General features: G+C 40.6%; 3 protein-coding genes across 5 annotated transcripts in view; all 3 read left to right on the forward strand.

Annotated features, from left to right (window-relative positions):
* The first annotated feature begins 4,114 nt into the window (after positions 1-4,114).
* On the forward strand, positions 4,115-35,202 carry PPA1 (inorganic pyrophosphatase 1). Its single transcript, XM_057737287.1, has 11 exons — positions 4,115-4,322; positions 6,724-6,782; positions 17,567-17,620; positions 18,432-18,551; positions 21,141-21,227; positions 22,059-22,185; positions 27,327-27,454; positions 27,726-27,811; positions 32,910-32,979; positions 34,097-34,139; positions 34,859-35,202. Exons 1-11 carry the CDS (start codon positions 4,259-4,261, stop codon positions 34,888-34,890), a joined length of 870 nt encoding a protein of 289 aa, XP_057593270.1. The 5' UTR covers positions 4,115-4,258; the 3' UTR covers positions 34,891-35,202.
* A 14,535-nt stretch (positions 35,203-49,737) lies between these two features.
* On the forward strand, positions 49,738-62,250 carry SAR1A (secretion associated Ras related GTPase 1A). Of its 3 annotated transcripts, XM_057735566.1 has the most exons (8): positions 49,742-49,868; positions 53,104-53,246; positions 53,490-53,559; positions 53,701-53,820; positions 54,361-54,426; positions 57,481-57,584; positions 60,405-60,536; positions 61,736-62,250. In XM_057735566.1, exons 3-8 carry the CDS (start codon positions 53,502-53,504, stop codon positions 61,850-61,852), a joined length of 597 nt encoding a protein of 198 aa, XP_057591549.1. In that variant the 5' UTR covers positions 49,742-49,868; positions 53,104-53,246; positions 53,490-53,501; the 3' UTR covers positions 61,853-62,250. The 3 variants fall into 3 exon arrangements, with proteins under 3 accessions (XP_057591548.1, XP_057591549.1, XP_057591550.1); XM_057735565.1 differs by lacking the exon at positions 53,104-53,246 and having other exon boundaries at positions 49,738-49,868; positions 53,486-53,559; XM_057735567.1 differs by lacking the exon at positions 53,104-53,246 and having other exon boundaries at positions 49,789-49,868.
* Positions 62,251-66,375: 4,125 nt separating this feature from the next.
* The window catches only part of TYSND1 (trypsin like peroxisomal matrix peptidase 1), an 8,663-nt gene continuing 3,569 nt past the window's right edge, over positions 66,376-71,469 (forward strand). Inside the window, 4 exon segments of the mRNA XM_057736622.1 lie at positions 66,376-66,917; positions 66,920-67,691; positions 69,401-69,531; positions 70,578-70,763. Of these exon segments, the coding sequence (XP_057592605.1) occupies positions 66,533-66,917; positions 66,920-67,691; positions 69,401-69,531; positions 70,578-70,763 (1,474 nt within the window). The 5' untranslated portion in view covers positions 66,376-66,532.

Consider the following 71,469-nt stretch of genomic DNA (forward strand, 5'->3'; position numbering starts at 1 on the left):
CCAGACTTGGTTAAGTCAATAGCTCAAAGATATCTTAAGAACTCAAGTTCTTTCCATCATTTGCTTTGCTAATCTCTGCATGTCAGCTTGGTTCTCAGGCAAACAGTCTTGATGGTTGATGCCTCATAAGGGGGCAGCAGAAGTTTTAGTTATTTCTATTTGGTTGGATTATGCTGCTATAACAACCTCTAAAATTTCTGTGGCTTCAAACAACAAGCACTCAGGAGTATACTATCCTTTTAAGATAAAGCCTTTTCTGGAAACACTCTGGGCAGCCTTCCCTTCATCCCATTGGATAGAATTATATCACATTTTCATGCCTGAAACAAATACCGACAACCATGATTGTCTTAGCTTATTTAAAACGCATTCCTTTGTGGGGGGAGGGGGGAGGGAGAAATTAGGAGTTTGGGATTAACATATACACACTACTATACATAAAATAGATAACCAACAAGGACCTACTGTATAGCATGGGGAACTATGCACAATATTCTGTAAGAATCTATAAGGGGAAAGGATCTGAAAAAGCACAGACAGATATATATGTATAACTGAATCACTTTGCGGTATACCCGAAACTAATACAACATTGTCAATCAACTATATTTCAATAAACAAATAATGAAATAAAATGCATTCCTTGAAGACAGTGGAGGCGCTGGCATAGAGGAGTAGATTCCTGAACAAATTTAGGATTCTTTTAGAAAGGAGGAGATGATATGGTTATTGGGGAGGCAATTAGCAGTGTTTGCTGTAATATTCAAAACTAAAGTCATCATTTTGCTTACCCTCCATCCTAGCCAAACTGTCTCAGTAAATGACACACCATTCAACCAGTTGTAGTAGCCAGAAAGCTAGAAATCATCCTCAAATCCATCTTTCTCATCTTCCACTCTGTCCAACCAATGATCAATTCCATTGATTATACCTTGAACATAGCCTTGTAATCATTTACCTCGTTTGCCACCTAAGTCCAAGGCACCACCATCATCTTTTACCTGGGCCACTGCAGCAGCCTTCTCATTGTTCTCCCTGCCTCTGTTCTTGCTAAAATTCAATCCAGGCTTCAAGCTGCTAATAGAGCTACTTTTAAAAGCAATTCTGATCATGTCACTTTCCTGCTAAAAACCCTTCTAGGTTTTTCATTTCTCTTTTGGAAAAAGTTCAACCCCCATATCATGCCTTCCAAGGCCCTCCATCATTTAACTCTGACCACATCTCTTAATAATCTCTTTCTGGCTTCTACCTTGTCCCTTTTACTTTATTAATCCCTTCTCATCTTTCAGGTCACAGATTAAGGGTCACTTCCTTGAAGGGGTTCTCTGCTCCCATAATGCAATGCCTTGTACTTCCTTTATCATCACTCTGCTTATCCAAACCTTTTTTTTTTTTTTCTGGCCACACCCCACAGCTTGTAGGATCTTAGTTCCTCGACAGGGACTGAGCCTGGGCCACGGCAATGAAAGCCTAGAATCCCAACCACTAGGCCACCAGGAAACTCCCTCTACTTATCCAAACTTCTTGTAAGTATTTGCTGAAGTTTGTCTTCCCTTCAGACTATAAGTTCTGTGAGGACCCAAACCATGTCTTTCGAAGCACTACATCCCTACCACCTAGCACAGACAATAGTCACAAGTGTTAAATAAAATGTAGTTATAGATTTGAAAGTTTTCCTGTTACAGGGCCTACAGGTGATAGTTGACACCAAATATATACATGAGATAACCTAGAGAGAGGGTATCTCTAGAGAGACAGAACATGAGAAGTTAGAAATACAGTGATGATCAAGATGAAGGGATGAATGGGACTTCCCTGACAGTCCAGTGGTTAGGACTCTGTGCTGCCGCTGCAGGGGCATGGGCTTGATCCCTGGTCGGGGAAGTAAGATCCCACATACCAGTGCGGTGCAGCCAAAAGAAAAAAAAAAGATGAAGGGATGAAGATTAGGCTAAAAGGGAGAATGAAAAATGAGTCGCCAGCAAAGTAGGAGGGCTGTCAGAAGAAAATGCAGTCACAAGCCAAGGAAGAGAGAGCACATCAGGAAATTGGAAGTGCCGAACACGGTCAACCACAGTAAAGAGGATATGACAAAGAGAACAAGGTCCAAAGGGCCTGTGGGGTTCACCAACCTTGCCTGCAAGGGAAAGTTACAAAGCACTGACTTATGCCCCAGCAAAGGCAGGGCTTGGCTTTTTATTAGGGTTGGTACTGATTGGCTCTCCAAATCATTCAGTAAAACAAGAGGTAGGGTGCAAGTCCAGAGGTCAGCAAGACTTTATTTTCTTGTTCTGAGCTGTCAGGAAGCAAAAGGGAAAGTGTGTGGTGCATCATTTCTGTCTCTTCACAAGTCAGTCACAGACGAGATTCTGGGGTTTTCTAAGAAAACCAGCTCCATTTGCTCAAAGGTAGAAAACTGACAGCACAGTTCAATTGGAAGAGCATCCTTTTAAGAAACTCACTGAACATGAGCCTACTTAGTGTTCACTCTGCAGAGCTTCCTTTAGCTTTCAGTAATGCGTTGCATTACTGACTAAACTACTGCTCTACTATTTTTTTTTCCTGCCCTTGTGTTCTAACTGCAGTAAAGCTGTGTGGTGTAGTGTTCAAAAGGTCAGTGAGTTGTGGCCTTCAGAAGATTAATGGGAGTCTGGATGGAGACAAGGGAGGGACACTCTAACTGGAAAATTATCTTACTAGGTTTTCATTTAGTACAGGGAGCATCTCATTTTATATAACAGACATTGTTTTGGGGAAAAAAGTTTAAATCAAAATGTCTTTAAGGCACATTATCTTCAATGCCCTAGAAAATCAAGATTATTTAAAGAAGCCAGCCCATCAAAAAATTTAAATAAAACTAGGCATTCTTCGAAATAATTTTGTAATCAAATTAGCGAATAATAATTGCCTAATTTGAGGGTTTGAAATATACATTAAAAAAAAAAACCAATGCAGAACTGGGGAAGTAAGTGATGCAAATATCTGCCCACAACCTCAACAGACTTTAGCTTTTGGGGTCCGGCCTGACACCATGAAACAGTGGTAGAAAAACAAGCTTCAAGAAGCTTGGATCTGAGAGAAATGTCCTCAAGGGACCTGAGCTAACACCTGGACTTTCTTAATGCTTCCATCTGAAGTCCTAGGGGACGTGGGGAGATTGGGCAAGCAGGGCGAGCAGGCTGAATCCTCCACCGAGGACAGTGGGAATAAGACGTTACACTTCCTGTGAGTCAAAAAGAGAAAAACAACTATCGTATATTAACACATATATGTGGACTATAGAAAAATGGTACAAATCCACCGGTTTGCAAGGCAGAAATAGAGACCCAGATGTAGAGAACAAACATATGGACACCAAGCGGGGAGGGTTGGGGAGGGAATGAATTGGGAGATTGGGATACCAAATTGTACACTCTAAATATATGCAGTTTATTGTAAAAAGTTAAAAATAAAAAAAAAAAAAAAGAAAGAAGTTACACTTCCTGAGTGCCTACAACAAGCCAGGCTCTTCCTCCAGCTCTCAAAGTGTGTCAACTCAGTACCTCATCCCAGCAAGCCTTGAAATCGTTCCTGTTACGAGCTCCATTTTCCAGTCAGAAACTGAGTCACAGAGGTTCACAGCAATCTGCTCGAGGTCATACACTAGAAAGTGGTGGAGCTGCTACCTAGTCGGTAAGCCATTACAGGTGTCAGCAATATGCCTTAACTTTCCTTAAACGGATCAGAAAACCGCTCACCTTTAAGACCGCTTGGCAGGGATTGCCAGGTAAAGCAGCTGACTCCTAAACATCTTTTGAGATAAAGAATTACTCTGAGGAGAAGGGTGTGTGAGTCAAAGGGGAGTTCCCAGTGTGCGTGAGGGGTGAGAGGTCGACGGTCAGCTCTTAGCTGGTCCAAGTTGAGAACTGTTACCTCCTCGGTCAGAGCGCCAAAGCCCGCAGCGCAGAGGGATGGCAGAGCCTACCGCCAGCCACGTGGCCCAGCCGCCGGGCTAAGAGGCTGTCCGCGGAGGCGCGGCCCGAGGGGGCGGGGCTGAGGCGCTGGCACGCTCGGGCCCCACGGAGTGCGCCTGCGCGCGGGGTGGGCTCATGAGCGCCCGCCGCGTTAAAGGCGGCTCCCCGCCCGACTCGCCAGCCCATTCGCCGCAGTGCGCAGGCGCGAGGTTTTCTCCTTGTCAGTCGGCGCCGCGTGCGGGCTTGTGGTTCTGTAGCAGCTGCGGCGGCGGTGGCGTCGGCGGCAGCGGCTGGTCGGCGGCATCATGAGCGCCTTCAGCAGCGAGGAGCGCGCTGCGCCCTTCACCCTCGAGTACCGCGTCTTCCTCAGTGAGTGTCTGAGGCCCGCAGCCTCTCCCTGCCCGCCCGCCCATTCATTCCGGGCCTCGTCTCCCCTCCCTCCCCGGCGGCCGCGGCCCACGCTCGGTCCCTTGTCTCGGGCGCTGGCCGGGCTCCTCGGGCGGGTCCCGGGGGCCTGGGCGGGCCTGGGAGGGCCTGGCGCTCTCATTTCACACGTCCCGCTCGCGGGCCGGACAGCGCGGGTCGGCGTGCCTCTGTCACACGCTTGATTGGACCTGAACCGGGGCCAGGCTAGTTTTGCAGGTGTCCGGCTCGGGCAGTGTCTGATGGGAAGAGGAAACCACTGAGTCACCCTAGAAAAGGTGCCCGGGGTAAACTAATCCCTGTAAGAGAATTATTCAATTTGGAAAGATGGGCGGGGGTAGGTGGGCGGGCAGGAGGTGATGGTGGTGACTCCCTAAGACCTTAATTCCTCCACTAGAGCTCAGGTTGTGAGGACCTAGGGGGGGTCAAGTCCAGGACCTCGTCAGACAGATGGGGAAACTGAGGCCTGGATCAGGAGCGATCAGTGGAGGACTGGACGATCTTTCTTGGGGTCCCAGTAGCTCTTCTGCCTCCCTGACGCGTGTTTTCCCGTAATACTGATGCTGGGAAGACGCCTTATGAAACAGAAAGCTGGTCCCCTGGATTCAAACAGGTGACGTCAATCTGGGAAGCATGAGTAAGAAAGTGCCAAATTTTGGCCCCTGTGCAGGGGATCGCGTCTAAGGGGTCCCTACCCTAAGTCTGCACTTAGAGCAGAGGAGGCTGTTAGGCTCCGCTTTCCTTGGCGCACCACCTTTAGCCTTTTAGGTGGGGGAAAGCTATCTCAGTTTATCTTTATCCTCTTAACCACCTCTCCCCTCTGCCCCCAAAAGATTATTAGAGATAACGGAGGCGTTTCTATTTTAACTTCCTTACAGTTTTGTTCCCAAGGACGTGGGCAGGTGCCTTGAATTCTTTGAGTTCCCCGTGTATGAAGGGTAGCAATGAGAGAGGGAGAGGAGATGAATGGTAATACTGAAAGAACAAAGCTCCTAGCAAAAAGTAGCCTGGTATGAGAGGAGAAGGAAAGTGAACTGTAAAGTTACACAAATAGTTGAAGTTCAGACTGCCATTTAAAATCCCAGGATGTGTGGGACCTCCCCCGCCCACGGTATTTAATTTCGGAATTCAGCAACAAGGTCAGTGCAGAAACCTTTGACAAATAATTCACTGAACTGTTCTGGTGTTAGTGTTGGCTCCAGAATTTCTCAGTGGGAGGGATTTAGAGAGGTGACTCTCTAGTTGGAAGGTTGGGGGATGATTAGGGTCATTGTTTTCAAGCTGTATTTGCAGAACAAATACAGTTTTTACTTAGATTATCTATTGGTAGTGAGTACTATATAACTTTAATTAAAAAAAACCATCGACTTCTTAGTACCCTTCATTAATAGAAGATTTTTACCTCTATAATGTGACATTTGCCAGTCTCTTTAAAACTGATAGTGGGTTGGATTGCAAGTCACTATTGACTCTGAAGGGATCAGTGTGCCATTGGGGGTGGTGGTCACTGCTCAGTTTTTCCTGTTCCACTTTGAGGTTTTGTTGTTGTTGTTTGTTTGTTGGCCATGCCGTGCGGGGTGTGGGATCTTAGTTCCTCAACCAGGGATCGAACCTGGGCCCTTCACAGTGAGAGCACAGAGTCCTAACCACTGGACTGGCAGGGAATTCCTTCCACTTTGATTTTTAATCGCGAAGGGATGCAATGTGGACTGACCCTTAAGGTTTCCTAAAGGATAGTAAGGAAATTTTAAAAGTATTTTTTGGATATGGTAGTTAGGTCTCTAGAATACAGAAATTACCTGTTAAAGTGTTGTTACAACTAGTTTATCCTTAAGAAAAATCATAATCTAAGATGGCTCTGTCTCCCTGGAGCACCACCTAAAGCAACATAGTTTATAATTTGGCAAATTGATTCCCCGCCTTCTCCCTGAGCCCAGGTATTTCATTAGCTCTGTTAGCTGTTAACGGATGTAAGATCAAATAATTCAGTTGCGTTTTGTATACCAATCACTGCTAGGCTCTGGGATACAAAGGTGTGTAAGGCAGTCCCCACCCTCACCATAGAGGTTAGTGCCTTTTAGACCCCTAAGGAACACATAGGATGAAAACCTGACCTGATCTTGGAGCAGTCAGGAAGGTGAAGTATACAACCAGTTTTCCTGGGGTGGGAATAAAATCTGGTGAGTAGTGTTGATAATGGGAGGAGAGAGGGTATGTGGGAAATCTCAGTACCTTCTTCTCAATTTTATTGTAAACCTAAAAATTGTCTTTAAAAAATGTGTACTTCATGCATCTGGGAATATAATTAACCAATGATAGTAATAACTTTTTCTAATTAATTTTGCAGAAAATGAAAAAGGACAATATATATCTCCATTTCATGATATTCCAATTTATGCAGATAAGGTAAGACATCCTTCTCTGACCATAGTCTCATTGCTCAGATCAGTTAGTTCCACATACGAATTTTCCTATATGTCTTAAGTGCTTAAAATGCTTCATCATGCTGAGATAAAGGTGCTTTGACTCAAAAAAAGGAGACAGTCTTAAATCTAGATTATTTGGTTAGAAGAAGCAACTATAAGGAGGAGTAGAGGAACAGAAACAAATGTTTTAAAGCTGCCTTGATTTAAAAAAAAAAAAAAAATCACCAGAATTTCTAGTGACTCTGTTTTAATTTTCATTTTTGTCTCTTTATATTTCCTAATTTTTTTACCATGATCATGTATTATTTATGCAAATTTAAATAGTTTTTTTTTTTTTTTTTTAAGCCATTGCTTGTTTTAGCCTCCCTCCCAATAGGAGAAGTTTGTACTGTAATTAGGAACTGACACAGGGACAAATGTCTGAGTCTTTTTTATACCTTTACACTTTTTTTTCATTCAACCAGGAAGCTTGATCCACAATGAGTGAAAATCTTTTTGAGTCGTAAAAGCTATGTAGGTTATTGATCTTCCTTAGCTAGATGTCAATACATAATACATGTGAATATCACATTCCAGTGCATGTCTAGAATAATAAAGATGAAATCTTATCCTTGTGTGTGCTGAGTCTTACTTTTATTCTGTGCTTGACTATCAGAAATAGATAAATTCATGTTCTTCTACCAGGAAGATTGCTGCAGTTCTGTACTGACACTTGGACACTGGCAGAAAATCTAACCTGAGTGTTGCTTCTGAGCAACCTGTCTGAGCTGGGCGCCAGCTGGAGGCAATGGAGCAAACAGCCCAAGGCCAATTATGTGCTGCAGTTACAAGAGGGATCTCTAATTAGCATGTGTTTTTCCTGTGGGATTCTCAAAGCTGTATTTTATTCAGAAACTTTTAATTTGTTACATCTGATTTCCTGGGAGTTGATATGAACTGTAGAATCCTCTGTCTTCTTGAGTTAGCATCATTGGGTTGGCTTGAATTAGCTGTTGTATAATTAGTATGTATATCAAAGTACTTTGCAGTAACATCTCAGACCATTTTGAATAATGATGAGGTATAAAATGACGACCCTAAGTTTATTGATGGTACCTTGGCATACAGATGTAGTAAGGAAGGGAAACTTTTTTTTGATGTATACCTGGGTTTCTTTGTGTTCATAAGTGTCTTAGCCTGTTTGGGCTGATATAACAAAATACTATAGACTTATAAACAGCAGAAATTTACTGCTTACAGTTCTGGAGGCTGGAAGTCTGAGATCAGGGTGCCAGTATGGTTGGGTAAGGGCCTTCTTCTGGTCACAGACTTCTAGCTGTTTCCTTATGTGGTAGAAGGGGCTAGGGATCTCCTCAGAGCCTCTTTTATAAGGCACTAATCCCATTCCTGAGTTTTCCACCCTCATGTCTTAAGCATTTCCCAAAGCTCCCACCTACTATACCATCACCTTTGAGGGTTAGGATTCCAACATATGAATTTTGGAAAGACATATTCAGCCCATAGCTGTAAGTTATTGGACAATATTCTAGCGAAGGATCAGAAGAATCATAGCAGTTATGGTGCCTAATCTTGTTGCTGCTACAGGTTACCCCAAAAGCTGAGACTACATTTTAGTGTCGTGTAAAATATCTTCACTCAGTTTACTCTGCAACTCCTTGAAGTCTTGTACAGGATTGGTTGTATCTATAATCTGGGATTATTTGAATGAAGAATCTACCTTTGTACCATGTGCTGGGATGGCTCAAAAGCACAAGCTCTTGCAATGACTGGATTTCACCAGTGGTCCAGACCTCAGTGAACTTCAGCACTTCAGATTCCTGCCTCTCAGGAGTTCTTTCTGAACAGAACAGAAAGAGTTCTTTCTGTTTTGTTTTTAAGGAAGTTTAGTCTGTACAAAACACAAGGGTGTGGTACACACAACTTATTTTGGATACTAGCCTACATGAAAGATCTGATTAACTCCACTGGTTACAGGAAAGTATGGTTTTTGGAAAAAAAAAATTTCACTGTTATTTATGTAAATACATTTTTGTGTGGGCGGCCATAGACTTTATCCCTAATATGGTCAGTCATTTGAGGGGCGATAATGAGGGAATGTGCCTTTAACACAACTCAGCTCTATAAGAAAAAAATGCCCAAAGGCTTATATTCTGCTTCACATCAGGACCTTTCAATGTGGACAGCATTTGATTTAGTATATGTGTCATTAGGTAATCAATCCAGCCAGTTCTGGAAATCCTTGGGACTCAGATACCCTGCTTGGGTTATTTCCAAATCCATTGGATGAAAGAAGGCAAAGGCAAGGACTCACTGGATGTGTGTATATGTATTGTAGGGTTGTCCTTTGCTCTGAGTCTATTTTGGAATCAAGTATAAAAATACTTGTAGCTCGGAGTGTCTTCTGACATAAAACTTCTGAGATAACAGAAAATTTAAGAATTCAGAACATAATCAACATAAACAGTGTGAAACACTGGGTAGATTAAAAGCTTTATCTAAATCTTAAAGTGCTCAAGTATCATGACTTGATGTTCTAATTTTAGAAGTTTGGTTTTTTCTATTCTGTATCTTAAACTTCAATGTTAAATACTAGTTCTAACAATATAGGCTTCTATAACATTTTTCAGGTGACTGTTGGGAGAATATATAAATATGGAACTTTTCTCCAAAAAAAAAGTCAAGCTTCTAATCAAATAGGTAGATGCTTCAGAAACTGAACAGGATATTTTCTGCAGTTGTGTATCATTCTTGACTTTTTAAACATCCTGTCTTACTGTACCTGAAACTTTTAGAGGAGATAGGCCACCTAAGTGGATGCCTTTTAGATTATAGTTGACCCTTAAACAATGCAGACCTAGTGGTCCCGACTGGCATATAACTTACAGTTGGCCCCCTGAATCCCCCCCTGAATTCCTCCCTATCTGGGGATTCAACTGACAGATCATGTAGTTCTGTAGTATTTACTGTTGAAAACAATCCACATATAAGTGGATCCACACAGTTTGAACCTGTGTTGTTCAAGGGTCAGCAGTACTCCCTTACAGGGTTTGCTTTGTTTTGAATTTTCTATTTCTTTTTATGGACAGTTCTATAAATGGAACTTTAAAAAATGTCACTGAGTTAATAAATATTGTTCATCTTCTCCAACTTTATATGTATGTAGAATGGTTGGGGCCTTGTTTTGTGTTTTTCAAACCGAAGTTAGAACTGGAAACAGATGAAAACTGATAGCAAACTTAATTGGCACATCATAACTAAGAATAAACTATTTTTCCCCCTCAGATGAGCTTTAAGGTGACTAAATTTAAAAACAGATATCCTAATCATAATCTCTGTGGTTTCTCAATTTTCTCAAAAAGACAAAGTTGTAAAACAAACTTAACAAAACAGACTCATACGTAAAGAGGATAAACTGGTGGTTGCCAGAGGTTGGGGGGAGCAGGGGTGTGAGGGAGATAACTGTGGGAGAGTAACAGGTACAACCTTCCAGTTATAAAATGAGTCATGTGGATGTAGTGTACAGTGTGGGGAATATAGTCAATGATATTGTAGTAACTTTGTGCGGTGACAGATGGCAGCTAGACTTATCATGGTGTTCATTTTGTAATGTACAGAAATACCAGATCACTGTGGCACACCTGAAACTTGTATAATATTTTAAATCAATTGATACTTCAATCAAAAAATAAAAAGACAATTTTGGGAGATAGATTTGACCCCAAAAAAGTCGTGATGATTAAATATGCATGTAATGTGCAGTCACAATGCCTGGGTTATGAAGTCTCAATATACAGTAAACCAAAAACTACAATAGGATGATGATGTGAACCACGATGAGTGGTTATGTCAGAAGCCTTTCAGAGCTCTATTGTATAGAGAGGAAAGATCACTGAACCAGGAGTAAGAAACCTTGGTGTTAGTCCTGGTTTTACCACTAGCTGGCTTTGCCATATTGAGCAAGTTGCTTTACCTCTGAGCACTGTTGGTCTTAGTGGTTGCTGTAGATCACACTTAGCACTATGCTAAAGCCCTTATGTGGATTATCTGCTTTAGCCATCATTCCAGTCTCTGAGCTGCGTTCTTTTAGTAACTTAATTGCCCAGGATTACCAATGAGAATTCATATGCAGTAGATGCAGGATTCAAACCCAGGCGTTCGGTCTCAGAACCTGTGGTGTTTAGCCACTGTGCCACACTGCCTCAAGTGATAAAGGCTGGTGGATTTTACTTTGTGCTTTTTGGTATTTTCCAAATTTTCTACAGTAAATAGCTCTTTGATATTTACAAAGAAAAAAAGCAGGAAAAAAAAGCTTGCTTAATTTTTTTTTTTAACCTTAGAATTCAAAGGAAATGAGTAAGAACTTCCTTCATTTGGGAAAGGTATAAAGTCTTCTAGTCCAGGGATTCTGGGTGGCCTCGAGACCCTGGAGTACTCATCGATGGATTTCAGAAACTATTCTGACACTGAGATCTCTCTGAAATTGCAATTTGGTGTAAATGTGCATCTTTCTTGGAAAAGGTTCAATGGTGAAAATTCTTAGACATTGCAAATCAGAAAAGTTCGACAGCTGGAAATGCAGACTCTTCTTGATTTTTTAAAGATAAGAAAGTAAACAGATTATGGTTAGAATATCTGTCTTCAAAATTTAGTCATCTTAAATCTCATCTGAGGGGAAAAAATAGGAGCTTATTCTTAGTTATGACACATCAATTCAGTTTTATTACTTTCTGTGTATGTGGGACAGGGCAGTATGCATTACCAAATACGAGAGCTCGTTGAAACTGCTATGAGTAGAAAATCTGTGTGATTGGAAAATAAGTGAGCATTACTAAAAGGTGTTTGTTTTAAAATTTTAGTGGGTTACTATCTCCCCTGAATGCTTAACAATTTGTTGAGCAATTTTTTTTTGGTTGGTATAAATAATGTTTTCCTTTATGAAGTTATAATTCTAAATGAATAAGGGACATGCAATGTGAACTTTGGTCATTATATTTCTTTTGTGTCAGCTTCTCCAGTAGACTTTTGTCATTTGTCATTGAAAGAATTCAGGACCCCATTTATTTTTTCTTTAAAAATTTTTTAAAATTTATTTATCACCTTTATTAAGGTATGATTGACAAATAGTCATTGCATTGATATTTAAGGTGTTCAGTGTGATGCTTTGATATACGTATACATTGTGATGATCCCCCCGATCGAGTTAGTTAACCTCTCCATCACCTCACATATTTATTTTACTTGTGTATAAGAACACTTAAGATCTACTCTTTTAGCAGATTTCATAGGACCATGCTGTACATTAGGTCTCCCAAACTTACCATCTTATAACTGAAAGTTTGTACCCTTTGATCAACATCCCCCCATTTCTCCCATGCCTCCAGCCCCTGGCAACCATCGTTTTACTTTCTATGAGTTCAACTCTTTTAGATTCCACGTACAAGTGAGATTATTTAGTCATTTTTCTGTCTGATTTATTTCACTTAGCATAATATCTTCCACATTTATCCATGTTGTCACAAATGGAAGGGTTTCCTTTTTTTTTTTTTAAAGGCTGAATATTCCATTGTGTGTGTGTGTGTGTGTGTGTGTGTCACATCTTTATCCACTCTTCCACTGATGGACACTTAGGTTGTTTCCATAGCTTGGCTATTGTGAATAATGCTGCAGTGAACATGGCAGTGCAGATACCTCTTTGAGATTCTGATTTAATTTCTTTTGGATAAATACTCAGAAGTGGGATTGCTGGATCATATGGTAGTTCTTTTTGTGTGTGTTTTGAGGGACGGCCATGCTGTTTTCCGTAATGGTGGACCAATTTACAATCTCATCAACAGTGAAGAGGAGGAACCTGTTTATTTTTAACAACGTAGAGTATATCCTGTAATTACCGAACTGGCTTTGAAGCCAAAACTTAAAACCAAGTGTTACTTGGTAAGCACTTAATAAGATAAAAATATTCTTAGAAATGATGAAATCTGCTATACCTTTACAAAAGCAACTTTATAGGAGTAGAGCATTTCCTTACTAAGTACATGAGCTCTTCCGATAGGAACTTTATACTCCAAAAATACTCTAGAGATTAAAAAAAAAAGGAGGGCACACTGTCCTTGTTTTTTATTAGCCTCTTGCTTTATATCTAGTCTCTTAATAAATTTAGAAGAAAATCCTGTCTACCACCACCGTTTTTCTCCAAATTTCATTGCAAAACAGAAAAATAAAAGAAAGGACGGTGGAATCAGGATGATTTTGTATTTCTTCCTAAGTCTAGTATTTACTTGATTTCTGAAGTTATCTAGAGAAACACATGAAGAGTCAACTTGAAAATGCTAATTTAAGCCACTTATGCAATTTTGCAGTACAGTATGTCATGTTCACTAGACTTCAGATCCAGTGTTGGGAAAAGATCATAAGTCGTGAGGTGTTCATAAGTCTCCCAATAAAGAGACATTTAATTTTACTACTAAGATTCAGAGATGGGATGTAATTAAGAGTACGTTCCCTTTATATGTACTTAATGATATGAGTAATAAGAGCCTACCAAATAGCCATAGCCTATTCATTAGTAAATGACTTATCAGAGTACTGACTTGATCCACAAGAAAACTCAGTTTGGAGATGAGACCTGTGATCACTGTACTACTGTAATATTCCTGTTTAATCAATGAAGTTAAAAGCCTGATCAAGAGATAGGTTATATTTCTTCTATCTCTATAACAATTTTATTTTAAATCTTTTTGATTAATGGAATGCTATGATTTAGACTTAAGTTTCTAATCTCCTTAGAGTCTGGACATCTATAACATTAACGTTCTTCTCTTACTGATGAAAAGATTATAAATCTGCGAAGTCAGACTGATTGCTGTGTTTCTTCTGACTTTGGAAGTCAGCGCTTAAAGCTATGGTGTGCCTTTCCCCCTGCCTCCTGGAACAGCCTTGTCAAAATCATCCTACTGGGGATACTAACCTCTTCCTTCCTTTCTCTGAAACTGTAAACAGGGAGCTGAAAGCTTGTTGCTAGAGCAGGGATTTAGAATCCAAAGCATAATAGAAGTGGAGAACAGTTTTGAGAAGTCCTAACAATGGGAATAATAAGACACTAAGTCCAGGCTTGAGCTAAGTAATTGTGTAAACCAGTCAGGATTAGAGACAGAAGGCATGCATTTTTAACTAAGTAGTATAAATTTCCTAAAACCTTGTCTTATTATTTTAAATGCCATAAACATTGGAAATATTAGAATGCATAATTTTTTCCAAAATACACATAACATAAAATCTACCATCTTAACTGTTTTCAAGTATACAGTTTGGAGGTATTAAGTACATTCATATTGTTGTGCAACCATCATCACCCTCCATCTCTAGAACTCATTTCATCTTGCAATTTAAATTCTATACCCATGAAACAATTCCCCATTCCTGCCCCCGCCAGGTCCCCTGGCAACCACCATTCTGCTTTCTGTCTCTGAATCCGACTTCTCTAGATATCTCATGTAAGTGGAATCATATAGTAATTTGACTTTCTGTGACTGGCTTATTTCACTTAGCATAACGTCCTCAAGGTTCACCCATGCGGCACCATGTGTCAGAATTTCCTTCCTTTTTAAGGCTGAATAATACTTCATTGTATGCACATACCACATTTTGCTGACCCATTCATCCCTTGAGGGACACTTGGGCAGCTTCTACATTTTAGCTATTGTGAATAATGCTGCCATGAACATGGATACACAGATATCTCTTCAAGACCCTGCTTTCAATTTTGGGGGGTGTATACCCAGAAGTGAAGTTGCTGGATCATATGATAATTTTATTTTCACTTTTTTGAGGAGCCACCATACTGTTTTCCACATTGGCTATACATTTCTATCAATAGTGCACAAGAGCTCCAAATAGAATGCATAATGTTTTAACAGTAAAAGTGTTTTTTGTTTTTGTTTTTCCTAGTAGCAATGGAGTAACTGTTGAATTTCTCATGTCAGTTTCCCTGAAAATCTTAAGTATCAATGTGTACCTAGAGGCAGCTCCCTGAATTGTTGCCATGGTGTCTAAGAGAAATAAACCATCCTTTACTAGCAGTTCCTTCTAAAGAATAAGAACGTGCCCCCTTTCTAATATTGAAATGATTTAAAACACCCTCTGTTTTGATAATAATTGATGGGGGAAGTAGTGACTATAAGGTACTACACATTCATTGCTTAAAAAATGATACAGTAATCACTATGGTACCTACATACACTTGAAAATATGTTAAACATTCATTTTACATACTAGTCCCTCACCTAGGTTTGTGGACCCCAGGCTGTATAGCCTAAGGCCTGCAAGCTGAAATAACATGGTTTGGAGATCCGACTCTTAGGGAACTGAAAGAGCTTTAATACTGTTCACTGCTAGTGTGTGACACAAAACAGTGGTGCTCAATAAATATTTGTTGACAAAAATGAATGAATTGTCTGAGACTCCTTGCAGGATACTCCTTGCCATTTTTGGCCCAGCTAATTTCTAAAAGGTACCAAACCTTCAGGAGTTTGGAGTTCTTCTGTTTGCATTAGAGTCTTTTCCTGAAAGGTGTTTTTTTTTCCTGTAATGTTGGATCTTTCTCTTTCTCTTTTCTTCTGTTTTCCTATTAGTTATGTAGGTTTGTAATATTAGGTAATGTGTTTTTTGAGGATCTTTTTGTATTTATCATTTAATTCCATTGAAGTGTTCAGTATAGTTTCCAAACTTTGAATCAGTGATTTTAGCTCTGTTTGCTGCTCTTTTTTCTTGAGGCAATTTATTCATTTGGTAATATTTTCTTTAAAAAAAACTAGCCCGTTTCCTTGGTTTTCTCATCTCAGGTGATCTTTCATTTAGTAACAACTCCATCTTGTGGACCTTTAGGGTATTACTACTGTACACTTAAGTTCTGACTTGTTCGTGGTCCCGCAAATCTTTCATTTTAACACCTGAGGCATAGGTGTGGTGCTAGATAGAGGAGGTCTCGCTTACAATGAGTAGAATGAAATGTAATCAAAGATTGGGTCTCTGGTTTCATATCCATGAACAATGTGTTACTTTTTCTAAAATCACCCAGTTATGACTTTATGGGGACAGTGCAGTTTATTCAGCCCTGGATTTAAATAATGTCTCCATTCTTTGTGGTTTTTATGTTGTATCAAGTAGGCGTCAGGAGGCTTGGAGCAGAAACCATGGAGTATTTTAGTCTCCCAAAGTTTGAGCAAGAACTTAAATAAGTGGTGGAAGTTTTAGCCTCTTGAATACAAATCTGTGTAGCTTTCTGCTTGGCTAAAATAGCAACAAGCTAATTATTGTCTGGAAACCTTTGACTTATTCCCTGTAGCTTATCAGTCCCTGTTTTCTGATGCAAAGTAGCAAAGAAGTAATTCTAACAAGTGTATAACTAAGTGATTTTTATTTAAAATCAATGTTTAAAATATGCATTTTATAAAAGTAGTGGCAGATTTGGCTTCATGTGTGCCCTTCGTAGAGATTTTAAACTGAAAAACTGCACTTAAAGTTTTATTCTTTGGTAAAAATACTTTTCTGACTTTTTAAAGCTCAGTTTTAATTAGAAAACGTATTTCAGGGGCTTCCTAGGTGGCGCAGTGGTTAAGAATCTGCCTGCTAATGCAAGGGACATGGGTTCGATCCCTGCTCCAGGAAGATACCACATGTGGCAGAGCAACTAAGCCTGTGCGCCACAACTATTGAGCCTGTGCTTTAGAGCCCGTGAGCCACAACTATTGAGCCCATGTGCTGCAACTGCTGAAGCCCACGCACCTAGAGCCTGTGCTCCGCAACAAGAGAAGCCGCGGCAATGAGGAGCCTGCGCACCACAACAAAGAGTAGCCTCCACTCACCACAACTAAAGAAAGCCCGCGCACAGCAAAAAAAGACCCAACACGGCCAATTAAATAAATAAATAAATAAATAAATAGAAAAAAAAGAAAACATATTTCAAGTTGATATTTGACTCTGGTTTGCAAAGGAGATGACAAAATGTGATTTTTCATTAATTGAGTTTTTCAACAGTAAGCATCTGAGTATTTTTTAATATATCATCCAATTTCAAGTAGTCAATTTAAGGCTGTAAACTAATTACAATAGAACTTCCATTGGTTAAAATATTTTTGGAACATAATATTTTATCTTCAGTGTCAAACTTCTTATCTTTTTGAGGAGTACCTGATTTTTAAAAACAGCCAAATTGGGAGAATAATTTGGTTAATCAAGTGGATTGATTTTGAGGCTAAAACTAAAGCATGACAAATTTTCTGCTTTGGGATTTGTCTTATAGACCGCCTCTGAAATAGAAGTTCCAAAAACATTTTGAGTAATTGCACTGTGGAGGGAATGCAGAGCCTTTGGAGATGGTTGCTTTGAAGAAGGCCCTTCTCAGAGACACAAGTTCTACTCTATTTAAAACTGTTTCTTTTCTTTATAGAACATTTTTTCCACTCCAGCCTCTCAACATTTTATTATGAAAAATGTACTATGTTTATGAAAACAAACAAAAAACTTTAAAGAAATATACAGTGAACAATTATACACCCACCACCTGGATTCTACAGTTATTTTTCTGTATTTGCTCTTTCTCTTCATCCATCAGTCTGCCTTATTTTCTGATGCATTTTGTCAAAAGTCCGTTGACTTCAAAGATTCAGTACAATGAACAGTTTAACTTTGGAAGGACTAGGGCATGCTCGTTGAAGTAAGAGAATAAATGAACTCCTGTGACCATCTCACCTTCTCTGTGTTTTTCAGGGTGTGTTCCACATGGTGGTTGAAGTACCACGCTGGTCAAATGCAAAAATGGAGGTATGTCCATTTGCTAGTCAGATGTAGGATATTAGTTTTGATCTAGTTGCACCGCTTTGCTCAAGGGTTAAGCAACTAAAGTCCAAGGTTGTCCTCTTTCTAGTCCCACTGTATTTTCCAGCTGTATCTCCCATTGCCTGCCAGTCTTCCCTTTGTGCTCCAACGAAACTCAACCATTTACTATTTGCAAACATGCTACAGACTTTATTTCCCTACACCTTTGCTTCTGGCATTCCCAAAGCCTAGAACTACCTTTTTCTCTTCTCTCTTCCCTATAATTCCATCATTGACTTCTCCAGGTCGTTGACAGGCTTGCTTCAGTCACCCCAGCCGTAAATGATTTTGTTGGAATTTCTGTCACATTTTGTTAATTTATTTCTGATGATACCTAATAGATTTGGCTTTTTGTTATGGATATTTATAACATTTTCTATCACTTAATAATGTTTTTGACAGTAACAACACTTCACATGCAATAGACAGTCAAATATTTGAATAATTTTAAATGTTTTAAAGGGAAGCTGAAGTTAGGTATTTTCTCAAATGTTAGGATTTATTGCAGCTAATTTTAGTTTTTGCTTTCTGTAATTAGTATATGTTCTTTTTCCCTTCTTGATAGTTCCTGTATACCTCAGAATGTTTTCCAATTAAAGACAGATTATGGAGAAACTTTTCTTTCAAATTATAAAAGTGCTAGGGGTAAAAATATATCATTAAATTGGAACTAGTGCATTTCATAATTCATTTCCTTAAATCCCTACTTGAATAGTATTTCACATACAAATATACGATTTGAAATTTTTTATTTCAGATTGCTACAAAGGACCCTTTAAACCCAATTAAACAGGATGTGAAAAAAGGAAAACTCCGTTATGTTGCAAATTTGTTCCCATATAAAGGATATATCTGGAACTATGGTGCCATCCCTCAGGTATGTCTCTGTGCAATTGCTAGAGATGTACTTTTTAGCTTACGAAAATTTAACCTGCTACTGTTGGTAAAAAAGATTTCAACACCTTCAAAAAGTTTTTGCTGTAGTAGAGCATAAAGACATGAGGGGTAATTAACTTATTTTAATACTTCCATAAATAACTTATTTTCAAGATGAACTAAAAGGTAAATATTTACAGTGTTTAAATTTACATGTGAAAGCCTTTTTCTTCTATGAAATATTTATTTTTTTATATGGACTGGTTATAAACTAGACAAATTCTTTCTTTACAGAATGAGTGGCAGATCTTTTGTGAGAGGCCATGTAGACTAGTGCTTAAAAGCACTGATTTTTTGGCACCACACAGACAAGGGTGCAAATCCCAAGTCCATCACTTTCTAGCTAATCTAACTTGCCTCTGCTTCTGCCTCCCTGAGATGTTAATATTTCCTCCCGAGATATTCCTAATATGTAGCTCGTGTAGCTTTTTGAGGAATAAAGCACTTAGTACCTGGCACACCTAAGTTCTCACAGCTGTTGACTTCTGTCAGTATAGTCCTGATTCCTTCTTCTTTGTGCCAGGCTCTTCATGGTAAAGCCATAATGGGATTCTGTTTTCCCAAACAGTCAACCCTTTGAGGAGGGGGGATATCTGCATTGTTTACCAGTTTATCCCCAGCACAATACCAGCCTGTAGTAGGCTTTTATGTAACATTTGAATGAAGAATCACTAGAATCATGTCTACTGTGAGTAAGTAGTAACATATATTTAATTCTGGTTTGGCTAAGCTAATACTGTAGCACTTATGGTTTTTAAATGAAATATTCAATTTATTTTCTTCATGTTGAAAAATGGTTTGTTTTTTATTAACTATTAAGTCTATTAAGTGGAATCTACTCTGAAACAATCTCTAAGTTTCTGAAACAATCTATAAGTTACTAAAACATGGGTCAAACCCTTTAGTTTGCTAGGTAGTCACAAAGTTGTGTGCTTTAATTAAAGCACTTCACCTTGTGCTTCAACTGATTCACTATTTACCCTTGAAATATCATCCCTCTGGGAAAAAACATTGTTGAAATACTTACTCTTCTGTAGTTTGGATCTGGCTTTGTTGGGTCCTTTTCCCCTTTCACTTTTATCTCTCTGCCTGTACTCCAGCTGAGTAAGCAAACAAATCCAAGAAATATGTTCTGGATTGGGAGGGGTAAGAATCAAAACAACAGCTACACTTTAAAATGAACTTCCTGGCAAGCACAGGCCATCCCTTCTTCTGTGAGATGCTCTGCAAGGACTCTGTCTTGCAGTTTAGCAATTTAAAGCTTCAGCAAATCCTGATTAAACTTTTTATTCTTGGCTCCTGGTCAGCGATGACAGTTTTGCCATAAGACACATTTCCATCTTAATATTACCACCTACCTTTAACACAACATTGTAAATCAAATATACTTCAGTGAAATTTAAAGAAAAGGTGGGGTGGGGGGGGGGACTTCCATGGTGGCGCAGTGGTTAAGAACACACCTGCCGGACTTCCTAGGTGGCGCAGTGGTAAAGAATCCGCCTGCCAATGCAGGGGACACGGGTTCGAGCCCTGCCCTGGGAAGATCCCACATGCCATGGAGCAGCTAAGCCCGTGCACCACAACTATTGAGCCTGTGCTCTAGAGCCCATGAGCCACAACTGCTGAGCCCATGTGCCGCAACTATTGAAGCCCACGTGCCTAGGGCCTGTGCTCCACAACAAGAGAAGCCACTACAATGAGGTGCTTGCGCACCGCAATGAAGAGTAGCCCCCGCTCTCAGCAACTAGAGAAAGCCCGTGTGCAGCAATGAAGACCCAACGCAGCCAATAAATAAAAATAAATAAATAAATAAATAAATTTATTTAAAAAAAAAAAGAACCCTCCTGCCAATGCAGGGGACACATGTTCAAGCCCTGGTCCAGGAAGATCCTACGTGCCATGGAGCAACTAAGCCCATGCACCACAACTACTTAGCCTGTGCTCAGGAGCCCACGAGCCACAGCTATTGCGCCCACATACCACAACTACTGAAGCCCGCATGCCTAGAGCCCGTGCTCTGCAACAAGAGAAGCCACTGCACTGAGAAGTACGCGCACCACAACGAAGATTAGCCCCTGCTGACTGCAGCTAAAGAGAGCCCGCGTGCAGCAACGAAGACCCAATGCAGCCAATAAAATAAAAAAAAATTACCACCTACCTATCTCTGCTTTGGAGACTTATTTTAAAGGAAATCTAGTTAGTAGATGATAGTACTAAGAGTTCACCAAAGCAGTTTTTTTTTTTTTTTATAGTTGGGTTTTGTTTGTTTAAAATAGGATCATTATCAATTTTCAAGATTAAATTTAGTTTAGCATTATGTGCGTGATAGGAGCCTAGCATTTAATTAAGATTATTGTGTATAATTAAGGTTCCTAGATGTGAATAAAGCATTCTTTTTAATGAGAATAAATAGCTGAAGATTCATATTTTTGCAGGCACATCATGGGATGTTATCCTTTAATGCTAACATGATCCACTTTGTCATTAGCATGTATAGGAATGATATACTCTAAGTCTTTTTTTTCTTTAGACTTGGGAAGACCCAGGACACAATGACAAACACACTGGCTGTTGTGGTGACAATGACCCAATTGATGTGTGTGAAATTGGAAGCAAGGTAATGGAATCTGAGATATTTTTCTTTAGTGTTGAGATGATATCAATGAAATGTACAATATTTTTAAAGTTCATGCCTTTAAAAATTTTGTAAATAAAATATATGAATATTAGTGAAGTAATGATGTCTCTTTGGGTGATGAAAGCTTCCATTCCATTCTGAGCATTTGTACATTATAATTTGTACATTGAAACCTAGCCTAGAAAAAAATGTGTATTGTATGCCTGTGTATGGAAGAACTGGACATGTTCTGCATTGATTTAGAAGGCAGATGAGTAGTCAATAGATGAAGGCTACCAAGAGACAAGGCAAACGTTGCCTAAGGATTTGGAGTGACCAGTGAATTGGCTCAAGCCAAGTAACCTCATGAGTTGGAGATTTATGGTAGGGATTCCTCTATCAAGTAGGATTGCTCTAAGATTCTGACTATAGTTGTTTTCTTTATGATCTTTCCCAGGCTCAAGAAAATAGTAAGCAACTGAAAAGAAAGTTGTCATTCAGTTGCTTAAGTCATCAAGTTCAGGCATGTTGTACGACTTGCCTAACTCAGTGACTTCTATAAAATAAAAGGTAAAGAAAGTACATTGAAATAGGTATTTGAAACAAATTATTCTTTGGCACAATCAACGACAGTTTAAAAAACATTAATTACCGTCAACTCTGAGAGAACTAATGGACACTTAGTTATTTAGCTTTTTAAAAGCTGCATAAAGGAACAATCTTAAGTTTGCAGAAATTTGGCATCTTCCTCATTTCCTATTATCCACCAAGTAAAACTTTTCCAAAGTTTCATTCTGTAGTATCGACCTGGCTGTGGTTTTTGACTTTCAGGTTTGTGCAAGAGGGGAAATAATCAGGGTGAAAGTTCTGGGCATATTAGCTATGATCGATGAAGGGGAAACCGACTGGAAAGTCATTGCCATTAACGTGGATGACCCTGATGCAGCCAATTATAATGGTAAGAAACTGTGTAGGTTCTGAAGTCTTTATACCTAAATCTTACACAGCACCAGACTTAACCTGTAATAACAGAGTCGTAAGCCCACGCCTTCAAGCTGTGAAAGAATGGAGGAGCGAAACATTTGACAAAGCAGTTATTTCTACTACTGAACTTCTGTGGTTAACTGCATAAACTTTCTCTTTCATTCCAGGAAGGAAAAAATCTGCTGGCTTGTATTTCCTGTTTTCTATTTTCCTTCCCCACATGCTAACACTTAGTTACTCTATTTATTTCTAAAACTTTAAAAATTGAGATATAATCCACACACCATAACATTTCACCATTTTAAAGTGTACAGTTCTATGGTTTTTGATACATACACTAGGCTGGTAACCACCACAACTATCTAATTCTAGAAAATTTTCACCACTCCTACAGGAAACCCCATATCCATTAGCAGTCACTGCCTATCCGCACCTCCCTCAGTCCAGGCACCTACCAGTCAATTGTCTGTCTTTATGGATTTGCCTATTTTGAGCATTTCACATAAATGGGGTCACGTGATACCTTGCTTCTTTCATTTAGCATACTGGTTTCAAGGTTCGTCCATGTTGTAATGTGTATTAGTACTTCATTCGCTTTTTTGTTTTGGCGGTAAAATTAACATAACCATTTTAACTATTTTAAAGTGTACAATTCACTGGCATTTAGTACATTCACAGTGTTGTGCAACCATCACCACTTATCTCATTGCAGAAGATTTACATCACCCCAGAGAGAAACTCTGTACTTTTTAAGTAGTCACTCCCTGTTCCCTCTTCCTCCCAGGCACAACCACTAATCTGCTTTCTGTCTCTATGAATTTGCCTATTCTGGATATTTCATATCCATGGAATTGTAAAATATGTGGCTTTTTGTGTGTCTGGTTTCTTTTACTTAGCATAAGGTTTTCTAGGTTCATCCACATTGTAGCATGTGTCAATACTCTTTTTTTTTTTTGATAATAATAATAGTCATTTATTTGTTTGGGACAATGATATTCATATGATGTCTATCAGTTTAGAAACAATTTTCTCTATAGGTTGATTAGACACCTTTTGGTCCTGAGAACAAAGAATGTCCACAAAGGGTAGTTTTCCCTAATGTTTTTTTTTTTTATGTTTTGTTATTATTTTAATAACTCTATAAGAAAAAAATACTATTTTTGATCACAAGGCTTAAAGTAGTCATTTTTTTAATGGCTGAGTTATATTCTGTTGTATGGATATATATCACATTTTGTTTATCCATTCATCTGTTGATGGACATCTGGATTGTTTTTGTCTGTTAGGAATAATGCTGCTGCTGTGAACATTCCTGTACAAATTATTGTGTGGACATGTGTTTTTAATCCTCTTGGGTGTATATACCTAGGAGTGGAGTTCCTGAGTCATATGGTAACCCTTAAGTTTAGCCTCTTGAGGAATTGCCAGAGTTTTTTCCAAAGCGGCTGCACCATCTTGCAGTCCTGCCAGCAGTGCATAAGGATTCCAGTTTTTCTACTTCCTTGCCAGCACTAGTTGGTATTTATCTTTTTAAATTATAACCATTCTACTGGGGGTGTGTCTTTTTATTTTTGAGTTATAAGAGTACTTATATGTTTGGGATACTAGACCTTTATCAGATATATGATTTGTCTGTATTTTCTTCCATTTTGTGGATTTGTCCTTTCATTTTCTTAACAGCGTCCTTTGAAGCACTCATATTTTTCATTTTGATGTAGTCTATTTCTTTATTGCTTGTGCTTTTGGTATCATTATCTAAGAAACCATTGCCTAATCCAAGGTCACAAAGATTTAGTTACATTTCCTTTAAGAATTTTATCAATTTAGCTCTTATATCATTCCTTTCTGCTGTTATTTTTATCTTACAGAGTATGATGTCATATATATGTAAACTCATTTGTAAAGGACTGAACACCAACCCTTTAACAGTACAATGGGAAAAAAGATGAAAAGAGACTTTTTGTTTCAGATACTTCTCTATTGTTTAAATTTTGTACAATGAGAATGCATTCCTACATATAGCTCTAATTCTGTTGATCAGTGTGTCCATTTTCACATGTGCTATTTACATAAGAGTGCACACGCTAACTAGAGTGCTTTGGCCACAGTTAATGAAGCCACGCCATCATTACATCAGCACCATTTTCTGGGTGTCATTTCCCTGCAGTAGAAGTTATTAGGACCCTAAAACTTTCTCTGGGTGGCTGGCCCCATGGTGCAAGCAGTATGCAGCTTTCCTTAAATGTCATAACTGGAAGAGTGTTAGGTGGAGAGAACTCTTAACAAGCCACAACTTTGGGAGGGATACACATAGAGACATGGAAGAGGATGGCTTGCCCACTAAAGCAACCGGGTTGGCCATGTAGCTCCTCTTTGTTATTGCGGGGCCCATGACAGCCAGTCGCCCTCCTGCCTCAGTTGTGGGCATCAGGAAAGTGAGCATTTTATGCTTATGGACGTGGGCTGGTTAGAGGCTGAACCCAAGGAACAGTACAGAATTGGTGCTATCTTTGGTGGGATTTTTTTTTTTTTTTTTAAATTCTGAAATTCAGTGACTTTTGGGGGGCCTAGCTTTATATTTTAATCCTGGGATTTTTTTTTTTTTTTTTTTTTTTGGCCACGTGGCTTGTGGGTTCTTAGATCCCTGACCACGATTGAACCCTGGCTCTCGGCAGTGAAAGCATGGAGTCCTAACCACTGCACTGCCAGGGAATTCTGTCTTTGGTAGGATCTTTTTTTTTTTTTTTGATGCAGGCCTTTTTTTTTTTTTTTTAATTTATTGGCTGTTTTGGGTCTTTGTTGCTGCCCACGGGCTTTCTTTAGTTGCTGTGAGTGGGGACTACTCTTCATTGTGGTGTGCGGGCTCCTCATTGTGGTGGCTTCTCTTGTTGTGGAGCACGAGCTCTAGGCACATGGGCTCAGTAGTTGTGGTGCACAGGCTTAGTTGCTCCACGGTATGTGGGATTTTCCCAGAGCAGGGATCAAACCCGTGTCCCCTGCATTGGCAGGTGGATTCTTAACCACTGTGCCACCTAGGAAACCCCGTCTTTGGTAGGATCTTGATGTGGCATCAGGAGGCTGTTCAGGTAGTTCTACAGACCACTGGCTTGTCTATGCATATATAACATACAACTGGAGGAACAAAAACTGAGTTCTTGTTTCCTACTTTTTTTCTCTGGGTCTGGTGTCAGAGTTCCCTAGTCTGGATCCAGCATACCTTTCAATATCTGGTTCACAATCAGTGAGTTAATCAGCTCTTATATTTTTCCTTGCTGTGATATAATACAAAAATATATTCGATTTTTGTCTCCAGTTCCAGGCAAAGAACTCCTAAAACCCTTAGAATTTCCTGAGTGATGAATGTCTTTTTTATTCATAATGAACCCCTTTCATCACACCTGCATTTATGCTAATAAAGTGACTAGGGTGGGGCCCCTAGCTAGCCTCAGACCACTTCAGTCAACAGAAAAACTAAATGATTAGAGGGTGGGAACTTCCAGCCCCAACCACTGACCTCTGGAATTGGGAGGAGAGGCTCCATAAAAGGTCTGGAATCATGAGATGTGGCGCTCTTCTGAGTTGGTGAGCACATTGAAGTGCTGGGAGGGTGGCATGCCCATCTCCCCCTGCCCCCCCGCCCAGAGGGTACAAAAACTATGCACCCCCCATACTGTGCCTATGCACCTCTTCCATTGGACTGTTCCTGAGTTGTATCCTTTATACTAAACTAGTAAACACAGCACAGTGTTCTCTTGAGTTTTGTGAGTCTTTCTAGCAAATTATCAAACCTGAGGAGAGTCATAGGAAACTCTGAGTTATAGCAGTCAGTCAAAAGTATGGGTGGCCTGGGAATTGCGACCAGTGTCTGAGTGGGATCAGTCTTGTGGAACTGAGCCCCCTAACTGTGGGACCTGATGCTAACTCCAATTAGATAGTGTCATTATTGAATTGAATTGAATTGTCAGACACCCAGTTGGTGTTCCTAAAGAATAGAACTGGATGGAAAATTTGTTGGAAGACACCCTACACTTGCATTTTGGATTTTCAAACTATTTCTTTATCAGGTGATACATTTTATGTGAATTATAAGTTTCTTGAAATTTATCAGTGTTTGAACATTTCCCAGTTCACTTTGTAAATTTTTCATACTTTTAATGGTACTCTGATAATAAAATGCATGATATTCTTTAACTAGGTAGATTATAAATTGGACTTAAGCAAAGTTATTTTATAGAAATGTAAATAAGCTGAATGTTGTTGAATGTATTCCTCCTTCCAATTGCAATTTTCCTGATGAATTTTTTTTTTTTTTTTTGCACTTGTATCTTCTATTTGTTTGCATGGAGAAGTGGTTCGGTCATTTAAACTTGAGTTTGATGACACTGAGGCTAGGCATTGTTAATGGCTGTACAGAAACTTAAAAAAATTTTTTTACACAGGACACTTTTTTTGTTGGCCAGAGCTAAAGTATTGTGATTCTGAATGCCTCTACTATAGAGTGAGAAAAGCCTATTCACATTTAATAAGTAACCTAACAATGAATATGTGTAATGCATTTTTCTTGTCTTTTAGTATGTAATTGGGGTGTGATCCTCGAATACAGCTTCAATCTGTCTTTTAGTGTCTTCTATCCTTCTCTTAGAAATTACACACACACACACATTTGGGACTTCCCTGGCGGTCCAATGGCTAAGACTCTGCACTTCTACTGCAGGGGGGACGGGTTTGATCCCTAGTTGAGAAATGAAGATCCACAAGCCCTGCAGCATGGCCAAAAAAAAAGAAAAAGGAAGAAAGAAATTATATACACTTGCCAAACTACTCTCTCCCGTAGCCCCATTCACTTCTTCCTTCTCTTATCTAACAACAGTTACTGTGGTACTGATTGTTCTCTTAATATACTTAACGTCAGAGCTATTCTAAGACACTAGATAATTTCCTTTTAACGTGTGTATGTCTCCTGTCAACAAGTTGTTAGCTCTAACATTATCTTGAACTTTTTTGATAATCTATCCCGTAGCTCTTTCAGAGTAAGTACTTGATATTTTTATTGAATGCATAAATAATTATGTCTACAACTTGCAGTCTGAGAAGAGAATCTTATTCTCTTCTTAGATATTAATGACGTCAAGCGGCTGAAACCTGGCTACCTGGAAGCTACTGTGGACTGGTTTAGAAGGTACAAAGTTCCTGATGGAAAACCCGAGAACCAGTTTGCTTTCAATGCAGAATTTAAAGATAAGGTATGCATCACTCTGAAGTGTAGCTTTAGGCCTATTTGTATTAAGGCTTATAATTTCACCATATTGTTATCATCTAAAGACTATATGATCATAAAACAGATGTCTAAAGACACAGGACAGGCTTGATATTGATTTATTCATTTAAATGTTTTCTTCCATTTTTGATACGAGGAAGTGATTCAAAAGAAACAAAGATATCAGGCTTTGGGAAAATGTTGATAATAAGAAAATAACATGTTTCTATTCTAATGCATACCTCTTTAAATTATAGGACTTTGCAGTTGATATTATTAAAAGCACTCATGACTATTGGAGAGCATTAGTGACTAAGGAAACTGATGGAAAAGGAATCAGTTGGTAAGCATTAACTCTTTTCTGCATGTTTAACACACAAAGCAGACTAGCTTACTCCAGAGGTTTTAATTACCTTAACATACTGTACTATTACATTCACTTAGGAAAGAGATAACTGGTTTTGTCAGTGCTTAAATCAGTAAGAAGTGTAGACGGAAAGAAAAACCACCTGTGTGAAGGTTGTGAGATAAGTTTTATTCGAGGACTATAGCCCGGGAGACAGCCTCTCAGCTCTGAGGAACTGCTCCAGAGACATAAGGGAGGAGCCAAGAGGTATATGAACTTTTTTTGCTGGGAAAACATGTAGTCAATCATAAAAAGATTATTGCTAATCATAAAGAAGAGACATCTCAAGTTAATGATTTTAGTGCTTTTCTATGTATGGGAAGAGGCAAGAATCTGGGGTCATTTGAAATTTTTCCTTAGAAATACATTTTAACTATCTAGGGCCAGGATCCCCAAATATTTCCTGTTTTTCTCCATCCTGAATTCCCCTCAAGGCGCACTGTCAGTGGGTGACTGTAGTGGCTAATGGCTTGCTCCTTGTAGAACTGGAATGGCAGGCAACATTTTTTCTCTTTACAGAATGTAGTTATATAAACAGCTGAAAAATGCCACAAGATACTCTGAATAAGTACAAACTGAAACTATAAAGGGGACAGGGAGATCAGAGCTGTGTAAGGATAATTGGGAAAAACTGCCTAGCGTCAGGGTGCTCAGAATGGGATGGGTATAATCAGGTTGAATGCAAGGGTTGGTATTCTCTGATGTAAATATGTAAGATTCATCACAACTAAACCATGCACCCTGAATTAACTACTACTAACAATAATAGCTAGTACTGATTGAGCGTTAATATTTGCGAAGCATGCAACAGAGATGCAGGGAGATTAAACGTAACCAAAGTCATACCACAGTAAGTGTTTTAGAGTTAGGACTCACATCCAAGTCTGTCTGGCCCCAGCTTATTTTTAGTATAATATACTTCCTCTTTTAAACATTATAAGAGAATGCCCACCATTACCACTTAACTAGTGTTGTTCTGGAAATACTAGTTGATGAAGTAAATAAGAAAGAACTAAGATGCAGGAATATTGGAAAAGCAAATTGTTGCAGGTGATATGATTGTGTACCCAGAAAACCCTAGAAGAAAAAACTCAGCAAGGTGAATGATTACAAAATGAGTACATGTGTACATTGCTAGCTTTTTGTATAAACTGTAACAGAAACTATAATGGAGGAAAAGATCCCATGTAGAATAGTATTATTTAAAAAAAGGTATAAATAAGAAATCTGAAGGACTCAGAAGAAGAAAATTGTAAGACTCTTTGAGAAATATAAGTGATGTTAAATTGAAAGGTATAATATATTCATGAACAACATTCAGTTTCACCTAGAAGAAATTTACATGTCAGAATAGCAAGGGAAATTCTGGAAAAAATAAAGGTAGTGGTGGTGAGGAACAGTGTTAATTATTATGGTATTGTTTAGTAGTATTGATTTACTAAGAATTTGGTACTGAAGAAGAAAGTCAAATTATTCAGTTCCGTTAGAGTTTGATAGACCTAAAGTAGACCTAAAGATGTATGGGAATTCAGTTTATAATAAAGAAGGTATTTTAAATGAGTGGTTTGGACCAACTGCCTGTTTAGGAAGAAAATAAGACTAGATATCTTGCTCCTTACCTTCCTTACGCCAGATGTGCACACTGGCAACCACCCTCATGCTGTGGCTGTTTCATTTTTGAAAGGTGCTGTAACCAGGCAGGTGCTCCACGAGTACCTTGTGCAAGCAGCCCAGCACTAGTGTTCTTACCTCCAACTACTTTATAGCCACATGTTAATTGGGTGCTGGCTGCCAGCATTTGAGTTTGAAACCCTTATCTTATATCAGTACTTAATTCCAGACAGATAAATTGTATGTGAGAAAATTCTAGAAAAAGTATAGGTGAATTTATTCATTAGCTTGTCGTAGGGAAGATCTTTCCAAACAGAAGACAAACTCAAAATCCATAAAAGAAAGATTTACTTATTATGTTTTTTATGTATCAGGAGACAGTTTTTCCCAGTTTTTTCTTAAACACCACATGACAAAGGGCTAAATTCCTTAATTTATTCAAATTGATGAAAGAATACTAATTCAATAGAGGGAGAGAAAAAGATAAAAAAAGTAAGTTTACATATAAGAAAGATGTAGTCTCACTCTATAATTTAAAATGCAGCTCAGAAAAAGTGTTATCCCCCAATAGATTTGCAAAATTTTTAAAAATTAAATGATAGCCCAGGATGGCAAGAAAAAAAAATACACACACACACACAAATATACATATAGTTGGTGAGAGTTTAAATGGGTACAACCTTTGTGAAGGGCAATTTGACGATATTCAGTCCCCAAATTTTAAATGCGTATATTTCTTCGTAGAACCACTGCTAGGAATGTATCCTATAGATATAGTCCCCAAAGATTTACATATCGGGGTTTTCATTGCAGCGTCATTTATAATCGCAAAATGTTAGAAACAATCAAAATGTAATGGTTAAGCATATCCATACAATAGACCAGCATATGGCACAGTAAAAAAAAATTCTCTGTATATTGATATGGAATGATGTCCAAAATATATTGAGAAAAGCATAGTAATATATTTAGTATGATCCCATTAATGCAGGGTAAGATACACATACACACCCCAGCATCTGTTTATATTTTAAATTTGTTTTCTGGAGAGAAACAAGAACTATAAATAATGATTGCTTTTGGAGACAACTATTTGGAGAGGAGAGGAAGAAAGGCTTTCATTTTGTGACTTTCTGAATTTTCTAACTGTATATGTGTATTACTTTTTTTTTAAATGTCAAGTTATCTGGGCAGTAAGATTTTTTTCCTGATTATGAGAAAACCCTAATGTAAAATTAATTCAAAGGAATCTTCTATAAGTCAGGAGAATGTCCTGTAAAATGAAAACATTTCTCTCCACAAACATAAGGAAAACTGGGCACACTTACACATTTGTGTGAAAATGTATAATCTTGAGATTTTGCTTTTAATAACTTCTCTATTTTGTGGTGTCCTATTATTTCTAATGCATGTTAAGTAGCAGGTAACTGAACATATTTCTTTTTTGTTTTAATAGAATATATCTGATCATACCCATGTTATAATAATATACAATAATTTAATACATAGGAAATGTTGAACAATAGTTAACCAAAAAAAATTTTTTTAAGCTCTTTATTGGAATCTAATTGCTTTACACTCTTGTACCAGCTTATGAGGTACACCAAAGTGAATCTGCTGTATTTATACACATATCCCCATATCCCCTCCCTCCCGTGACTCCCTCCCACCCTCCCTGTCCTGGCCCTCCAAGGCATCACCCATCATCGAGTTGATCTCCCTTTGTTATACAGCAACTTCCCGCTAGCTATCTATTTTACAGTTGGTAATATATATATGTCTGTGCTACTCTCTCACTTCATCCCAGCTTCCCCTTTGCCCCCCGCCACCCCAACCCCATGTCCTCCAGTCCATTCTCTGCATCTCCATCCTTATTCTTGCCCTGTCACTGGGTTCTTCAGTACCATTTTTTTTTTTTTTTTTAAGATTCCGTATATATGAGTTAGCATACAATATTTGTTTTTCTGGCTTACTTCACTCTGTATGACAGACTCTAGGTCTATCCACCTCATTACATATAGCTCCATTTCATTCCTTTTTATGGCTAATATTCCATTGTATATATATGCCACATCTTCTTTATCCATTCATTTGTTGATGGGCATTTCGGTTGCTTCCATGTCCTGGCTATTGTAAACAGTGCTGCAATGAACATTACGGTACATGTTTCTTTTTGGATTATGGTTTTCTCTGGGTATATGCCCAGGAGTGGGATGACTGGATCATATGGTAGTTCTATTTTTAGTTTTTTAAGGAACCTCCATACTGTTTTCTATAGTGGCTGTACCAATTTACATTCCCACCAACAGTGCAGGAGAGTTCCCTTTTCTCCACACCCTCTCCAACATTTATTGTTTCTAGATGTTTTGATGATGGCCGTTCTGACCGGTGTGAGGTGATACCTCATTGTGGCTTTGACTTACATTTCTCTAATGATTAGTGATACTGAGCATCTTTTCATGTGTTTGTTGGTCAGCAGTATGTCGTCTTTGGAGAAATGTCTATTTAGGTCTTCCGCCCATTACCAAAAAAGTTTTTAAAAAATCACTTTAATCACAGTTTTTCTATAGATACTCTTATTAATATTTAGAGTTTCTCCTTTTTACAGTCCTTTGTATGCGAGTATAATATTTTTAAAAATAATTAGGATCACGTTGTATATACTATTTGTTTTATGGTTTAAAAAAGTTAACAGTATAAGCACTTCTCGTGTCATTAAGAATATAATATTTTTATAATATATAACATTCCATCTGTATAATAGTCCATCTCATGGATAAATCATTTTTAATCATTCCTATTGGATATTTTGGTTATTTCTAGCTTTTCACTCTTACCAATAGTGAAATCAGGTATGTTGAACATCTTTGTACATCATTGGTTTAAATCTCTGAGTTCCAAGAGGTAGAATTTATCTGTCAAAGTGTATGTGCTTTTAAAAAGGTTTTGGACACAGTTTTTTGTTGTTGTTTTTTTTTAAATTTTTTTTCTCTTTTTTTATTTTATTGTGGACACATTTTACCAGATTATTTTTCAGGAATATTGAACCAGGTGTTACTCCTGCCAGGAGTGTCTGTCTTAGACTGACAGAAACCAGGTTTTTTTGTTTTTGTTTTTTTTATTTTATCTAATTAGGAAAGATACAGTTCTTGTTTTAATTTGCATCTTAGTTCTTTCAGTGAGAATTACAAAGCATTCAATCACAGATTTTAAAATCTGAACTTGTTAAACAATTTGAGTAAAATAGACCACAAGAATAGCTGTATATAAAATAATATTTAATGTAGGTGAGAAAGTTTCAACTAAGCCACACTTGAATCTCATCTGGCCTGCCACCTTCAACTTGTTATTTTTAACAAGGGAGAGTTTTCAAGAGAGAAGTTTTTGTTACTGTGACGCATGACCGCTTTCCTTTGTTCAACAGCATGAATACCACAGTGTCTGAGAGCCCCTTCCAGTGTGATCCTGATGCTGCCAGAGCCATTGTGGAGGCTGTAAGTAAAGGTTTCCTTGAAAAAGAACACACCTGGTGGCCAACAATATGGTGTTGAATGGGGAGGGAAAGTACATTCAATCAATATTTGAGGATGTCCTGTACACATATTACAATGTGATATCTTGAAATTACAAACCATAGACACAAGTAGACATTTGACTGAGGGGAGGTCCTAGCCAACCCTAAACTGGGCAGATAGCAAAGTAGGACAATTTATAAAAAGCAAAATGACTCCAGAATGTTCTAAGTAACCCAAGTGCCCTGGGTTCTTATCATAAGCCATTTTTCACAAAAGTACCAATGGAAGCTTAATTTGACTTGGTCATAGCAAGGACTGAGAAAGTTATCAAATTTCAAGTACCATTCAAGATTCATTTCAGGAATTGTTTATAGTCCTAGAGGAGAATTTCATGTGAGGAAGTAAACTGTCCGTCAAAGAAATAATTTTGTTTTTGTACTGTTTTTAATGATCTGATTTGTCTTAACCTAAAAACTGAAGATTGTCTAAGATTATTCTCATTTACAATATTAAATAAGGAAAACAAAAGAAAATGAAGTCTGATTTTACTGCCTTATAAATAGGGTAGTACCAGGGAAAAGGACAATTTAATAATGAAACCAACACATTTAGGTTTATTCTTATTTATATCTGAATTTTGACAAAGTTGAGATGAATAAGATAAATTGGAAGGGAAAAGCCATTGATTAACAATCATAACTTTTCAAATGAGAACATTCTGCCTCCATTTTATATATGTATGTGTATATATAAAATCTTTACATATACATGTTGGTTTTTTAATTCTTTATTTCAAAAAGCAATTTTTTATTGTATAGTTGCTTTACAATGTTGTGTTAGATTCTGCTGTAACAAATTTATTTTTATTGTTTATTCTCCTGTGTGTCATTAAAAGCCAAGAGGTTTGAATTTGTTAGCATTTCTTAGCAGTAAACCAAGCTTTGCATTCTTCCCATTGATTATAAATTATTTTTAGAACCTAAAAATTGGGAGAGTTGTCTTCTGTTTAGATTCCTTTTAATTTTTATATCAGTATACTTTTTTAGCTTATTCTTTTTCTGGGATTAGACTAATACATTTTAATATTTTATTTTAGTTACCACCACTATGTGAATCTGCCTGCACAATACCAACAGATGGTAAGATCTATAATCTAGTAAAATTACATTAAACTTTATGCATGTGTGTGGGAAAATATCTATCTATAGATGCATCTTACATACCATATACATATAGAGAAAGAGAAGGACAGGGAGAAGAAGCATTGTTAGAGTTCTTTAGCATATGTGGGAAGAAAGATGGCTGCACGTACCACCTTTAGTGCCACCCCCTGTGACAGCAGTTTCTAAACCACGACCCACTGTTCTCTGAGTTCCTGGTAGATGTCTCGTGGAGGTTGGAGCAGGCTGGGCTGTTTCCCAATCTGGCCACAGGCTGCTTCACCCAGAAAACAGTTCTCTCCACCTTTAGATGTTAGAATTCTCTGTAAGGTTCTTTTGGGGAGAATTGCATGTCTATAGGATCAGCATCAAGAGTAAGGAAGCCCAGGGGAGAGTCAAGGGAGGGAGGGAATACGGGGATATGTGTATAAAAACAGATGATTGAACTTGGTGTACCCCCCCAAAAATCAAAGAAATAAAAAAAATAAAAATTAAAAAAAAAAAAAAATGAGTAAGGAAGCCCAAAAGAAAACACTGATAAATTACCTGTGTTTGCTGTCGTGAAGCCTTGCGTGTATGTAGGTTTGTTTAATGTAATAGGAGGATACATTAAAGCAAACATATTATTCATTGTTATATGTTGGGTGTAATTTTGATTCCTAACAGGGATTCTGATTTTTTCTTTTTTCTGACTACAGTGGATAAGTGGTTCCATCACCAGAAAAACTAAGGAAATTTCGCTGGAATACAAGCTGATATTGCTGCATCCTATTTGTCTAAAAACATTAGATGCAAAAGTAGTAGCTTTTCCAAGCTTTAAATTTATAGCACTAATCAATCAAATTCTGCTGTGACCAATCCAATATATCCACACTTATCCATCTAAAGGCATCTTTCATATCAACTAAGATAACATTTGGTTCCTGCTTAAATATCGAGACGGTTGTAGTTTGGAAGTCATCTGTGAATAAATGTCCAAGATAAGTACATATTGGATATGTATGTTTGCCATGTGTTAGAAAATAAAATTATTTTGTTGAAACTTGGTTTATGGTATTTTTATTTTAATCTGAAGCGTAACACTACCAAGCAGGCTTGGGTGCTGTTTGGTATTTGTTTTCTGTGAATGATCTTAATTCACCTTTATTTATTAGACTAAAACTGACTTTATTTGCAGGCACCTGAAAATGAAATCCCTTATATTTACAGTAGTCTTGATATTATGCTTTTACCTAATACCTATCCCATTGTGAGCCATCAGCCAGAATAGTTTTGTGATTAAATTCGCAGACTTTGGGGCTTCCTAGATGGCGCAGTGGTTAAGAATCCGCCTGCCAATGCAGGAGACACAGGTTCGATCCCTGCTCCAGGAAGATACCACATGCCGCACAGCAACTAAGCCCATGCGCCACAACTATTGAGCCTGTGCTTTAGAGCCCGTGAGCCACAACTGCTGAGCCCATGTGCTGCAACTACTGAAGCCCACGCGCCTAGAGCCACGGCAACTAGAGAAGCCACGGCAATGAGGAGCCCATGCACCACAACGAAGAGTAGCCTCCACTCACTGCAACTAAAAGAAAGCCTGCGCACAGCAAAAAAGACCCAACACAGCCAATAAAATAAATTAATTAATTAATTTAAAAAAAATTTGTGGACTTTGGAGCTGTGCAGACCTGAGTTTTTAATCCTAGCCCACCTACTTATTTAGCTCTATAATCTCAGGTCAGTGTTGGCATCCAGTGACTGTGTTTTCTCAATGAAGCTGTGATTTTCTTGGTTGTTGGCATGATGGGTGATTGTTAATAATATCCTAGACATTTTGTCTGTTATGCTAGAGACACTAGGACCCATTTAAATCTTTTATTTTTAGCGGGCATTACCCTGTTTAGGGTTAGCACATGGGTCTTGGCCTACTTTTGTGGACTGTGGTTTCAATGACAGTTTAATTTTCAGCAGCTTTGCAGTGTTATTTTGGTCAGCTCGGTTTATCTGGTGCCACTAGGGCTTTTGTTGATTCTTGCTGGTGCTGCCTGAGGGGGCTCAGTATCTCCTGGTGGAGGAGGAGAGTCTCAGGCTACAGGGATAGAGAAGCTTCCTGAACTGGTCTTACCCATTATAGCTGGATTTCTCCCTCAGGATCAGCCCACCCACCTACCTAGGTAACTCTTGGTGGAAAAGGGGAGCCTTAGGCCTGTGGGGAAGGAGAGTGCTTCCCTGGTTGTTTATTTCTGCCTGGGCTCCCAATGATCCCCCTTGTCAGGTGGTGTCATGCCCACCAGAGGGACCCCCCCCGTTCCCTGTGGGGGAGGTGGGGGGTGAGCCTGTCTGGGCTGCCTTCTCTTGCTAGGTTGGGGGTTGGGAAGGACTCTCCTCCTCCTGGTGGGTGGTAGGATGCATGTGCCCTGCCCTGCTGTTCTCTTGTCCTGGTCCCAAACCAGCTTGCCTTCTTAGCACCTTTCAGAGTTCCTCGGTCGTGTCTTGCCATCTCCAGGGTTTATAGCTGTGCTTAGCAGGAGAGGCAGGGAAAAACAGGTCTATGCCTTCTTTTCTGGACCAGGATCAGAAACGTCAGCATTCAGATTTTAGTAACATTTCTCCTACTCCTTTTATAAGTTCTGTTTTTTAAATGCTGCCTCAGTCGTAATATGTGATTTCTGAAGTGATTTGTTAGGATAAGAAATATGTTTTTTAATGAAAGACTATACAAAGTGGGGGACTTCACAAGTATTGGTCCAATAAATAGGAATCACCCACCCAAATTTATGGAAAGGAAAGGGGACAGAACACTAGTCAGAAGAAATGTCAGCAATAGTTCTCCTGTATGAGGTCCCCTGTAGAAAGCTTCTGCTCCTCTGTTCAAGTAAGGAAATGTAAGATACTCTTGTATTTGCTTGCTAGGGCTACAATAACCAAGCACCACAAATTGGATGGGCTCAGCAACAGAAATGTATTGCCTCACTGTTCTGGAAGCTAGAAGTCCTAGAACCAGGTATGAGCAGGCCCATCCATGCTCCCTCTAAAGGCGTTGGGGGAGCCTCTGCTCCAGGCCTCTCCCTGCTTTTGGAAGTTCCTAGATGATGGCAGCATAACTCTAACCTGCACAAGGTGTTCTCCTGTGTGCTTGTTTCCAAATTTCCCCTTTTATAAGGACATCAGGGGAGGGACTTCTCCGGGGGTCCAGTGGTTAGGACGCCACGCTTTCATTGCCGTGGGCCTGGGTTCAGATCCCACAGGCCATGTGGCATGGCCAAAAAAAAAAAAGAGTATCAGTCATATTGCATTAGGGGCCCACTCTAGTATGACCTCATCTGAACTAATTACTTCCATAATCCTATCTCCAAAGAAGGTCACATTGTGAGGACTGGGTGTTAAGACTTAAACATATGAATTTCTGTGGCACAGGATAACTCCCAAGGAGAAGCTTCAGGAATTTGGAAAGCTCTTCATCATCGGTGCCAGATAAAAGTTATCTGCATATTAAAGGCAAAAAGAAATCCTATCCCCTGGGACAACAGCCATTTTACAAACATTTCTTGAGATTTGACTTTGTGCCAGGCACCCTTTGTGATCCTGGGCGTTAAGCAGACAGGTGAGGTTCCTCTCACAGTCTGGATGGGCCACTTGTGTTTGGTAAGCCCCAGATCTCGATGGCTTAAGAAAACAAACGTTCATTCCTCACTCCTTACAAAGCCGGCTCTGCCTCTGGGCAGCTGTCCTCCACGTGATAGCTCAGCATTGGGTCTCCCTGTTAACGTTTGCTCTCTCCTGCTACCACCATCTTAGAGGGAGAGAGGGCTGCAGTCTTGCACTAGTGATTAAATGCCCAAAAGTGACCCACATCATAGATGTTCTTGTTTCATTGACGAATGCACGCCTCATGGCCATGCCTAACCATGGAATGAAGTGTTACTATTTACATACAGCAGGAATGACAAATACTTTGAAACATTACCTTATTTATACACAGAAGAGTAACTTTTTTTTTTAATGAGAAAAAAGAGACTCAGAACCTAGGTAACTTGCCCAAGTTCACTCAGATGGTATGTAATGACTTAACCCAGTCATCTGTCTTTGAGACCAGGGGTTTATCCCACTATTTTACACTGTTACTCAGTTTTCACCATCATTACTAATGGGTACTTAATAATCCATCAAACTGAATATTACTTCATCGTTTCTCTTTTGTTAAATGTTATTTAGCCCTTTGTTATCTTTGGACATAACTTTTTTCCTTTGGGATTATTTTCTAAGGATAAATTTCCAGGGGTAGATTGCAAGATCATGGAATACAGACATTTTTGTTCCTCTTATTTTGTTTTCTGCAAGGCTCTTGCCGGTTTTCAATGCAGCATGTGATTGTATTTTTTCCCCATAGGTTTGGAAGTCAAACGGAGCTGACTATACTGCCATGGCTAAATGACTTAACCCATTTGAGCATTAGTTTTCCCATCTGTAAAATGGTGATATCACCATCAGCACAGGGTAGAGGGAATGTACTTGAAGGACTTAGCCCTGTGCCAGGGTCATAGTAGGTGTTCAACGAAGACTGGTTGTTCCTAATTGTAGTCTCATGCAGAAGGTGTGGAGTAAAGGGAACCCTCCTACCCTGTTGGTGGGAATGTAAACTGGTACAACTGCTATGGAGAACAGCAGGGAGCTTCCTTAAAAAACTAAAAACAGAACTACCATTTGACCCAGTAATCCCACTCCTGGGCATATATCCAGAGAACACCGTAATTCAAAAAGACCCATGCACCCCAGTGTTCATTGCAATACTATTTACAATAGCCAAGACATGGAGGCAACCTAAATGTCCACTGACAGAGGAATGGATAAAGACGATGTGGTACATACATACAGTGGAATATCAGCCATAGAAAAGAATGAAATAATGCCATTTGCAGCAACATGGATGGACTTAGAGATTATTATACTAAGTGAAGTAAGTCAGACATAGGAAGACACATATCATGTTATCACTTACATGTGGAATCTTAAAAAATTAAACAAATGAACTTATTTACAAAACAGACAGACTTGGAAAACAAACTTACGGTTACCAAAGGGGAAAAGTGAAGAGGAGGGGTTAATTAGAAGCTTGGGATTAACATATACACACTACTATATATAAAACAGACAATAAGGACCTACTGTATAGCACAGGGAACTCCACTCAATATTTTGTAATAACCTATATGGGAAAATAATGGAAAAGAATGGCTATATGTATAACTGCATCACTTTGCTGTACACCTGAAATTAATGCAACATTGTAAATCAACTACACTCCAAAATAAAATAAAAATTAAATTAAAAATTTTAAAAAAATTGTAATCTCGGCAACACTGCACAATCAATGCATTTTTTCAGGTAACGGAATCTGAAGCGTTGGCCCATGTTGCATAAAGGGTCCAAATGAGAACTCCGATTGGAAATGCAAAATTCATTTTTACCATCCCTGAGCCCAGGCCTGCATGTGCTGCAGCTGTGATGACAATTATATCCTATCTAATCAGCGTATTTGCTATGCAAGAGCTTATATTCTGCTTTTGCACAGAATATTCTTTACATTTAGAACAGCTGCACTTACTGCTTTCTGGGAGTCCAGGCCAGAGGGAATTTGCTTTTACACTGACAAGAATGCTGTGCAAATTGGTTTATGATGACAAGTATGCATTGAAGAGTTAACTTGAATCAACTGCCACAGAGTTTACTGCTCCCTCTGTCTCTCTTTGGGATCTTTCCCTTAGTTATTACAAAACCTTTAAATTAGCAGAAAATATTCACCAGGAATAAGATTAAGCAATGAATATCACAAGGGTATGTAGCAATCTGAATTTTTAAAAAGGCCTGAGAGCAATTTGGCAATGTCTATAAAAATTTTAAATTTGTCTTTACGCTTTGAGTCAGCAATTCTGCTCTAAGAATTCATTCTAGTTGACTAAGAATAGTCAACCAGGCACACAGCCTATGGCAGCTTTGTTTAGTATAGCAAAACCTAGAAACATATCTAGTAATCCATTTGAGGAATGGCTAAATATTCATACCAAGTAGCAGTCAATGAAGTCACTACATGGGCTGATAAGGAAAAGATGTTCAAAATATCTAAGCAAAAAGAGAAAGTTGTAGTACTCTATAGCTGCCAGCTATGGCCTGTGGGCCAAATCCAGCCTGCTGGAGGTTTGATAAAAACACTTTATTGGAACACAGTCACACCCATTCATTTATGAATTGCTTGACTGCCTTCCAGCTACAATGGAGAGAGAATTTAGTAGTTGGGATAGAGATCATATGGCCTGCAAAGTCAAAAATATTTACTATTTGACGTTTACCAGAAACATTTGCCAATCCTTGCTCTATCCTATGATGCTATTTGTGTTTTTACAAAGGGAGCATTTGGGGGGAAAGAGATACATTAATGGATATGCTTGCGTGGGTACAGACAATTTCTGGGGACAAACAAACAAAAATAAACCACAGCCAACAATGGTTATCACAGGGAGCAGGAATGAGTTACATGTGGAAGAAGTCAGGCCCAGGGAGTTTTCTTTCCACTTTGTAAGCGTCTATGCTCTTTGAATAGTTTTTTTTAAAGCACGTATGAAATTTTAATTTTTTTTTTTTTTAAGAAAATCAAATGAAGTAGGAGAAGGACACCAATGGACAGTGCTCACACAGCTAGTGGCAGGGGGCGTCTCCCCACCACCGCCCAGTTCCCCAGGTGATTCTAACATACCCCTATGTTGGAAACCACCGCTGTAGTCATAAATCTCAGAGATCAGGAAACATTCTCATGGGATTGTAGTATGACCAGTGTGAGATAACCCAGAAAACATCTACCACAGACAGAACAGCAATGATAATAGCTCCCATTTGTGAACACTCCCTAAGTGTCAGGCTCTATGTTATAGGCTCTGTGTACTTCGTCTAGTGTGTATCCTTGTCCTGTTCCTGATCTTAGAGGAAATGCTTTCAGCTTTTCACCACTGAGTTTGATGTTGGCTGTAGGTTTATCATATATAGCCTTTATTATGTTCAGGTATGTTCACTCTATACCGACATTGTTGTGATGTTGGATCCATAAATGGATGTTGGATTTTGTCAAAAGCTTTTTCTACATCTATTGAGATGATCATATGATTTCCATTCTGCAATTTGTTAATGTGGTATATCACATTGACTGATTTGTGGATATTGAACCATCCTTGCATCCCAGGGATAAATCCCACTTGATCATGGTGTATGATCCTTTTAATGTGTTGTTGATTTAATGTATTTTATTTATTTTTTAAATTACACAAATTTTAAAATTTAATTTTTTTTGGAGTATAGTTGCTTTACAATGTTGTGTTAATTTCTACCATACAACAAAATGAATCAGCTATGTATATACATATATCCCCTCTTTTTTGGATTTCCTTCCCATTTAGGTCACCACAGTACATTAAGTAGAGTTCCCTGTGCTATATGGTGTATTCTCATTAGTTGTCTATTTTATACATAGTATCAATTGTGTATACTTGTCAATCCCATCTCCCAATTCCTCCCACCCCCTATTTCCCCCTTGGTATCCATACATTTGTTCTCTACATCTGTGTCTCTATTTCTGCTTTGCAAATGAGATCATCTATACCTTTTTTGCAGATTCCACATACATGTGTTAAGATACAATATTTGTTTTTCTCTTTCTGACTTATTTCACTCTGTATGACACTCTCTATGTCCATCCACGTCTCTACAAATGACCCAATTTCATTCCTTTTTATGGCTGAGTAATATTCCATTGTATATATGCACCACATCTTTATCCATTTCTCTGTTGATAGACATTTAGGTTGCTTTCATGTCCTGGCTATTGTAAATAGTGCTGCTATGAACATTGGGGTACATGTGTCTTTTTGAATTATGCTTTTTTCTGGGTATATGCCCAGTAGTGGGATTGCTGGGTCATATGGTAGTTCTATTTTTAGTTTTTTAAGGAACCTCCATACTGTTTTCCATAGTGGCTGTATCAATTTATATTCCCACCAACTGTGCATGAGGAGAAAATATTTGCAAATGAAGCAACTGACAAAGGAGTAATCTCCAAAATATACAAGCAGCTCATGCAGCTCAATATCAAAAAAACAAACCACCCAATCAAAGAATTGGCAGAAGACCCAGACAGACATTTCTTCAAAGAAGATACACAAATTTTAATATGTTAAAAATTCAAAAAATACAGATAAAGTCCTCCTTGCTTGCTGTCAATCCCACTCCCTTCTTAGATATTAACCACTATTATCAGTTCAATATGACTATTTTTCTTTGTGCTTTTTCATACATATATCTGAATAGAAATATACAACTTAGTATTTTTTAAGTATGTGTGGGATCATACTTATAAACATTTTGAAATTTCATGTTATTATTTATAGATGTTACCTAATTCTTTTGGACTGGTGTAAAGATAATACAGATGTATTGTTAACACATTCTTAATCCACTCCATGAAACATGTTCCTGAAATCTAATGTGTTGTAGGTAGCTGGGATGCTATTACAAGTTGGAGAATAGAAGGGGGCAGGCAAGAGAGGTAGGCAAGGATCAGATAATGAAAAGTCTTGCTAAGGAGACCCTGGACTTTAGGAGGCCCTGGAGAGGCACTGACAGTTTTTAAAGCTGGAGAGAACTATTATCTTATTTCTGTAATGGGTACAGAAGTATTCAAGGAATCCTGGTGATCTGCAATGCTGTTTGGTAATATCTCCCCCTTCCTGCCATACCCTTCGCATTAGGAAATGTCCAAGCATATTTATTGAATGCATGACTCTTCTATAAATACTGGAGTGGTCATGGTGTGATATGCCATTTGGACACGTTCCACAAGCATTTGCTGGGTGGCCCTGTGGGATGCAGTGGAGGAGAGTACAAGGTGGTGTAGTGGTTTCTAAAGCAGGGTCCAGGGCTCTCTGGAGGTACTACAGGGTCTTCCCGTGGGGCCATTAAAAATCTAGCAGATGATTTCTAAGTACCACTAGACTGTAAGACTCATGAGGGTAGGGACCCTATCGCTTTTGTTCCCCTCTGTATCCAGAGCACCTTGCATATGTCCTCACATACAGCATGTACTTCATAAATATTGAATGAATTAATCTAAAAATACAAATTATTTCATTGTTTCCCTAAAGGGAAATAATTATGTACCAAAATATGACCATAAGTGGGTATTCACAAACTAAAATGTGTATTTCTGGAGTTCACTGAGAACTCTGATTCAGTATTCTACTAAATCGAACCACTTGTCATATGATAGTCAAAAATTTTGTAAAGCTTCCACATTCAGGCTTTTTTCTTTTCTTTTCCATTTTTGCACTTATGGTTGGAATTTCTGCAATGTAAGGAAAGAATATTTTGTTGCATCCTTAATGCTTCTTGGGGACCTCAACTAATGCTTTTTAATTAATATTATTAATTATTCTACTAATATTAAGGTAGTATGCTATGGGTATTGGGTTAATGTTGTAATAAGAACAGATACAAGATTATCTGCTAAACCTGTTCCTCCAAAGCCAGAGCCCAAGCCTGAAAAGACCCCTGAAAAGTAAGGGAGAGAAGGGACCTAAAGACAAAGAGGGAGGGACTTCCCTGGTGGTCCAATGGCTAAGACTCCACACTCCCAATGCAGGGGGTCAGGGTTCAACCTCTGTTCAGGAAACTAGATTCCACATGCTGCAACTAAAGATCCCATGTGCTGCACCTAAGACCTAGTGCAGCCAAATAAATAAATATTTTTAAAAAAGAGAGAGAGAGAGGGAAAAGGGGAAAAGTTAATGCTGGTAAGGATGGGACTAACCCTACAGAAAATGGAAATGCCAAAACAGACCAGGCACAGAAAGACGAAGGTGCTGGAGGTGCCAGTGAAAGAAAAAATGTTTTTTTAATTGTGGTAAAACACACAGAACATAAATTTACCATCTGAACCATTTTTTAATTAATTAATTTATTTATTTATTTATTGGTTGTGTTGGGTCTTCATTGCCATGCACAGGCTTTCTCTAGTTCCGGTAAGTGGGGGTTACTCTTCGTTGAGGTGCACAGGCTTCTTATTGCGGTGGCTTCTCTTGTTGCAGAGCATGGGCTCTAGGGCGTGCAGACTTCAGTAGTTGTGGTGCACGGGCTTAGCTGCTCCATGGCACGTGGGATCTTCTCAGACTAGAGCTCAAACCTTTGTCCCCTGCATTGGCAGGTGGATTCTTAATCACTGCGCCACCTGGGAAGTCCCCCACCTTAACCATTTTTGTGTACTGTATAGTTTAGTAGTGTTAAGTACATTCGTGATGTTGTGCAACAGATCTCCAGAATTTTTTCATCTTGCAAAACTGAAATTTTATAACCATTAAACAATTCCCCATTTCTGCCCCCTCCCAGGCCATGGCAACCACCATTCTACTTTCTGTCTCTATGAATTTGAGAACTCTAGGTATCCAGTATAAATGGAATCATATAGTATTTGTCTTTTTGCGATTGGCTTATTTCACTTAGCATGTCCCCAAAGCTCATTCATGTTGCAGCATGTGTCAGAATTTGCTTCCTTTTTAAGGAGGGATAATATCCATTGAATGTGTGTATCACATTGTGCTCACCCGTTCACCCACTGATGGACACTTGGGCTGCTTCCACCTCTTGGCTGTTGCGAACATTGCTGCTGTGAATATCGGTATACAAATAACTCTTTGAGAGCCTGTTTTCATTTCTGTGGGTTATATACCCAGAAGCCGAATTGCTGGATTATATGGTAATTCTATTTCCTAATTTTGAGCAGCCCCTGTATTGACTTCCATACGGGCTGCACCATTTTACATTCCCACCAAAAGTTCACAAACTGGGAAACATACAATCAGTTTAAAAAGAATTAAGGTTTTTTCCTAATTGCACTCTAGATTATGTCAAAGGGAAAACATTAGGAAATCTTAAGACTTTTGTCTCTTCAAATTTTAGATGGATTGCTTTTCGGAATGATTTTATCTAATCAACATTACATGAAATCCTCTAGCTGATAAAAGGCTAAACATTTACATTATTCTCAACGATTGAATGAATTTTTATATATTAACACAGATGGTATTCCAGTTTTTACCATGCTCAGTGCAGGAAGGAATCATTAATTTTCATCATCCATGCCCTTTAGGCTCCCCAGTCTCTCCTCTCCTCCACAGCCACATTTCTAATGCCACTGTCTAGGGTCACTGCCCCCTTTCCTCCTCTCCCGATCCCTCCTTAGGTTACCGCAGTCCAGCATCCATCCCCATTACTCCCCTGAAACTGCATTTATCAAGGTCACCCACAGCCCTCATACTGACAGTTCCAATAGGTGGTTAATTTTATGCCCAGATAGCTGGTGAAACATTATTTCTGAGTGTGTCTGTGTTTCAGGAGGAGATTAGCATTTGATTCAGTATACTGAGTAAAGACATGAGCCCTCACCAACGTGGACAGGCATCATCCAATCTGCTGAAGGCCTAAATGGAACAAAAACACAAAGGAACGGCAAATTCTCTCTTCTTGAGCTGGAACATTCACCTTCCTGCCTTTGGACACCAAAGTTCCTTGTTCTAGGGCCTTCAGACTCCACGTCTTACACCAACGGCCCCCTCTCAGGGTTCCAACTCAGACTGAATTATTCCACCAACGTTTTGGCTCTTTAGCTTGCAGATAGCAGATTGTGAGACTTCTCGGCCTCCATCATCCAGTGAGCCAATTCCTTAATAAATCTCCTTTTATACAAATCTATGTATCCTCTTCGTTCTCTTCCTCTGGAGAACCCTAACACAGGCTTTTCAGTCTCTGTGTCAGTTTCTGAGTGCCTATCTACCTAATGTTGAGCATGCATAGGGGAATAAGAACAGAGTGAGGAGAAGAATTACATAAAACTCCTCTGCTCAAACTCTCCATTTCCAGATCACTCACTATAAAAGCTAAAGTCTTTACAGTGGCCTATAAGGCTATAAAGATTTGCCCCTGTTGGGAGACAATTCTCCATGAATCTCTTATATTTATGCACTTCTTGGAGCAGAGGTACTGGAGGCCTTTACTTTGACTATCTTTTCAAGGAAGTTTATATAAAGAACAGCCTTGGAAGAGAGTCTCCATCTGGGGAAGGGGATAGGTTTGTCTGCTGTCCAGTGTAATACTGTCTCTGTCTGTGTCAAAAGTCAGCCAGGTTTGCCTGCAGCACATTATGAAAGATGAGGATTTCCTAAACTCTGGGTTCTTCAGCTGTGATGCAAACCCACTCTATGGGCAGCATCCACCTGAGCTGCTCTTCAAAACCCCCAAAGCACTTGTAGGGGGGCAAGTGCAAAACACACAAACATGAAGCTCATGCTACTTGCTCTGCTTGAGGTAATAAAATCCTTTCTCTCTGACCCAGGAGTCTCGTGTGTGCCAGTATCCATGGAAATGTGCCTGGCTAACTCATTAGGTAAAGTCTCAGAACCTTCTCAATTCTTAACCACCTACCCCACACCTTTCTCACCTCATCTCCTGCTACTTCCCTTGTCACCCTTCCTGGCCCTGCCAGCTATTCCTGGAATCTGCCATGAACGCTCCTCCTTGGGGCCTCTGCACATGCTGTGCTGTCAGCCTGGAACATTTTACCCCAGATGTCCTTCAGGTTCTGTCCAAAAAGTACCTTGGTGGGGCCTTCCTTGACTACTCTCTACAACAGCCTCGCCACCAGTAAACAGGTCAACTTTTGCCAACCTGATGGGTAAAAATGGTATCTGAGTTTTAAATTTATTAATTTTTATTTTCTATATCTATTATATCTCTATTATGGGTTTATTATGATTAAGAGCCATTTATATTTTCCTGGTAATCGCCTGATTCTCTCCTTGCCTATTTTTTTTTTCTGTTCACATTAATTTTTCACTTGCCTATGATGTGATTACACATTTTTTCTCTGCCATCTGTCTTTTGAGTTTGTGTCATCATTATTGCTGTTTTGCCATATAAAATATTTTAATTTTTCTGTGGTTGAATTTATCAATCTTTTCTTTTATGGCTTCTGGATTTTCAGTCACAGCCAGAAAGACCTTCTCTATTTCAGGATTGTAAGGAATTCATCCAGGCTGTTTTTCTATTTTTCTAGTACTTTTATGGTGTCATTTTAAAACATATATATCTTTGAATCATTTGGAACTTACTTGATGTGGCATGTGACTTTTAAAAAAAAATTATTTACTTTTTGGCTGTGTTGGGCCTTCATTACTGCACAAGGGCTTTCTCTAGTTGCAGTAAGCGGGGGCTACTCATCGTTGCGGTGAGTGGGCTTCTCATTGCAATGGCCTCTTTTGTTGCAGCGCATGGGTTCTAGGCGTGCAGGCTTCAGTAGTTGTGGCACTTGGGCTCGGTAATTGTGGCTTGTGGGCTCTAGAGCGCAGGCTCAGTAGTTGTGGCCCATGGGCTTAGTTGTGGGATCTTCCTGGACCAGGGATCAAAACGGTGTCCCCTGCATTGGCAGGTAGATTCTTAACCACTGTGCCACCAGGGAAGTTCTGGCACATGACTTGTAAATTCAACTTTTAGGTTTTCTTGCCAACCCAATTGTCCCAACCCTTTCATTGTTTATTTATTTTAAGCACTTAATTGAAACAGTCTTGAAAACATACTCTGGAAAAGTTGCTCACACGCGCAACAACGCCTCTTTCACCCAGTTTAGAGGTGGGTACGCTGTGGTTTGGGGCATTTGTCAACTTCGCCAAGGCTGTGCAGCTGGTAAGTGAGGTTTGCAGCTCTCCTGAGAATCTGCCTGTGTGCTCCCTCCTTCCCCTTGAGCCCCCCAAGTCATTCTTGTGGTTTGGGAGCCTCCTACCTTACAGCCAGGCTTCTAACAAGGCCCAGTAATCCAATGCATTAACTTGCACTGGGTCCAACTTGTGCCTCCAGGGTGTGCACACAGGGGTTCCAAGCCTTCTGGATACAGTTCCCCTGGTTTAGTCAAAGCTGGTGAGAGGCCTCAGAACATAGCCCGACCCCTTTCTATGTCTGGGCAGGATTCAAACTCAATGCAGAAGACTCATAGGATGAAAGGAGGGGGAAGGTGGTAAGCCTGCCTACCCCGCCCCCTCTGAGTACTGTTGGAGTTGCCAGGTGCCACTTTATCTTTTTTAATTTTATTTTTAAAAATTAACTTTTGGGGACTCCCCCAGTCATCCAGTGGTTGACTCCTCACTTCCAATGCAGGGGGCATGGGTTCAATCCCTGGTTGGGAAATTAAGATTCCACATGCTGCACAGCATGGCCAAAAAATAAAATTAACTTTTACTGGAATACAGCTGATTTACAATCTTATGTTAGTTTCTGCTGTACAGCACAGCGAATCAGTTATACATATACATATATTTACTCTTTTTTAGATTCTTTTCCCATACAGGTCATTACAGAGTATTGAGTAGTGTTCCCTGTGCTATACAGTAGGTCCTTATTAGTTATCTATTTTACACATAGTAGTGTGTATATGTCAATCCCAATCTCCCAATTTATCCCTCCTCTGCCCAGATGGCACTTTAATTTTATTTCTGAATGTATTTGAGTCTATATCTGTACTTTGTTCCACTAGTTTGTGTGCCTTTTTGTGCACTAGTATGAAACTTTTAATTAACGAGAATCTATAATATTTTAATATCTGATAGTGCTAGATCCCCCTCTTTTTTTTTTCAGAGCCTGTTTTCTCACTATTCTTGCTTGTTTTTCCATTTGAATTTTAGGAACAAACGGTAGTTTAAAAACACACAATAATCCTATTAGTACACTTATAGGAAATATGTTGTTTGTAATTTTACTTAACAGAAAATTGAGATCTTCCCATTCAAAAGCATCATTCATCTTTCCATTTGACTCAGTTTTCTTACCTGTAAAATCGGAGTAATGATACCAATCTCACAGAAATGTCCTCAGAATTAAATGAGAAAATGCAGGTGAAGGACAGTATAGCAGGAACCAATGATTTGGTTTGGAACTTCCCAGGGTATGAACTTGGGCTTGATTACCAGAGTACTCTGAACTTCGGTTCTCTCATTTGTAAACTGGGGTTAACAATAGTATCTGCTTCACAGGTCTGTGATGAGGGTCAAACGAGATGAGGCATGCAAAGTACTCAGTGCTCTGGAACATAAGTACCCAATGAATATTAGCTGTTCTTGTAGAAAACAGGCTGTCTCGGAGAGCTGTGATTTAACGCAGAAGCTTTCTGGGGTCATCTTAGGTCGAGGGCTCTCAGGTCAACTCTTCCGAGAACCTACCTACCCGCTGGTCGCCGCTTCTGATTTTCCCGCAGCGTCTGGGAACGCAGAGTCGGATTTGAAGCCGTGTATGTCCCTGGCAAGACTCCAGGACCCTGCCCCCACCCTCTGGGCCATGACGCTGCCACGTCTCGCGTATCCCGCGCTCCCTACGGGGGAGGCGGGGCCAAACCGGGAACGCCCCCGAGCTCGTTCTTCACGCCTGAGGCCCGCCCCTCCGCGGCCCCAGTCGCTGTAGGGAGGCACCGGCTGGCAAAGCGCCGTGAAGCTACGAAGGGGCGGGGGTGAGCACGCGCCCGGAAGTCCCGGGGGAGGGGATGTTACGTATATCCGGCGAGTAGCTGGCGGTACCGGGTGCTGCTGGCCTCTGTGCTCTGAGGGAGGGTCCAAGCCGCCCGCCGCCGCCGGAGGAGCCCCTTGGGCCGTGAGTCAGGGGGCTGCGGCCAAGGAGGGAGCTGGGGCCGGAGGGGCTAGGGTGGCCGGCGGGAAGGGTCGGGGCGGAGGCCGGCGCAGGCGGGGTTGTGGGGGGGGAAGTGACACGCAGGCGCTTCTGTGGGGCCGCGGGACTCGTTCTGGGCGGGGACGGGCCGGCTTGGCCGGGTTTGCTCGGTCCCCTACCGGCGTTCCGGGTATCGGGTCCATCCGCATTCAGCTCGGGGGTCTTGCAGCTGCTGGGCAGGATAACAGTTTTCTGTCTGTACCGTGCGCTCAGGTTTACGAATTGGCTTCACATCACCTGTCTCGGATGAGCCTGAAGCCCTCGGTGGGGTAGATTGAAGTCCTTGATGATTATCCTTTTTTTTATTTTTATTTTTTTAATACAGATTCGGGGACTGGGGCTTCTTGAGGCACAGTGAATTGTCCAAGGCCCCGCAGATAGCAAGTGTGACCATTCTAACCAGATCTCCTGGCTCCTAGTCCAGGGCTCTCCCCACCCCCACTTCAGCTGTGTGTGATCATCCGCTGTTCTGGGTCGAACCCCGTGTTTTCTTCTTCCACATCCTCCTTTTTTCCCTCTTTCTTTAGTGCATGGGAAAAAAATCGCTGTTAGTATTCACTCTTGTTCTTGTCTTTTCTCCTTTACTTCGGTACATCTGCTTAGGTTGTTATAAGGGGGCTTTACAGGCTTTTCCAGTGGGGCTGACCTTTGACATTTACCCTGCAGCCAAGCGGTTTCTTAACTAAAATCCAGCTGCTTGCTACCCCAGTCTGTCTGAAATGGTGTCTCAAAGTTGCTCTGAACATGTATAAGAAGTGAGGCATAGATTTTTTTATAGGCTAATTGTCAGTCTAGTGTTCCTCCTTTTTATTTACTTGAATCAATCCTGAAATTTGCAAGTGTTAGTTTTAGGTAGGTTGGCAGTGCTTTTGTTGTTAATTAGAGCCCTTAAATTGTTGTCTAATTTGCCATAAGATGCCACAAGGTGGTAAAGTGGATCAAGGATAGAAAAGAAACAAAATGCTAGTTATTAACATATCATTCAAAAGTTGTGATGAGTTGTAAGGAAGAAAACATTAGATTATCATCTGTGTAGTTGGTGGTTTAAGGAAGTTTTATGTCTTTTTAAAGCGGTTTGTGATTTGCATTGGAATTTTATGTGATATTAACAGGAATAGCTTTGGCTTTGGCATTAAAATAAAGGAGGAGGGTTTAAGTCCTGGCATTGTTACTTTTTCAGCTGAGCAGTCTTGGTTAAGTAAGCTAATCTAGGACCATCAGCATCCTCATCTTGTGAAATGAGGCTAAGGATTCCTATCTCATAGGGTTGGTGTGAGGCTGAAATGAGATGTATATGCAGGCCCTGTATAAACTGAAAAACAACTCATGAGGGGATACAAAGCCTGAGATCTCAAGGATAGAGGAGCCATCAGAGACATTTCCTTAACTTTGGGTAACAATACAATGCAACTCTTTGGGCCCAGTAAGTGGTTTTATTATTTTTTAACATAACCTGAAGAGTTTCTTCAAGCACTCTCCATAGGTCATTTTGTGGGGAAGAGTTATAGGACTTTTAAAGCAGAGATGTCAAGGGAAAGTAAATTGGAAAATCAAAGTACTTCAGTTAACAGTGAAAAGTTCCCTAAAATGGGATTTTCCCTTTGTCACCTTGGGAGAAATTTATCTCGTTGGGAATACTTCTAAAATTATGTAGTAAAACTTTACAAAATGTCTATAAAGTTATGACTGCAAACCAGTGTAGTATAAATGAATATATAAGTGTTGGGTTTTAAAGTCGTAATCAGTGGGAGTGACTTTCATTAGAGCTGCTCTCTAAAGGTGAGCCCTGCTTCTCCAAGTGGTAGATTGAGAAAATAGGGAAGGATGACTGGTTTGATGGGATTGCAGAGGAGAGGCACATTGTTTTTTTTACTTAACCTACAGTGGAAGCTTAAGCACAGGAACTTTGTAAGTGTATTTAAGTCATTGGACTTCTTAAAGTAGAGACTAAGTTTCGGGACAAAACTATTATTTAACCTACTAAGTTTGGTTTTTCTGTCAAAATATATCTTGATGTTACTGAAGGAGGCAAAAAAAAAAAACGTATGTAGTATCTTTTTTTTTTTTTTTGGCCACACTGCTTGGCATGCAGAACTTCCCTGAACAGGGATTGAACCCATGCCCCCTGCAGTGGAAGCACGGAGTCTTAACCACTGGACCACTGGGAAAGTTCTAGTATCTTTTTATAACAGCTTTTTCCTTCAGTCTCCACCCCCACCCAAACTCCCAAGCTTCATTTGGCTCTTCTATGGTAAGAGCCAGAGAAGATAAGCACTAAGCAGTCCCTAAAGTTTACACATCAGGCCACAGGCCTGATTTAAAAAAACCCAGTAATTGGATGAAAAAGAAAATTAACACATAGTCTCCATTTTTAAATTTCTTCTTCCTGTAGCATTCTTTGAATGAAGAATGTAGGTGGGTTTTTGTGGCTAACCCTTTTACAGTCAATTTCTGTTTACTTTTTAAAAAAACACAAAACTTCAGCAACTTTGATAGCAGTTGGCCACATCTAGAATAAAGCCTTGTGTTCAGGTGTTCTTGCTGATGGAGAGGAGTAAAAATGGGGACTCATTCGTTTTTCTGCACCAAATCTGAGATATTGAGGCAGAAGTTCGGTGTGATCGGGAAATGCCGACTCTAAGAAACCTTAACACCCACCATTGGCTGTAGATCCTACCCTACATTCAGAGGTCCTCTTGCTTATTCCAAATGTATGTAGACCTTTTAGGGGGTTCAGGTCATCTTTTGTTTTGTCTAGGCTTATGGGAAACAGTAGAAAAAGTGGTGTTAATATCAGTATTGAGGTATGTACTTGGCTAGGAACCTACCTCTGTGACCTGAATGAGTATTCTTATTTTAAGAAAGCCCATATCTGTAAAATGGGTTAGGTAGGTCTTGATTATTCACATTATAATCGGATTCTCTTCTCTCTTCATGGCTCTCCAATATAGTGGTATCATCTTTTTTCTAAGTTAAGGCACATATTATAAGAGGAGTTAAACAGATATTAAGAAGAGATAGCATTGGTAAATAGAGCAGCGCAAATTGTGCCAGCCAGTAGGATTTTGGTGACCTTGTTTTTTTTAGAGTTGTCTACAAGGATGGGTTAATATGCTTTTCATTCAGATTAATATGCCTTTTATTCTTATTTTCTACTTAGTGCATCAGTGTGACATTTTGATCCAGATTATTGATGAGGCTGATTTCCTAGAAGTTTTGCTAACTGGTAGACAGCAGTGGTGTATCTAGGGAATGTGAATGAGCAGCTGCCTGGAGGAATGAGTCACACAGTAAAAGAGGAAAGTATATCTTTAACTCCTAGTCCTCTGAGTATCATAGATTGAAAACTGTTAGAAAATCAGAAGTTTGTGCAGATCTGAGGACCCCAGAGACTTCCTCCAGAGTGCAAAATCCTTTGTTTTCTTAAGCCCAAAAGCATGGGACTGTAAACATTCGTCAGGGCCAGCAAATGAGAGTTAACTTCTCCAGAAATATACTAGCATTCAGAAAGCTAATGTTTGCTGCTTTCCTATTTTATACAGGTAGTAAGCATTAATAATGTCTTTCATCTTTGAGTGGATCTACAATGGCTTCAGCAGTGTGCTCCAGTTCCTAGGTAAAGCCATTTCCTTGAAATATATCATAGATTTCAAACTATATGCATTTCCTGTAACGATTTAAATATTGATACAAGTAGGCTTTGGTGTGTAGAGAGCAAATTATGTTAACTTTTTTTTTTCTTTTTTTTCTTTTTTAGGACTCTACAAGAAATCTGGAAAACTTGTATTCTTGGGATTAGACAATGCAGGCAAAACCACTCTTCTACACATGCTCAAAGATGACAGATTGGGCCAACATGTTCCAACATTACATCCGAGTAGGTTTGAAAATACCTGGTGACATTTTGATATTTGAGGGTCAATGTCAGGGTTGGAGGATGAATCCCCAGTTAATTCAGTTCTTTTATTAACTGATGCCCCAAAAGACAGCTCACTTGAAGAAAATTCCCTATAGGACACACTCAGGTCAAATACCCATAAATCTAAACCTCTGGAAGTTTGTTACTGTCTGTTCTCATTAGTCCTGCAGTGGCGCACAGTCTCCCATATCTACTTCTTAGAGCAGCTCACACCTTGCAGAAAAAGACTTGGTTTTTTTTTTTTTTAATTTTATTTATTTATTTATTATTTTGGGGGGGTATTTTTTATTTTATTTTTTATTTATTTTATTTATTTTTTATTTTTTTATTTTTTTTTTAGAGACTTGGTTTTTTTTAGAATAATTTGAGTGTTTTCACCTTTGAATCCTTTTCTTTACGTAATGAAAGCTTCATTAGGTTTTGCATTGTATTGCATTAGAGTACTGGTAGCTGGGCCTTGCTGGATGGAGAAGTTTATTTCCTTCCTTTATTTTTCAGCATCAGAAGAGCTGACAATTGCTGGAATGACTTTTACAACTTTTGATCTTGGTGGGCATGAGCAAGGTAAGGGATGATTCAGTAGAAGGGTGGTATTGACTTCTGGTTCATTTTTTCCCCCTTCTTTTTTAAAGCAGTGTGTCATACATACCTTTTAAACTACTTGCATCTTGGATTGAGATCTTATTTAATGAAGTTGTTATATTCACTTATTATTTTTAAGTAATTTCAAACTTGTCAAAAGTTACATAAGTAATACAGAGAACTCCCCTCCTTTACCCCTTTTGCCCAGATTTTTAGTCTCCCCCACTGTGTAATACATGTTATATTTCTTTTCTCTTGACCCGTTTGAGTTCATCATATCCTTTTACTCCTTTAATACTTTAATGCATGTTTCCTAATAACAAGAATATTCCCTTATATAATCATAATAATTATCAGACCCAGGAAGCTTTATTTATCTGCTCTATAGTGTATACTCCCCTTTTTTGTCATTTGTTCTAATAATCTCCTTTATAGCATTTTTCCTCTTAAACAAGATCCAGTATTATATCACATTGAATTTAATCATCTTTTTTTTGTCCTTTATTCAGTGGAGTGTAAGTGTGTAGGAAATTAAGTTATTTGTAAGTAATTTTAAATTTGTCAAAAGTTGCAAAAATATTACAGTGACCATTAGTGACCACCCTGATCTGAGCTGATATTTTGTATACTCCCCCCATCTGGGGCAATTGGTGGAACACTTTCTTCTGCCTTCTTGTTTTCCTCAGTGCTTTTTGCCTTACTCAGGCTGTGTCCATTTAGTTCCCAAATTCTTGTCAGGTGTTTTAGAGATATGCAGAATGGGGAATCTTTATCTGATGGACGCCCACTTTACATTTGGCAAGACTATAGGTTTAGAAGTAAAACATTTAAGATATGGGAATAAGTATTCTGGGAAGGTAGAAGAAAGAACCTATTGAGATCCTGTTAGGTTTATTCATTTGTTATTAAATTGAGTTAAGATGTCTCCTTTTGGAGAATTATGTTATTAGGTTGAATCTAATTCATTTTTTTTAAAGTATAATTTAAAAAAATAGAACATTGGTAATTGTAATTGTAAAGTCAGGTAATTTTAGCCAAAAGACTGAGAAGAGATCCAAATAATTTTATAGTCAGTGATTTCATTAACATATAATTACATTTATTTTATTCATTTATTATTTATATCATACAAAATCATATATGTAGTATGATCACCATCACATAAAATTCCTATAAAGAAAAAGATTAAAAGAAAATAAACAGAAACATTAGCAGTGGCTGTGTATTGATGGAGGATTATAGATTATCTTGTTTCCTTTTTTTCTGTAATGAGCTTGTATTATTTCCATTTGTGTAGGGATGGGTGTATGGTGTCTATTCTCCTTCTTTCAAAAGTATTCGTAACTGCTTACAAATTTAAATTCAGAGATAATGCAGTTATAAGCTTAACTGAGACCATCTGGAGAATGCAGAAGGAGTAGGTGTTTTTAGACACCTGAATTGGGAGTTGTGTGTTATTTGGTGTGATAAATTTAGCTTTCAGGTTTTGATAGAGTGAGAAGGGAAGTGCGTTTATGTACAGATGGTCCCCAACTTAATGATGGTTCGACTTAAGATTTTTTGACTTTATGGTCATGCAAAAGCGATACGTATTCAGTAGAAATCATACTTCCGATTTTGAGTTTTGATCTTTTCCCAGGCTACCACGTATGGTGTTGTACCATGCATAGTCTCTCATCATGCTGCACAGCTCCCAGTCAGCCATGTGATCCCAAGTGTAAACAACCAATACACTTGCAACCATTCTGCACCAATACAGCCATTCTGTTTTTTACTTGCAGTATAGTATTCAATAAATTACATGAGGGATTCAGCACATTATAAAATAGGTTTTGTGTTAGATGATTTTGCCCAACTGTAGGCTGATGTAAGTGTTCTAAGCACTTTTAAGGTAGGCTAGGCTAAGCTATGCTGGGTAGGTATATTAAATGCATTTTCGACATATGAGATTTTCAACTTACGGTGGAGTTATTTGGACATAACCCCACTGTAAGTCAAGAAAGATCTGTACGTAGTTTTGTTTGAGGAAAATTTACTTAACAAAAACACTTTTTCATAATAACCTGGCCACCATTTTACACAAATTACTAAAATGCTATACAGTTGGAGGTTTCCTTTTTTTTTTTTCTTTCTTTTTTTTTCTTTTTTTTTTCTTTTTTTTTGGTATAACTTGAAAAATTTAACTTATAAAAGTAGTCCAGGCTCAGTGTAACAAATTCAGTATACAATCAGTATTCAAATATGGAAGATAAAAATGAAATTCCCCTGACCTCTCCTTCCCAGTCCCACTCTTCAGAGGTAACCACTGTTCAATGTTTGATGTAGAGATGCTTCCTTAATGATCCCATTGAAAGGACTAAAAGTGAATGGCTTAGAAATTTTAATACAGTTAAAGCATTACTTCCCAGACCATTATCACTTCATGTCATAAAGAAAAAAATAAAATTTATGTGGCACACTGGGTTAAATAAGGAGACTGAGGTAATTAGCCTGGGAACTTCCTGTCAAGCCCAGTCTCCCTGTGGGCTGAGTAGATGAATGTGTCAGTACGCTTACACATTGGTTACTTGGGACTAAAGTTATATGGACAAGTAATTTGCATCCTGATATTTTAACTCAGAGGTTGCAAACTAAAATGGCTCCAGGGGTAAGGTAGGTCATTTAAGTGAGTGAAATTGGGAGTAATACAGTAGGGAGTGGTGGAAATTTTGGCAAACTGAAGAACTGACCTCATCTAAAGGGGCAGCCACCACTCAGTTCCACCTGATTATCCATCCAGCATGTGGATAGATAGGCATGGGATTGCCAGAAGTTGCACTTTCTCAGAAAATCAGGCAGAAAACCCAGATCCAGTTCATGGACCATCAATTTATATTCTCTGTTCTGACTTAATAGTGGCTGGGTCTTGGAGAATCTATTCAGAGTCTAATGCTATTGAAACCTAGCCAGGATTTGCCTACTTTATAGACCATTAGGTGATTCATTTTTCAGAATATATGTTTTTAAATTGATGCAACTGCAAATTTTGTCTTTTAGCACGTCGGGTTTGGAAAAATTATCTCCCAGCAATTAATGGGATTGTCTTTCTGGTGGACTGTGCAGATCATCCTCGACTCATGGAATCAAAAGTTGAGCTTAATGTATGTTTATATTTTTTTCCTTTCTTGGCCTCTGTTTATTTTTTTGAAATACAGCTCAGTAGTGCCAATACTTAATCACTCCAGTTAACATTTGGTAAAAGTCCTAGTTACAGGAAGAAAGTGTTTTAAAAGCTAAGACATTGCTTTTCGATGTTCTGAGGAAACGTGGCTCGAACACGAGTAAATTAACTTTGCTTATGTCTATCATGGGGTGACTCCCTGTGCAGTTAGCTCGGGACACTCCTCAGTTAATGTCTGTTTTCCCAGCATAATTAATCTTTCGCTTTCGCATATCATGTATGTTCACTGCTTATGAAGTGTTGGCATAGTGAAACCTTAAAGGAGCTGTTAGGGTTCTTTGTGTTTTTGAATCTGTATTCTCAGGTTGTGCCTGCCCACCCTTGCACTAAGTGACTTGTTAGACCTTAACAGTCTGTTCTGTCTTCAGTTTGGGTCACATGCAGTGTTTGATACTAACTAGGACTCACCTCAAGTTTTTCCTTTCTCAACATTGCATTTTCTTGGCTTGATAATTTCTGTAATATTGCCTTTGTAATCCCTACTGTGTTAACCCTGCGCCTCTTCTTTCTCTTTGATTTATAACTGTCTCTTTGCATTCTTGTTCCTGGCAACTTGAACCTCTCTCAGGTTTAAGTATGTTTGTTGAATCTGAAGCTCTGGGCTTAAGGAGAATCCCCTGCAGGGCAGTCCTTCCCTTACTTGACCCCTTGGCACTGGTCAGTCTCTCTCTAAACTCCCCTTTACATTCTTGGTTTTGGTGCTCTCTCTGGCTGATACTTGTCACACTCTTTCACCAGCACCTGTTCCCCTGCTTAGCCCTGAAATCTGGGTGCTCCCCAGGGTCTATACTGTGTCCCAGGCTGGTCCAGGCTTCTTCCATTTCTTCACCTACAACCCACATGCTAGTGACTGCGAAATGGATCTCTTGTTTAAACCTCTTTTGAGCTCCAGCCTCATACATAGTGCTACTTATTAGAAACTTTGCCTACCAGTTCTTTTCTCCCAGAATGGAACTGTTCATCTTCCCCATCATCTACCTGGACATGCAGTGGATTACTGTAGATTCTGCCACCACCCTGCCACATACTGTAATGCTAGAAGGAACTTAGACTTGTCTTTGCCTACTTAATAGCCTTGAATAGATCTCTTACCACTTTGGGGATAAAATCCACAGATCTTTTGCATAGCACGTAAGATCTTTCATGATCTTTCCTTTGTTTGTTTCTCCAGCGTTTCTGTCTGTTGCCTGCCTCGAACTACATTCCAAACATAGATAACAACTTGTCTTCCCTTGAGTGTGCAGGAGTAACTGTCTCTGCCTGGTTTTCTCTCCTGACCCTTACCCCCCTTTGCTGGTAAATTTCTAAATGTCCTTTAAGAGATCTCAAAGTTCAGGTATGACTGCTTCTGGGAAGCCTCCTCTGACCTCTCAGACTGTTAGACTCTCCATCTTATCAGTGTCTGTTGTCTTTACTAATTTTCTTTTAGGTCTCTCCCACCGGACTGTGAACCTAGATGGTAGGGACCTTGTCTTATTATTTCTTTGTGAAACCCCTGTACCTAGTGAAGCCTCAGGGACATAATATGCACTTTGTTAGTATTTAATGAATGAATGACATCCTAGCTCTGGTTTCTGTCTAACATTTCCTGGAACTTGAGACGTTCAAAGTAGGTTTCCCTTTATCCTTTCAACTCTGCTCTCCTTTCCTAGCTTTTCCCATCAGTGGCATAGATTCCCAGGCTTGAAATCTCTGCCAGCTTTGACTCCTGTCTTATCTGTCTCATTTAGACATCAGTCTCTTCACTTTTTTCTCCAGAATGCCTACTGCACTGTTCATTACATTGCTGCTGTCTTAGGCTAGATCATCATCCCTTACCTGAGCGCCACAGACACATACTATTTGCAAATTCATTGTACTGAAAATGTAGATTCTATCTAATTTCTCGATTAGGGGGTCTTTGGGATCTATATGCAGCTAACTTCACAGACTAGCACCATAATGTTTGTCAACCCTTCCCAACCCGTTTACTCGGTCAGCACTTGTCAACATAAATGCTTTAATCCAGCCAGGCGATACTCCATGTGGCTTCCTGAATTCTTTTCCTACCGTAAAAGCCATTGCTTATATTCTTCCTTCTTTGGATTCTGCTTATCCAAACCCTGCCTCTCCTTGGGAGTCTAGTTTAGTTTCCACATCTTTGCTAAGACTTTCCTCGAGCCCACATGGCCATTTTACTTTCCTGAACATCTTAGTATTTATATTCTCTTCCTATTCATTGGGACAATCGTCTACTTGCCTTGCTTTGTTGACAGATGACTATAGAGTGAGCGTTTCTTGAGCCAGGAATGTCTTACCCTTTTGTCTTCCTCTCAGTGTTGGAGATAGTGCTTTGCACACGTGGGGCATCTAGTGAATACTTGGGGACTCCTGTAGTCATTTTTGAGGTTCTGTAGCCAGCGCTTTGTTCTTCTAGGACAGTGCTCAGGGGAGAGCTGCGGATGGTCTGTGGCTGAGTGATAGAGCTCAGAGTTAAGGCTGGGCAGTTCTGCTGCCTTGCAAATAGACACAGCTTTACATTATAATTGTTTTGAAGCTGTTAGGGGATTTTTAACTAATGTCAAGGTAATATTTAGGGGCTATAATGTCAAGCTTAACTTTTAGTTAATCACTCAAGTATAAATATCAGATTTTCACTTTACATTTGATACCTTATAGACAAGTGAAAGTTAAAGTTGTTTTCATTATCTGGTGGGCTTTTATAGATTCCTCACTCAACTCTTTTTTATCATGTCTTTAGGCTTTAATGACTGATGAAACAATATCCAATGTGCCAATCCTTATCTTGGGTAACAAAATTGACAGAACAGATGCAATCAGTGAAGAAAAACTCCGTGAGATATTTGGACTTTATGGACAGACCACAGGAAAGGTAAGAGAAAAATCTTCAGGGGACACATTATAAAGGAAATTCACAGCTTTTGAAACATTCATGTTTTGCTATCTAGATTTTACTTGTCTTTCACAAGTAACTGGGTTTAGTGTTTGTGTTACTAGAGGTGATTTGTAGACTCTCTGAAGGCAGGAATGTGTTCTTTTTTTAACTTTTCTAGTGAGCATTTCCTCAGGTATATGAGGATGAAGGACGTGGTAGAAAAAGCAAACTTATCATTTTAAGAATTCTCTATCTTTCAAATCCACTTCTGAGAAATCAATTTTGAAAGCATCCTTAGCCAGAAATTTTGACTGGAAATTTCAGGGTAGGAAGAGTGATCATTTGTATTGCTTTCCAAGCACTGAAATCCAAGCACTGGGTTATCCTCACTGCTTCTTGCTGAAAGAGGTAGGACTGTTACCCTGTTTTGAAAATGAGGAAACTCTGAGAGTGATTGGTTCAGGTCTACACAGCAAATCAGTGTTAAAATCAGGAATAAAACCCAAGTCTTTCAGATTAGTAGGTTATGCTGTTTCCAGTAGAAAGGAGAACCCTGTTGCAGAAAAGTATGCTTGTGAGAGAAAAATCTAGATCAGCTATAATTACAGGAGTCCTGGTCTTTTGAGCTTGGGGTTTTGGCATATTTAATTATTAAAACTTTCCTTTTCTAGGATGTTCAGCTTCCTGACTTTTTACATAGTTCCTTAGTCTTGCCTCTTCTTGGTTATCTAGTTCTAGAAATACTTCCTTTAATTCATTTAGTTTTCCCTCTTTACACTCACATGAATTTTTATAATTTTCTTAATGTAACCTGTCGTCAGTGTATATTTCTGAATGCTCGTGTTAATGAGAATGTCCTTATTTATAAGAAGTGCTGGACTTCTTTTGTCCATCAAAGATCATGCTGGTTCTGTGGGTCCCAGTGGCTTTTTCTTGGTTTGCTGCCATACCTTTCCAGATGAATGTTGTGTTCAAAGCAAAGGCTCTTCACCAGGGGAGAGAGAAAATCTGGGAATAGGACCGTGCTGCATATCTATCCTGAAAGCACGAACCCCAGTGGTCTTGACCACATTTCTGTAATTAATGCTTCCTCAGATTTGCTTTAGAGGGACAGAGAAGGTGATTTTTGTTGTCACCCTTTCAAGCTTTTCCACATGGAGATGCTAACGGGCCTTTCTTGATTTTGCCTTCCATAGGGGAATGTGACCCTGAAGGAGCTGAATGCCCGCCCCATGGAAGTGTTCATGTGCAGTGTGCTCAAGAGGCAAGGCTACGGCGAGGGCTTCCGCTGGCTCTCCCAGTATATTGACTGATGTTTGGACAGTGAAAATAAAAGAGTTTTACTTCTCTGGACTGATCCTATTCACAGCTTCCTCATGAACTTTTCTAATAGAACAAGGAAAGCTCTCCGACCATGTCTGGCGTTGAGAAGCCAAGAGTCTCTGTCAGCTCTCTCATTGCCCAGTGGTGACATGTGCTCTTCTCCACACTGTTGGGAGGTAACGCCGCCCCACGTGCTGGTGCAGGTCAGCACCCCGGGACTTGGAAGTGGCAGGATTTGCCGGGTAGAGCTGTGTGCCATCATGGAGCACCTGGAAAGAAAAACACGTCTCACCACTGTGGTTGATTTCAAAAGAAAGTGATTCTATTTTTTAAAGAAAGTGTTGTTAATGTAATTGGTGACCCTCCTAATAACTTTTTGAGTTCACAATTTACTTGGTCCAGAGTTTTCTTTTCTTTTTTTTTTTTTAAACTAGTGAATGGCATTTAGATACTTCATGAAATTATGCACAGATCCATGGTGGAGGCCAGAGATCAGTCAAGTGAACAGCAGGCTGGTGAGAGAGGCGCCCCTGTCTCCTTAACTGCCTTGTAGTAGGGGGCACCACCTTGTGCACAGAGCACAAGGAAAGGGCAGAACCCCCGCCTCAGTTGAGGCCCGTTCCCACCAGCGGGGGCTAGGGTTATTCCTTATCCCGGCGTGTATAGCAGGTTGTTCACTGCAGAGGAGTTAATTATAGAGTGGGTTATTGTTACTATTTTTACTCATAAAGTTACAAATTTCAGCCAGTCTTTACTTTTATGCAGTTGTGAAATTTCATTTCTCTCTGTAGCACCTTTTCCATTTTCATTTGTAAAAAGTGACTTTCACCTCATGGAAGACTTGAGAACATATCTATCCCACGCTGTCATACACTGCAGATGCGTCTTAGTCATTTTTGCAGATTCTAGGGGAAATTTTTCTGAATAGGAGAGTCACACAGGACGAAGTTAACAGCTTAAGGGCTCTTAATTCTGTGAGTTCAGAACTTAAAAATCTGGTATTGTATAGCATTTGTTTGAATCTAGGAAAGATTTACTCAGTGGGCTTTAAAATTTCCCCTTGCAGAATTTGATTTATTGGGCTCTTCATGAGCTCTGCTTTTTTAATTGGTTATCAACTTATTTTTGGTGTTAAAGGTTAACATCTGTAGCTTTTACACATTTGGGGGGGTGGGGGGTGTTATGAAATTGCCTTTCTCCAGCCCAGAAATAATCTGGGAAAACTCTAATCCGAAAACTTTGTGTCGAGCTATTCCTTTTGAGCCAGCAACACTTGTCAGTAAGCACCTGGTATAAAAGCCTCAGCATCCCCAGTAGTGTCATGAGGATTATTTTTATAGCATTTGATTTTCCTAATGCCACGTGTGAAATCAGATTTTCATGATCTAAACCAATATTTTACCCTTGTAGTAAAGGATGAAGGGATAGGAGATGGTCTTCATGTGGGAGGATATCTTCATTTTTCCTTTAATGAAAGATTAGAGGTATTTTCCTCAAAACTGAAAATGGTAATGATGAGGCTTATTTGCAGAGGCCTGAACTCAATTCATTGGATTCTTGCTTCTAATGTGAGGGCAGGGAAGGAGTGAATAATGTATTCCTGGGGTGAGAGTACCATTCTTTAGTTGGATTTCCCATTGTTAGTCTTCAGTACTCACCTGTTGAAAAAGCATACTTTTTCACTGCTAGGTACCAAATGCAGAGGCTCAGTGAACTATAAAGCTGGGAAGAGCATGCCTTTCATTTAGTAGCGAACATAGCTGGTTTGGAAAGGGGTTAAAGCTGTAAGTGAACAAATCTAGCTAACAGTGAATGAACTAGGTAGTTAACTTGGCTTAATTTTAATTTCCTTTGGCTAAAGGTAACCCATACTTCTCTATCCAGAGATATGAGAGGTATGATTGCTTCAGTGTTAGTTTTCTTGTTTTTCTTTTTTTTTCCTGTGTCTCTAATCACTTTTTAGCAAGTTAGAAAATATGGATTCTACACAGGGCAGCTCTTTGTGAAAGTGGTTTATTTTGGCCACTGGAGAAAGAGTCGGGATTGAAAAATCAAGTTGCGCCAGTCTATTTCTTGCCCCACAGAAATAAGATAGAGGAAAGAAGCTGCTGTGAGGAGCTTGGCTCCTAACAGGATCAGAGCTTTGTAAAGGAACTCCCACGAATTGAGACTTTTTCATTCTGTTTTATCAGAGTGCATATCTGTCCTATTTCAGGAAAAGTAAAACAGTCATTTACAAAAGAAAGTCAATCTGTATCCTAAGCGTTTTAATAAAAAGTTAAAACAAATTTGCTATCTTGCTCCTTTTTTTTTGGCATTGGTTTGTTCTGAGTTTGAACATACCATGACATTTGCTTTGGGGGTGGGAGTGGGGCAAAAGTTCTTCCCTACTTATGGGAAGAAATATTTACAATGATGTAAGAGAAATTTTGCTACAGGGGGTGCGGGGTGTGTGTAGAAAGGCCAGGCCAATTTACACATTCCATTAGAAGTATTTAGTACCGTTTGAGAGTCTTGGAACATGCCATGGTCCCAGGATTGGTGGTCATTTCTGCAACAGGATGGGCATGGCAGACTTTTGAACAAAATCTCATATTAACATGCTTGCAAGGACTGGGTCCAGTTTAGCTGTGTTTCATCATTTGATACAAAATTGGAGAGATTCAGTTGAATGCTGCACTTGGCAAAATAGAAGTACTGAAACCTGTGCTTGTGCTTGTAGGAAGCCTTGCTGTTAAAAAACCTAAATGAGGTTCTAAAACTAAAGTACTGGGATAAAATAGAATGGGAAGCAAAATGCAACAGGTTCTTTTTGACTGTTAAATTATTGGAGGCATCTTGAAATTGAAACTAATACAATGAAATGATGCCATGGGTCTTATGCTTATATGGGTTTGTGTTACTTGAGTCAGAGCGGAACATGAAAGTTAAATGCTGAGTCATTGAGCCCAGCACTCAGGGAGTCTCACCTTGGCTGTTTGCTGTGACTTGGGACTCTACTGTGATGTGCCGTAAACAGAAAAACCTGATGTAAACAGAAAAACCTGACAGGAAAACCTGACGCAAACAGTTCATGCTGGAGGCTTGGGCGTCATTAAGGGAGAATCACGACTCTAGAGAAAGAAACACTTAATTGCTAGGAAGTTGGATAGTTAAGAGGTTTTACTGTGATCAAGCCATCTTCTGTGTCACAGAACCAAAAAGACAGTACCCACTAAAGAAAGACTGCTGATTTCAGCCCTGCCTCATACTATAATGGATCATCATTGCCCTTTCTCAAACAGGTTTGTGTCACTGGGAGCCTTGAGCATTACCAAGCAGCGTTAGTTTATTCAAAAATTTGAGGCAGAAAGGTTATGTAATTTAAGTAATAATTGAATATTTTTCACTAATGCTGACATAAATATGTTCAAAATAATCTTATTAAAATTACTGTGTAGTTTAGTTGATATTGTGATAAACAGACCTTCATAAAATGTCTAGCTTGTGGTTACTGCTTCAGGGATATCCTGCAGTCCCCCAAAGCATACTTGTTCCTGTTCCTCTGTCCTCACAGTGACTTCATTGGAAAAGTAAGGACTTTTTATGTTAGTGTAGATCAGGGATGGCAAACTACAGCCCATGGTCCAGACCTGGCCTGCTGCCTTTTTTTGTATGGCCTGTGAGAGAAAAAAAAGAATGCAAGTTTGTGACATGCCACAATTATATAAAATTTAAATTTCAGGGTCCATAAATAAAATTTTATTGGAACACAGCCACCCCATCTCTTCAGCTTTTGCATGCTACAGCAGCAGAGCTGAGTATTTAAGACAGAGACTGTATGGCCCCCAAAACCGGAGCTATTTATTTACACTCTGGCCCTTTACAGAAAAAATGTTTGACCCCTAACCTAGATAAACCCTGGGTAGAGGTTATAAATGTCATTATATGAAATGTGCATACTGCAAACTATAGGGTTGCGTAATTTAAAACTTTGACTTCAGCTACCGTTTATCATAGTTTTAAAGGACAATTTCATTTTGAACAAATCCAGTTTCTATGAGATATATAGTGTGGAGCTTTGGCATCAAAAGACCAGAGGTGTAATCTTAGGAGCTCCATCATCCCCTAGTGGACTGCTGTACGGTTTGCTTACAAAATTTCAAAATACCTGAAAGGCTCTTTGCCTGTCTTATCGCAGGAATCAGAGGTCGGATGTCTCCTACACCTGCGCAGATACTGACAGGTCCAGTCAAAGCCTGGTCAAGTCTTGCCACGTCAGCGCGCATTTCTATTTCCTTTCCTGCAGCTCAGCGAACAGAGACGAGACTAGGCTCCGAGGGACCAGCACGCCCCTATCTCCCAGTAAAGCCACATTCCGGTCACTCTCCCGGGGCTCGTCCTCCGGTCCCTCTCCTCCCTCTATGTCGCACAAGCGACCTGAACCAGATGGGGCGGGGAAAGGCGGGGTTAGTCTCGGCAGCCAATCAGGGCCCCGCCCCTAGCCCAGCCAATCGGGCCGGGCCGGTTGGGGCTTAGCCAGTCCAACCGGACGAGGAGGACCCTGGACCGTGTCTGCACCTTCCGCCCCCAGCTTTGGGTGGCGCTACCTGGGGTCCGCCTGCGCCGACCGCGGTCCTTGCTGGCTAGCTTGTCCTCCCGGAAGCCCCGGATGCGCTGTCCCGGAGGCCATGGGGCGGCAGTGGGGGCCCGCCGTGAGGGCGGCCGAGCGGGCGGGCTGCGTGGTGAGCGCCACCCGGGCCGGGCAGCCCGAGGCGGGCTCGTGGAGCTGTAGCGGGGTTATCCTGAGCCGCCGCCCGGGCCTGGTGCTGTGCCACGGGGGCATCTTCACCCCCTTCCTGCGGGCCGGCAGCGGGGCGTTGACCGCGGCCGGCACCGCCTTCCTGCCCGGCGACAGTTGCGGCGGCGACCTGCGCCTGCACGTGCAGTGGGGCCCAACGGCCGCGGGTCCGGGAGGCCGCGCGGAGCGGGGCCGCCCCGGGCTGTGTACGCCCCAGTGCGCCGGCCCGGAGCGCGGCCCGCCGGCCCGATCTGGCGGGCGGCCACTGCAGCCCCGCGCCCCGCCGAGCTGCTGCTGCTGCTGAGCTGCCCGGCCTTCCGGGGCCACTTCGCGCACCTCTTCGGCGGCGAGGCGGCCGAGCAGTGGCGCTTCGCGAGCGCCTCCCCGGACGAGGAGGTGTCGGAGGAGGAGGAGGAGGACCAGCTGAGAGCGCTGGGCTGGTTCGCGTTGCTGCGCGTGCGGCCGGACCCGGAGAAGGAGGAGCGCGGGCCGGTGTTGGCGGTGGCGCCTCTCGGGGCCGTGCCCAAGGGCGCGCCGCTGCTGGCCTGCGGCTCCCCGTTTGGGGCCTTCTGCCCGGACATCTTTCTCAACACTCTGAGCCGTGGCGTGCTCAGCAACTCGGCCGGCCCTCTGCTGCTCACCGATGCGCGCTGCCTGCCAGGCACCGAGGGCGGCGGCGTGTTTGAGGCGCGGCCCGCGGGGGCGCTGGTGGCGCTAGTGGCGGCGCCCCTCTGCTGGAAGGCCCGCGAGTGGGTGGGCCTCACGCTGCTCTGCGCCGCCGCCCCGCTCCTCTGCGCCGCCCGGGCCGCCCTCTGCAGCCTGCACCCCGGCGCTGCCGCCCTGGCTGCCCTCCTACCGCATGAGACGGGCGCCCCGTGGGGCCTGCCCCTCCGAGACCCCGGGCCCCCGTGGGCATCTGCGGCCGTGCTGGTGGAGTGTGGTTCTGTCTGGGGCTCCGGAGTGGCCGTGGCGCCCCGCCTCGTGGTGACCTGCCGGCATGTGGCCCCTCGGGAGGCGGCCAGAATCCTAGTGCGCTGCGCCAGCCCCAAGTAAGGCCCGCGAGATTGCCTGTACTCCACTCCCTCACCAGCTGTCAGGTCTAGATCCCAGATGATTCTGGTCTCCCACTCCTGCCTCGGTGGTGCAGTGTGGCTAGAGACCTGGGACACTTCCCTCATCCTTGGCACTCAGAACCCCAGAGCAGGGGTTCTGGGCCTCGTGGCAAGGGGTGAATGAGGCTTGGGCAAGATGCCAAGTAACTCTGTGGGACTGTGGGGTGTTCCAGCATCCCCGGCTGGGCATCTTTGAGCTCCCCCTCGCATTCTGAATTCCTTCTGGGCAACTTCTCTGTCTCAGCCTTGCACCCACACACCAGAGGCCCTTGAATGGAGTCTTCCTAACCTTGCCATCTTTTCCCTGAAAGCTGTAGGTAAGTCCCAGGGGCCCAGGATGTCACCCTTCTGGGGTAGAAGAGGAGCCTGTTACTCTTACTTGAGTTGTCTCATAGATCTTAACCAGAACTTCCCTTCTGGATCAAAATGAACAGATACTTGGTTCCACTTAATTAGAATGTGGGAGTGGGGCCCAGGCAAATATATTCTGAACAATCATTGAGTGATCTTGGCAGTCAGGTTGGGACTTCAGTCATTTGTTCCCTCTCTGCAGGGAAAACACTCTTGCCCTCCTTTACTTTCACTTGCTCTGACAGTGGAGACAGCAGCCTTGGCTTCCTAGCTTGGTTTTCTAAAACATGTTCTATTTCTTCTGTACTCCCAGGTGCTTAACTTAGGCCAAGGCAAAGCACTATAGCACCTTGGTGTTAATGCCTGTTTTTCTCCTGTACCTGGCTCAACCGAGCATCTCAGCCCAGACCTTTCCAAATGACTCCACTGAATTTCTGAGGTTAACTCAGCCTGGCTTTGCCATAGAAGTCCCCTCTGGCAGCCAACAGGACAGCCATGACTTTATAGGGAAGACTGATGATGAGAATTTTCCTCTGTGTGTGGTCCCCAGTTCCTCACCCCTCTACCCTCCCGCCACCCCACACATTCTTCATCCTAGGGAAACCCACCAGTTCTGCTAGAAGCTACCCTTGTAGAGTGTATAGCAGGTACCCCTGCATAATCTTGGGCAATTTGCTTAATCTGCCTAAGATGCTTTCCCATGACAAAGTCTCGGAACAGGTTGCCACATAGTAAGAGCTATAGAAGTGCTAGCATTTCTGTAAACAGGGACCCAGAGGGATGAAATCACGTCTGCCCCACCAACTGACAGGATTGTTGGTACCAAATGAGGCAGTAAAGGAAAATGCTGAGAATGTTGCCCTGGCTCCTACCACTAACTATGTGACCTTGAGAAAGTTACTCAACATCTCTGGGCCTCAAATGCACCAGCTAAAATGGGGATAATACCAGTGTCTAGTTCGTAGGGCTGCCATGAGGACTAAATGAAATGATGTCCGTAGAACATTAACAGCAGGCCTGGCCCACAGTGCTCCCTAGGTGTCAGGTGTTTGTGATCACAGTGAAGTGCAGGAAGCTTTAGGTAGAAGTCCTCTGCAGTTGGTAAAACATGCTTGGAAATTCCACAGAACAGCTAAGTGATGTGCCCAGAGTTGCCTGCTGGTATGTTTCAAGGCCAACACCAAATCTTTTGAGCCCCAAGTTCATGACTTTTACTGTCAGTCTCATTATTTTGCTTCCTCCCAGCGCTAAAGGTTTGGAAAGCTAGCCTGTCATTTTGTTTCCCTTGTTCCCAGGAGTGCCATGATTTGGGGACATGTGGTGTTTGCCACCCAGGAGACATCTCCCTTTGACATAGCAGTGGTGAGCCTGGAGGAGGACCTAGATGGTGTCCCCATACCGGTGCCTGCTGAGCATTTCCATGAAGGTAAAGGACAAGGCGGTTCTCTGGTCTGGGGGTGGACCTCAGGAAGGAAAGTCAGTGCCGGGTGCTCTAACCCTGCAGATCAGAGGCCAGTTCCGCAGGTCAGCTCCCTTCCCCACCCCTGCTGGAATAATGAGTCAAGCCGGCACTTTGTTACATCCTCCTTACAGTGTTTTGGCCAGAGTTGCTCTTGGAGGCCTCCCTGCTTGTGCCCAGCATGCCCAAGGTCCTGGGGTGGGGGGGGGGGGTGGAATTCCCAGTGAAAGGTAAGGCAGGCCTTTTTCCTGGGGCCCTGTAGCAGTGTAGTGTGGAGGTGCTGAGCCTTGGGGGCTCCTTATAGCACTGCAGGCTGGTCTGAGAGATGTTGTACTTTAGAGGCTCCAATGGCATGGTGTGAGTAAAAGGCTTTGTGATGCTGCCACAGAAGTACCAGAGGTCTCACTTTGTAGATGTGGTATGATGTAATGTAACAAGCTCTCTGCGTAGGCATCTCTACTGCCACTTACTAGCCCTGTGTCCTTGGATGGGTGCTTAATGTCTGCTGCCTCAGTTTGCACATCTGTAAAATGGGGATAGTGCTCCCTACACCTGGGTGTTGTGAGGGATGGGTGAGATATTGCCTGTAAAGCACTTGGTGGAGGAAGGTGGTGCCCACTTGGTAGTCATCATCACTGTTCTATTTTCACCAAGAGACTTCTTAGGCCCAGGACATGGGTGTTAATTCCACAGACATCTATTGAGCCCCTCACTAGGTGCTAGGAATCCTAAAAAGTGACTGCCTAGTCCAGCAGAGGAATGAGGGCTGGAGAACAGCCTGATGCTGAAGAAAAGTGGTTGAGCAGATACAGTGCTCAGAGCTCAGTGGTGGTCCTTGCCTCTTCCTGTGGGGGCCTGGGGAAAGTTATCATGGAGGCAAGAGTATCTGAGCAGAAACTCAAAGGGCAGGGAGGGTTTGGAAGTTTGGAGAGGACAGGGAGAGGGTTGGGAGTATGTGAGTCCTGCCAGACACAGGAGGCTCCCCAGCTTCACCCTTCTTCCCTCCCTGGCAGGCGAGGCTGTCAGTGTCGTGGGCTTTGGTGTCTTCGGCCAGGCTTGCGGGCCCTCGGTGACCTCAGGCATCCTGTCGGCTGTGGTGCAGGTGGATGACAAACCAGTGATGCTGCAGACCACGTGTGCTGTGCATGGCGGCTCCAGTGGGGGACCTCTCTTCTCTACCTGCTCGGGGGACCTCCTGGGTAACCAAACCCTTGGCCCTCGCCCAGCTTTCTCCTTGCCAGAGCCTCAGTCCCATCCAGTGAGTGCTTGGCTTCCAGCCCAAGGAGCCACCCTCTGTCTGGAAAGATGGTGGGCCTTATGCCTAGAGGTAGTTAGCCTAGGTTTTCAGGCTGTTGTGCTTCTGAGGGTGGAGAGGGACGGAGGCTGAGCTTAGAGGGAAGAGATCTGGGTTCTGGTCTCTGCCACTAAACCACTGCACGACCTTGGGTAAGTCACTTAATGTCATTTGATCTGTGAAACTCGGGAGTTGGATTAGTCCAAGGGTCACAAACTCAAAAGCCTACAGAGACTGGGCTGGTACAGTGAATGCATGAGCGAGTGAGTGGAGACTGTGAGAGGAGAGCGAGGGGGACCTGGGGTGAACGCCACTCAGCTCCAGCACATTGTTGCCTCATTACAAAGACACACGGGCCTGACACTCGCTGACTTTCCAGTTTTTCACAAGAAGCTGTGAACGTTTTTGTTTTTTTTAAATATGTGGTTGTTAAATCTTTCAATTTAAAAATTTTAGTAACTAATTCAGGTGTTTTTTTTTTTAAGTCTGCTTATCTATTAAAAAAAAAAAAGCCAACTATGAGTCCATACGGATACCTCCACCTGCAGTGCAACACACAGGATTCATGCAAGCCTTCCCCTTCTCTGATTTCTGACAGCTTTCTCCCACAG

The sequence above is a fragment of the Hippopotamus amphibius genome, chromosome 5, assembly GCF_030028045.1.
Source record: "Hippopotamus amphibius kiboko isolate mHipAmp2 chromosome 5, mHipAmp2.hap2, whole genome shotgun sequence".
Classification (NCBI taxonomy): Eukaryota; Metazoa; Chordata; class Mammalia; order Artiodactyla; family Hippopotamidae; genus Hippopotamus; species Hippopotamus amphibius.

Bases quoted from the DNA above. Each gene is read 5' to 3' on its own strand.
- SAR1A (XM_057735565.1), top strand. From the start codon at position 53,502: ATGTCTTTCATCTTTGAGTGGATCTACAATGGCTTCAGCAGTGTGCTC. The intron at 57,585-60,404 runs GTATGTTTATAT...TCATGTCTTTAG, and splicing joins AATCAAAAGTTGAGCTTAAT to GCTTTAATGACTGATGAAAC. The intron at 60,537-61,735 runs GTAAGAGAAAAA...TGCCTTCCATAG, and splicing joins ATGGACAGACCACAGGAAAG to GGGAATGTGACCCTGAAGGA.
- PPA1 (XM_057737287.1), top strand. From the start codon at position 4,259: ATGAGCGCCTTCAGCAGCGAGGAGCGCGCTGCGCCCTTCACCCTCGAG. The intron at 21,228-22,058 runs GTAATGGAATCT...TTTGACTTTCAG, and splicing joins TGTGTGAAATTGGAAGCAAG to GTTTGTGCAAGAGGGGAAAT. The intron at 27,455-27,725 runs GTATGCATCACT...TTTAAATTATAG, and splicing joins ATGCAGAATTTAAAGATAAG to GACTTTGCAGTTGATATTAT.